We start from the raw sequence: 68,765 nt of genomic DNA on the forward strand, positions 1-68,765 counted from the left end.
TCTGAGTCCCAGCTTCAACAAGGGGTTTAGCCGTTTTGCCCAACCTTGATGAAATGATGGGAGCTTGCCGGCTTTGTCCTGTCAGGATGGCTCCTCAAGCTCAATCTTTCTTTCTCTGTGGTTTTAGAGTCCAATGCCTCCAGCAGCAGGAGTTCATCAGGTTGGTACCCGGGGATTGTGATGAAGGGGACTCAGTGAAGGGTCGGGGGCTCAAAGCAGAGTCTGGGGGTGCACACTGGGTACTGGCAGGTGCTGGTCTTGGATCCTGTTTCTGCCCTACCCTGTGACTTGGGAGAAGGCATTTACCCTCTGAGGGTTTCAGCTTTCTTAGCAGTACACGGCAGAGTTGTCATTGTGGGGATGTTGGTGTCGACAAAGAACATCCAACCCTGTAGAGAATTTTTATAAGCGTTTATTTGAGCACGAATTGATGACAGTTGCTGGGAAGCAAATCACAAATCCTCTTGAGAATTACAATTTTGTAGTTTCTCTTATGCATTTGAAATTAAAGAGGGAATGTAAGGGAGAGTAAATGAAAGTGGGAGAAAGCAAGGTAGGGATAGTAACAAGATTATGTGCTCTCCTGAGGGTAGTTATCACTTATTTCAAAGATGTGTTACTCTAGATGCACAAAAACAGGGCTTGCTTAAGACAAAGATAAAGCTTTAACTAAATTTATATGCCTGGGGCATGACGACCCACCGTGACCTGCCCAGTTAGGTATTTATGATAGTATCACCCTGTGAGGTTACTTAGAACCCCATTTTTTATACCTCATCAGAACCTGAGACTATCCAGAAATGATTTAGAGTAGGGGCTTAAATTTTAAGATACAGGGCCAGGCATGTGGCAAGTGAGGGGTTGAGCAGGGTCCACATTGAACTAGAGAGTACGTGTCATCTCTACATCTCCATCTGCCTCACCCCCAAACTAATGAGGGACTGACACACAGTCCCAGGAAAGCTTTGTTGAAAGAATTTATGAACAGGTCACTAAATAATCTCCCAAAGTGGAATATCTAAGCCTAAAAAATCTCCAGGCTCTCAAAGCCACCTAATCCTGTTTTAAAATTATTTCTTTCTTTCTTGCAGGAGCCTGGATGACTGTCTTTCTTATAGTGATAAGCTGGATGCTGGGATAAAATCCTGCCCTGACACTTCCCCTAACTCTAGCCCTTGGCCTCGTGTAGTTACCTGAGGCAAGGGTGGCATGGAGGAAGATTTAGGGGGAGCCAACTACTATCTGGTAAGGAATATGGCCTGGCCAACAAACAGCTGGGAATTCACCTACTTTGACTTCTTTTCAGTGCAAGCTGGCTGCAAAGCTTCAGTACTTTATGAGGAATGGGGTATGTATGTATAAGAAGTCACTTTATTCTCTATGGATCTTAGTTCCCACATATGTAAAATGAGTCTGACCAGATGATCTCTGGTTCAGCATGGGAACTCAATGACTCTTTTTCCAGGGAGAGTTTCTGGGTTTTGGCCAGCTGGTCCTAAGACTTCTTTCTTTAAAAAAAAAAAAAAAAAAAAGACTCTTTTCTTTTGCAGAATGGGCAAGAGCTATTCAATTTCAGAATTAGGTTGAAATGTATCCAGACAATATTATCCTGACCATTAATTATTTCTAAATTTGTAAACTCCCCCTTTCTAGTAAAGAGGGTGAATACAGGCAGCAATGTTTGTGCTATCATTTATTCAATCAAAGAATAGTCTGGAATTCTGGAATCTACTGTGTACCAGTTCCTGTGTTAGACCCTGGGGATTCAATAGTACACAAGATATCGTTTGACCTTATAGAGAGGACAGCTGAATATAGGAAGTAGGTGGTGTGGACCAGAAGCAGGAGGTGGCACTTTCATAAAATCCTAAGATCCCTGTGCCTCATTTTGTTATTTTGCTTTTGAAATATGTTTTACTGATATCTATAATCATTTTAGAAATTAATTTCCTGGGAAAATATAGTAGTATAAGCAACAAAATAAAAGTTAAATTAACAGTCTTAACGTTTCCTTTGCAGAAACTTTTCTTGTTATTTAATGCTTTGACACCTCCTGAAAAAAATTAAGTCAAATAATCAATTTATATTATGTTTTCAATAAATTACATTTCATTGGGAATTAATATTGACTTTATAGGTCTGAAGTAGAGTGTTTAAGTAGCCCTCGTTTAAGGTATATTATCTGAAACTTGGATCAGAAAGCTTCGTTAAAAAATAATAAAATAATAATTAATAATAAAATATATCCTGAAGGATAAAGGCAAAATATTATTGACTCTACTATGCTTAAACATCTCAAAAAGAAAATAGAATGAAACAAAATTAAGTTAACATTGAACTTACCTATATTGAACTTACCTGTATTTATTTGACCATGTTAAAATACTTTGACGCCTCCTGAAATAGATGATTATAAAATAAACCACCAGACACTACTTAATGCATTTGAAAGCAGTAGCTCTAATTATGTGATTATAACTAAGATGCAGTTAGTTTATTTTCTAATATTCTTTGATTAAATTGGGGTGGGGCGTATCTGGCCCTCTCTACTCCATTTTTAGTCATGTTAGGTGATAGTTCCATTGATGTATTTTATTAAAATATGCAGCAACTCCTTTCAAAATAAAGTAACTGAAGATTTAAGAATATCTCATACCTACTATATCTCATACCTCTGAAATTAATAACAATTCTATGTTAAAACATAAAAATTCACATTTTTAAATCGGTACTATGGTAATAGAATTACTTTTAAAATATAAATGTACATTGGAAAAAACTGTATAACAAATATACTGTTTGCCATTTGTAAATTGAAATCTCAGCACTTTCACCACTTTCCGGTCAGATTTCTCTTCCATTTTCTGCATCAGCTCTTCATATCCTCCCCATTCTTTGCAATCTTTTCCATGCTGTTTTCTCCCTTCTCACAGATTCTTTGGCAGAAGAAATAGAAGCCATCAAGTGGATGTTGCCATCACCCACCAGTCTACTTACTACCCACCAGTGCACAAGTTGACTTATTTAGACAATTACCTTTATCATTTATATTTAACGAAGCTTTCTGATCCTAATTTCAGAGGATATACCTTAAATTCATCTACCATAAAATTCATTATCCATGACATCTGCTATTTTATTCCTTCTTTATTCTTAAAACGTTATGGGAGATAGGGCTCTGGACCACATCCCCAGAGTCCTTCCTTTGGAGCAGGGGTCCCCAACCTCCGGCAGCACAGCAGGCTAATGAGCAAAGCTTCATCTGTATTTGCAGCTGCTCTCCAGCACTAGCATCACCACATCCGCCCCTCAGATCATCAGGCATTAGATTCTCATAGGAGCACCCATTCCTGGTGCCAAAAAGGTCGGGGACTGCTGCTTTAGAGTGAACTTGATCCAGTAATTAAAAAGTTCTTTAATATAGTTCTTCAAAATTAAAAAAAAATCACAACTTTTTAACGCATCTCACCTCCTCCCTCTCCCATCAGGGTTCCAGATATCTGGAATTTCACTATCCTTTGGCTGATGGCTTTGTTCCTTCTTTTAAACGATTTCCAACTATGATTCTTAAATACATATTAATGCAAATGAACTTAGTTTCTTTTCCTGAGGACTAAGTTTGGGTAGGAAGGCAAGATTGATCCTTCAACTTGAGTCCTAGTCAGACTGACCACTGAAGAACCCAGCCGTGACCCAGGCCACAGACTGAGCCCTAACGAAAAAGGCAGTGACCTAGGCCATGCCCCAACACTTGGTCACAACCTGACTCCCAGTTCCAGGGGGCAGTAGTGACAGGGGGTGGGGCAAGCTGGGTGGGATTTCCAAATGACTTGCCATATGTTCCAGTTTCTAGATCTGCACTTGCTCAGCAAGCTACTCCAGGGCTCGGTGAGGAGGGCTCCGCCCAGAGGCAAAACCTGGCAACGATCAGAGCAGAAGGCTCAGAGGGAGGGTGGGATCATGCGCAGAGAGATCCGTCTGCTCTCGGCGCGGAGGACTACGTTCGGGGGCGGGACACTGGCACAGCCCGACTCCTGATTGGTTACAAGCGGCAGAAAGGGGCGGGTCCGGGGGAGCGCGCGCTCTGAGGCGCGCGGCCTGGAGGGCGTGTAACGGCCGTTAGGAAGCTCAGGGATCGATTCTCCGTCTGCGGCTGACGTGGTGGCCACAGTGGGTGTTCTTGAGTGGGGTATTTCGCCGCCCGCTTTCAGGCCCACGTAAGTCCTACTCTCCTCTGAGCCCCAGTCGAACTGACAGACTCTGCCCCACCTTGGGGAGCCCCTAAGGAGCCTCAGACGGCAAGACCTACCTCCATGGGGGCGGGGGGCGGGGTGGGGGCGGTGCAGGGAGCGAAGGCGCACGCGCAGAGCGAGTACGCTGTCTCTGGTACTCTCGCCGTACGGGCTTCCTAAAATATTGCCCCACACACGCCCCCTCGTGTCTCGGTCTCCTCCCCGCGCTTATCGTCTTGTTTTCACCTTTGTCCGTCATTCACTCCACAGCTGTTGCTGTACCTATGTAAAGGACAGGCCCTGTGCCAGTCTCCAGGAGGACGGTGGGGAGCACAGTCCTTGCCTTCCTGGAGCTCCCAGTCCCGGGAGAAAGTGGACTTTAAGTAACTGATTACACGTTTAGCACTCAATCGTGTAGGGTAGAGAAGTACAAAGAACCGAAGGCGTTGGCGTAGTCTGAGGGCAGGGATCCCTCCCTGAGGAAGTGAAGTTTGAGCTGAGATTTGAAGGGATGAATAGAGAAATAAGGTTAGGGGACCGGGAGCACTTGTGAAGGCTCTAGCCTAGAGTTCCTGAGCCAGGGCTATTTTTCTCACTACAAGATATTTGACAACGTCTGCAGACTTGTTGATCGCTTCTGGGGGATTGCTCCTGGCATCTAGTGGGTAGAAGTCAGGGATGCTGCTAAAAACATACTGCAGTGTACAGGACAGCCCCCACAACGAAGACTAATCCTACCTGAAATATCAGTAGTACTGAGATTTGAGGAACCTGCTCTAGACAAGGAGGAGCTAGCTGGTCTTTTGGATGAACTGAAAGTTTACTGTGTTAAAGCTTATTCGATAAAGAGAGTGATCACTTCATTACAGTAAACCGAGAGGATCAGATCCCTGTTTTTCTTTTACATCAATATATTTCTGCAGCTTGGCGCAGAGACAGGCAAATAATTGGCACTCAGTAAACTTTGGTTGATGAATACTGTGTGTTAGGTAGGGAGGAGTAGCGATACAAGGATGAGTAAAATAACCATGCCTTATTAATTGTCCTTAGGCCTTGTCTATTTTATAATGGTCTGGTGGTGGCGTATGTTTCAAGACTTATTCTTTGTAAAGTCAACTTCTTCGCAATGATTTGGCTTCTCTTTCTTTAGATCTGGTTTAATGAATGATCAAGGCCACGATAATAGTGTTATGGTGCGAGCTTAATGTGTCTGTCAGCTGTCTTTGTATCCCTTCACATCCTCTCCTGTCTTGATGTGGTTTTTTTTTAACTGCCAAGTGTGATGTTCCACACTAAGATTATAATTCTTCAAGGGAAGAAATACTTATAACGGTAAAAATATAATTCTTGGGTAGCAAATTAGAGTATAGAGGAGCCCTGGGCAAAGTGAAGAAATTACATGAACTGTCCCTGCCCCTAACTGCCCTTGGGCTTTCAGATCCGGCTATTCCTGAGGCTGGAACTTATGCCTTAGTTACTTCCTTTATTTCTCTTTGTCACATACAGAAAGAATGCTGATTAGACTATTGTAGCTTTAGAGCACACCCCTGGCTTTGAAGCTTCTTCCTAAATCTTTATTTTTTCATCCAGAAATTATTATCCGGAGGATAATATTGGTAACTACCTCATAGATTTGATGTCAGCATTAAACATAAGACATGATACAGTGTTTAACACAATGCTTGATGGGTAGTTAAGTACTGAAAACATGTTAAACTTGTTGAATGAATGAATATATGTAGTTAAAAATGGAAGATAGAAGCCATCAATGTAGGGTGCTTTTTTTTTTTTGTCTGCCTTCATTCACTCTTACCTTTCTTGGCTGTATAATTAGTTATTTGCGTTGCTTCTTGTACCTTCATTTTTCTCTTTTACCTCAGGAAATCTCTGTCTCCTTAAATTTCCACCAGTATTCCATCAACTTCTGAACTTAGTAGGAAACAGTCAAGACTTATTTATTCTGTACTGTTTCACTCCTTGTGGGAGTTCTTAATTGAGATAGAATTCACATGTAAAATTCAATTTTATGTGTGTACAGTTCAGTGGTTTTAATATATTCAGAAGGTTGTGCAGCCATCACCACTATCTAATCTCAGAACGTTTTGATCACCCTGGAAAGAAACCCAACATCCATTAGCATCCACTCACCATTGCCCCACTGCCCTCCTCTTAGTCCCTGACAACCACTAATCTATCTCTGTATTTACCAATTCTGGACATTTCCTATAAATGGGAGTATATAATATGTGGCCTTTTGTGTTTGGCTTCTTGCATTTAGCATAATGTTTTCAATGTTCACCCATGTTTGTAGAATGTACTTCATTCCTTTTTATTGCCACATTTATTTATCCATTCATTAATTGATGAACATTAGTTCTTTCTACTTTTTGGCTATTATAAATAATGCAGCTATGAATATTAATGTACAAGATTTTAGATGGACCTGCATTTTTATTTCTCTCGAATATATATACCTAGGAGTGGAACTGCTGAGTCATAGGGTACCTCTGTTTAACTGAGAGTTCTTTTGTCATCCTCTTTTAAATTTATATGAATTTGGAAAGGTCTCAAAATCCAGTGGGCCTATCATTTTTTCTACTTTAAAGAAAGTAGTGAAGAAAAGGATTTTGATATTGACTATTTGATATCACTAGTAGGTAGGTGATCTCACCATTCTGTGTCACCATTAACACACTGACTGATACTCTCCATAAATTGAAGCTTTTATTACTGAACAAAGCTTCTCTTACCCAGTATGTGAAGACCGAGGATTTCCATTGTAAAAGCAGTAAATTAGTATGGGTTTGGGTGGTTGTTGCTAAGAGAAAGCTATAGAGGTCAGTAAAATACATTAGTGAAATAGTATCATATAACCTTTTTACCCACCTCCAAAGTTTGAATTTTACCTCTAAGAATTGTTCTGTTGGCAGAGTTTGTCCCAAACTCTTTGGGGCTCTTACAAATTCAAAGTTTCTAAATTTATACTTTTTATTGCTATAAACTGCCAAGTATAATAATGAAAATATTAACAAAGAACATAATGTGTGTCAGGCATTCTCGTAAGTTAATTCCTAATGAATTAGCATGAATTAGGTCCTGTCTCTATCATTTTTATATGAAGGACCTGAGGCACAGAAATATTAAGAAATTTGCCCAAAATTATACAGGAAATAAATTGCTAAGTCAGACTTTAAATCCAAGCTATCTGATCAGGAGTCCATACTCTGAACCACTTCTCTGTACTGCCTCTTGAGTACTATGCAAATATAAGATATTATTATTTGCCATTATGAGTTACAGTTAATTAAAGCTTTTATTTACCCAGGTAGTAATCAGACTTCTGCTGTATTCTCAGGACTTACCATTAGAGTAAATACAAATGTTTCAAGGAGTAGAGAAATGGGAAGAAAATCTCATGTTCCCTGCTAAAGATGGGGTTCTGCTAATGACCGAGAATTCTGTCCATCTTTGTGCCTCATACGACTAATTTTCATTACTGGAGGCAGGATATTTGTTTTATGTTAATCATAATTGAAGCCATGATTTATAATTGTTGGTTTAGCTATTTAGTTCTTTCTTCACCCCATCCTCCTATCCTGTCCCCATTGCTAAGAATAATATCTGTGGCAAAGTTTATGAAAAGTAATATTTTTAATTTTTGCAAACAATTGGAGGGATTGTAGAACCCGATAGGATCAGTATTGGGACTCTCTGGTTCTAGCTAGGTTTTCTGTCCTTGTTTTAGGAAGAAAAGTAGGATGGAGTATTGAGAGTTGCTTTGACTTAAAAAATATCAGTAAAACGTGGAAGAATACTTGAATACTCTGTATAGTTTTGACAGTTTCAGTTGAATGGGAATGAGTTACAGGGAATTAGAAGATAGTGGAGACATCTGACTGATTACTTCTTCATTCTACAGTTGGCTCAAATAACTGTGTCGATGGCCATGCAGGAAAAATATCCAAGTGAGAGGCTCTCTCATGCCACTTCACCAGGTGAGTAGTCAAAGCATTCTAGGTTAAATTCTGATCTTTGTTCTGTTATTTCATAACAGAAATTTCCTTTAAAGGACATACTGAGCAAACAAGCATTCACTGAAATGTGGTATTAAAGAAACAAAAATAACATGGGGCTGTATTGAATAGAAAAACAGGTCTCTCTGAGAGAACAATTATTTATCTCTGGTCCTACATAGCTTCCAACAAGACCACATGATTGTGCGGGGAGGACACATAAAGGATTTGAACAAATGACTTTGGAACATAGTTCTATTTGAAATCAGAAAAACACAGCATAAATTACTGTGTACTATGTTGTCTTTGTAGTCCTATGGGTGAGCCAGTCATCTGCTAGCCCACAAAGATTGGAATTCTTGAATGCCAACAATCTCAGTTGTGTTGTCACTGGAGACTCAGGAATTTATCTCTAGAACGGATTAACAAGATTTTGAAAGCTTAATAGATATACTAAGTGGATATATTAAGTATATATTAAATATATATAAAAATATGCATACATTCAATAGACATTTTAAATAGACGTATATTCAAATAGAAAGTAGCATTTAGACATAACTTTGAATTCTGTGACATTAATGAATAAAAGGATACATTTTATTCAACTAAGGGTGTGTTTTATTTAACTTTAAAAATCATACAGTGACTTATTGCAGACATTTGGTTGATATTTGTTATGTTCTCCCAGGCATGCCGCCTTGCATATAGTAGGCACTTTGAAAAGCGTTTGTTGAATCAATTCAAGATTCATTTAGCAAATATTTATTGATCATTTGTTATGTGCAATGCAGTCTTAGGGCTAGATTGTACAATTTCTTATGACAATTATGTATATAATACATGTTTTTGGAATGTAGCAATTCCTAACAAAGTTCAACTTCTTTTCTGATGGTTTTGTCTTTAGTAGTCTCATTCAATTAATAATGGTTTAGTATTGATAAGGATGCTTGCTGATAGGACATATGACATAAAAAATTTTTAGCTTTCAAACTTAAATTTTGAAATAAACATAAGCCTCTATAAACTATACCAAAACATACTTTAATTTTAGCAAATATCTCTTTAGAATTGCTGTATGAAGTAGGTGCCTGGAAAAAAGTGGTGATGGTCCAGGTGAAGAATAGGTTAGTAGTAGTAACAGGGAGTGGTTTCCAGTAGGAGGCCAAGAACATGGCAATAGAGGCCCTCAATCAATTTTTACTGTTTCAAAAGACCTGGCAAATTGTACAATAATACCATATAGACTCACAAAGAGGTCAAATTTATTTGCTTTTGGCTAGAATTACATTAATTTAGTAACTGGCTAATCTTATGATGATCAGAAGCTCTGATTATTGGCTGTGTCTTTTATTAAAGATTATTACAGATTACTGTGTGTATATAGATTCTTTCAAATCAGGCAGTCTACTGTGACCCAAAGAATAAAAGGAGTCCTTAGGGAAAATTAGTTTTACTTCAGTAGAAAGCAGGTGTAAGGGTAGCAAAAAAAAGGAGCAAAGTAGAAGGAATTAGGTTAAAAAGAAAGGAGAACACTAAATTTGGAAGAAGAGAAAAAGATGATTTGTGTTCATATATCATTTGTTTCCCACTAGATCGAAGAGTTGGTAGAACCATAGTTTCTGATTTCAATTCAAACTGTGATACTTTAAATGAATAAGTAGCCACTATTACCTTTTTGTGTGTTTAAATGCATAAGCAGCCGCCATTACTTTTTTGTATCATTAGATACAATTTAGAAAAATTATTGTGTTTTTTTAGGGAATCATTTGAATTTAAGTCTTTGCTAGTAAGTTAGTAAATCAAATCTTTATTGAACACTTCCTACTAGCCCTTAATCAGCAAGATAATAAAGTCAAATTTCATCAGTCTTGTATCTTTCTTACTCAGAAATTGTAATCATTTGGTGTTTTTGTTTTGGTTTTTTTTTTTTTAGTTGCCTTCAAAAGCTCTTCAGATTGACTTTTAAGATTTATCTTGATCTGGATTCACTCTACCCATGAGGATACCGTAGTTCAGTCAAGCAGTGGTTTTCAACGGGAGGTTGGACTGCCTGTTACCCTGGGCAGCATTTGAAAACATATGGGGTATTTTCTGGTTTCACAGTGATAGTTAGATAGAGTGAGGGCTGCTACAGACACTTAGTGGATGGGGACCAGGGATCCTAAATGGTCTTGCAATGTATAGACTATGCGTTGAAGAACTGTCTTACCAGAATGCTAAAAGCACCTGTTGAGAAATCTTTTAAGAGGAAATAATGTGAGTATTGGAACTAGAACAACCTGGGTTCAAATCTCTGCTCTATCCTCTGTAAAATAGGAGTGATAATACTTTTCAGTAAGTAGGTAGATAAGATCATGTTTGTAAAGTACTCTGCCCTCTAGGTTTCAAAAAATGGTAGCTGCTATTAAATATTGTTTTCTGTTTCACTTTTCTTGGATTTTTAGTAGGTCTTATTTCTTTCTTTGAACATTCTTACCTCTCATGCTATTTCCATTTAAAATTAACAAACTCAGTTTCTAGACTAAGCACAGGGAAGAGAAGGGGGGCTACTATTCCTTCATAGATTTAAATGATTTTTTAAAAAACAGTTTTTTGGGGCAACATCAGCTGGTTCACACTAAAGGTGGGAAATGCCACTTGTTTCAGGTTCCAGTGTGATTCAGAAGGGCAGTTCCCTGGGGACTGAATGGCAGACCCCAGTTATTTCGGAGGCCTTTCGGAGTCGCTTCAGCCGCTGTTCAAGTGTAACTGACAGTGGGGACACAGCCATTGGCACATCGTGCTCAGACATTGCGGAGGGTAAGTTTGGATTTATGATTTGATTACCAGTATGTGTCGTCATTTTCAGATTGTGTTCCAGGTGTATTGTCATTTCTAAAGTATTCATAAGTCAGTCCAGGAGTATGCTTGTTTGTTACCCAGTGCTTCTCACAGCTGGTCCTTTCCTCTCAATTTCTCTTGTTTGTCCTATCTCAACCAACTTTCTGATAGATTTCTTGCCCTCAAATTTTTCCCTCTACTGCCAGATTAATCTTTCTAAAAGCTTGATTTTATAGTTTCCCTTTCCTGCAAATCCTCAGTTGTTTTCATTATTTGGAGGACAAAATTCAGTTCTTCTGTGATCTAGCCTTGTCCCACCAAGGCAAAGATATTTCTGCTATCACCAGGTCTCTTGTCCTACTATGCTATGAAAGTGAAGAACTTTTTTTGTTTTTTATATCAGAGCTCTTTCCTTCTTTAATCTGGGTCTGTTTGTGCTGTTCCCATCTCCTCTTGCCCTTCCCATCTATGCTGATCTTACTTTTCAAGATCTAGTGAACTGTTCATACAAAAACTTGTACACAGATGTTCATAGCATTATTCACAGTAGCCAAAAAATGGAACAACCCAAATGTCTATTAACTGACAAATGGATAAATAAGAATTTTTCTATCCCTCTCACCCATTACTGATCTTTTTCTTTACAAGCTTATATCCTTACTGTTTCTTCCACTTGATTTAGCACTTAAAATTAAGTAATAACTGCCAAGCAGTACTTTACAAGAGTATTTTTTTTTATTTAGATGGTGAGTTCCAAGAGGGCAGAAGACCTAATGATAATAATTACTATTTATTAAATACTTTGTGATGAATCCTGTACTAAATTTTTAAAATATTTTTTCATTAATGCTTTTAAGAACTCTATGAAATATTTTAACTCTTTTTATAAAGAGTTCTTAAACTTTATATAAACTATAAAATGAAAAATTATTTTAATTTTACATATGAGAATACTGAATTTCAAAGTTATTAAATTAGTTGATTAAAGTTACAAAACTAGTCACTACGGTATTTTATCAGATGTGACATTGCTAGATGGCTATAATCAAAAAGATAGTGAGTGTTGGTGAGAATATAGAGAAATTGGGACCTTTATACATTGCTGGTGGAAATGTAAAATGTTACAGCCACTTTGGAAAGCAGTTTGGCAAGTTATGTTGTGACTTGGCAGTCCTACTTCTTGATATGTACCCAAGAGAAATGAAAATATATATCCATACAAAAACTTGTATACAGATGTTCATAGGAGCATTATTTGCAGTAGCCAAAAAATGGAAGCAACTCAAATGTTTATTAACAATGGATGAATAAAATATGGTATATCCATACACTAGAATATTATTTGGCAATAAAAAGAAACGAAGTACTAATGTGTCTTACAAAATGAACGAACTTTAAAAACACCTATGCTTAGTTAAAAAAAAAAAGCCACATACATAAGACCACATATTGTATGATACCATTTATATGAAATGTCAAGAATAGTTGAATATATAGACAAAAAGTATATTAGTAGTGCTTAAGTGGTTGCATAACTGAGGTAAGAGGTTTCTTTTTGGGGTGATGAAAATATCCTAAAATTAATTGTATAGGTGGTTACACAACTCTATGAATATATATATTAAAAACCATTGAATTGTACACTTCACGTGGGTGAATTGTATAGTGGATGAATTATATCCTAGAAAAGATATTTTTTTAAAAAAGAATAGAAATGTTTGGGAAAAAATAAAAAAGGAATAAAAAGGGGGGGAAAAAACTCATTTACTACTAGTACTGACTCCTAGACTCCTGGCATTTCATTTTAATCATTGGATAGATTGTGTATATGGGCACAGTGCTCAGTAAATACTGAGTAGAGTTAAATTATAGATTTGAGGTAGACAGGGCTTTAAAAATCACTTAATCCAGATCTGTTTTGTTGGTGAATAACAAAAATTTCCCCAAGAGGTTAAGTGATTAACTTGCCTAATGTCACACAACTAGTCATCAGATTTGGATCTCCCAGCCGTATTGTTCTTTCCATCGCTTGTGTAATCAAAAGTGTTACTGTAATGCAGTTATGATTTGTTCAAGTTTTGTCTATATGTGCTGTCATGAGACCTTTTTCATTTTGTCTAAATAATAGATCTTTTTAAAAATCAGTGGTCTTGATTTTTACCACAATTAAATTGACTATTTAATTCAGTCAAATTGCTACATAGATTGTGTATGACTCTGTGTGCTTTTCTTTCCTTTAGGGAGCTATATATATTTTCTAATTCTTGCTCATTTTGTTGATGAATCTAACTTGGTTTACTTGGAGCCCAGTTGACAAGAACCCTTACAACTGGTATATAGTTCATTGTTGCATCTGTAAATTGAACAGGCTTGCTTTTGATTGCACTCTCCACTAAGGTGTTTTACCTTGCAGATTCTCAAGGGACAAGGTAGAGGTGGGTACTGGAGAGCTCGAAAGGCTTTCAGCTCTTTGCTAAAGACTGAAATAGTCACTGGCTTAGTTTGGACTACCATTATTCATAAACTGGTAAGGGATGTAGACAGTGATCAAGATTTAGCAATAGCCAAAGGAGGGTTGATAAAAAGAAAGTCGTGAATTTTTTTGAAGGGTGAGGGAGATGAGTTGGGAGGATGTGGTTGAAGAGAGGAGAGATTTAGAAATATACTTTTAAAGTGGCAAAAACCCAATGATTATGGGAACTGTAGACTTCTCTAAATAAAAACCACATATCCCATTCACTAAATTTTGAAAACCTTTGAAAATTGTACAAGATAATGACCCCTTTGCTATTTTGTTTCAAAATGTTCTAAAATGCAAACCAGACTTAAGGTATAACTTGATGTTTTATAATAGTTATCAGAATCAGGCAGTTTTCTTAATATAAATAAACAAACCCAATGGGCAAGTGGCAAAACCTGACAAAGACCTCACTTTTTCTGTCATTCATAGGTGGACCACCCTCATTAGAAAACTAGAAAAATGATATTCTCCTGGATCAGTTGATACTTTTCCTCTTGGCTTTGGTTTTGCCATTACTACTTTGGGGATTATAGGCTCAAAATTGAATTTGGTGAGTGTTGAAAGAAAGTGGTGCTGTGAATAGAGAATGGAAGGTGTTACTAAATTCAGCATAGTAGCAGCCCCTCATATGCCACAATCTCACTGTCTTCCATAATTGCACTTTGGTATGAGGGACCATTGGTTAGAGTGGATAGATATTATGATGCCATTATGGAAGATTTCAAGTAGAGAGCTTACTAGTCTTGGAAGTCTTCATCACTACAAGTCCGCTTTAACCTGTTGACTAGGCCTATATTTAAATTGTGGGACATCAAAAACTGTGTCCTTTGACTCTGAAATGTCCTTCTCTCTTGGTATGAGAGGCCGATGCATGTTATCAGAAGTTACCGGGGTTTTTGTTCTGTATGCTTGTTTTTAGTATGGCCTTATATATATCCCCAAGATCATTTGAATATAGGAAATTAGGTACCCTGCATATATTGTAAGGGATAATTTGGTTTTCCTGTGTTTTCAAAGAGCTGCTTACACACCCATGAGAAAACAGTAACTCATGTACTTCTGGGAAAGGTTGCTATCTGTCCTCATTAGCTGAGTGTGTTCTGTGTTGGTTGATGGGAAGAAAAAAGAGAAATAAATGGTAGTCCACTCTTCATGGTAGATGTGCTTGGTTTGAGAAAGAGTACTGGACATGATTGAAAAGAAAAGACTCAGTTTTCTGCCTGTTGAAGGTAATAGGTATGTTTTCTTGTTGTGTGCTTGCAGCCTGCTACCCCAGCACATTAGTTCTCTCTCTGACTTTGTAGTCCTCTTCAGAGTAGCACTTGAAAGTTGGAAATATGTGGAGACGTGAACCTTCTCTAGAAGGGCTAATCAGAGAGCTCACTCAACAGTAGGAAGGAGCTAAAAAACATAAGACCAGTCTGAAGGAAAAGTCACAGTTGGATACAAACAAGGGGTAAGCGAAAGACAAAATATAAAATAGAGGATTTCAGTATGTACCCGGTTGAGAGTGCTTACTGTGCTGGAGTGAAACTTGAGAGTTACTAAGAATAACTTCACATATCCAGGCAGTCAGTTCTGGTGTGTGGGGGAGAGAACAGAATCCTGATTTAGATGCTATACTCCCTGCCCTGGATACAGAGAGCACTATCCAGTTTGCCTTATTCTTCAGATAGTTCAGATTCATTGCTTACCTTTATTGGGAAGCTTTTGGAGGTCACAGAGGATTGTCGCAGTCCTTGGGAAGGATATTTTTTTTAGGTTGGATTATAGCTTAGAGGTGCCCAGCTCCAAGAAGAGTAGGACCTTTTAAGTAAGTGATTTTTTTTTTAAGTTCAGTTTTCAGCTTGGTTTGTTGACTGGCAAGATTTTTTATTCAAATACAAGAGACGGGAGTGTAAGTTAAAAATGAAACTAGTGTTGCCTTTTGCTGGTTTACCTTGTGAATGGCATTAGAGAGCCCAGAACAGACATCTCCCAGTTAGGCTGTCATGTCTTTCTGTCTGATACCTGTGTTGACAGTGCCCTCTCTTCCTGGTCTCAGGACAGACAGGGAATGTCTGAAATAGCAGCCAAACTTTAAAAAACCTGATGCTTCAATTTTGACTTATGGAAGACTATTCTCTCCACAGATTTTTGCAGCTCAAGTAGCAGCCCTCCTTTCCAGCCCATAAAAAGCCATGTAACCATTCCAACAGCTCATGTGATACCTTCTACTTTGGGGACCTCTCCTGCCAAGCCAAATTCTATACCTGCCGGACCCTCTTCCTCTAAATTTCCTTTGTCAGGGTTGGCTGAGAATGTGGGGATGACAAGAAATGGAGACCTCGGTGCAATGAAACGTTCTCCAGGCCTGTCTAGAGATTTCATGTATCTTTGTGGTGCTCCTGGAGAAAATGGAATTGAGCAGTCCTGGTTTCCAGCAGTGGGCCATGAAAGAGAAGAAGAGATGAGGAAGTTTGATATTCCCAGTATGGAGTCTACCCTCAATCAGTCAGCAATGATGGAGACACTTTATTCAGATCCTCACTACCGAGTCCACTTCCACAACCTAAGAACCGACCCAAACAAGGAGTTATACAAAGTGTTGCCTGAGACCAAGAAGGCACCAGGCAGTGGGGCAGTATGTGAGCGGAATGGACCACACCCCAGCAGCAGTGGGTTGCTGCCTTTGGGACTCCAGCCTGCTCCTGGGCTCTCTAAGCCTCTACCCTCTCAGGTGTGGCAGCCAAATTCTGACCCGTGGAATCCCCGCGAACGATCTTGTGAGCTCAGCACTTGTCGGCAGCAGCTAGAGTTGATTCGTTTACAGATGGAGCAAATGCAGGTAGAGGACCTTCTTTCCTTGGATTTTGCAGGTTCTGTGCATATCTTAGGACTGTAAAGTTTTTATAAGTTTTGGTTCTAAATAAAACATTTGTAAGAAAGAGGGAAGATGTTTTTAGATAGGACATGAAGGCTTGTGAATGCCATCAAGTCTGTTGGTGGTCTGATTAAACACCACTCAGGTTCTCCAAAGTAAAGGGTTACAACAGAAAACCCAAAAAGTCACTTGGCTAGGTACTTTCGCAACACAATCTTACTTAATTCTTATAGCACCCCGATGAGGTATGTGTAGAAATTTACTAGATTCTTAGAATAAGTAATATGTTCAGGGTCATAAGGCTGGTAAGTGGCAGAGCTAGGGTTTAAAAACAGTCTGAATCTATGCTTTTTCCATTATATCACTTTTGTGTTTAAAAAAGAAGGTTCTTGTGCTGCTTGAGTGGGAAGGAAAGAAGCTATTCTTTCCTAGTTAGTGAGGACATCTTAGCTCTTGGTTTGTCTCTATTGCCAGATAATGAAAGATAACTGACCTTTTCTTAGAAACTAAAGCCTTTCTGAGCAGTGTCCAGTTGGCAGGAGTCTCCCTGGCAGGTTCTTTCCAGTCATGCATCAGAGCTAAAATTATTTCATAAACACCAGGCCTTCTCAGGCTGAGCCAAAATGAGCCTTGACTACAGACCCAGCTGTGCTAGTACCCAGGGTACTACTCAGAAGTTTTCAGAAGCCTGTAGGTCAAGATCAAGTCCCTCTGGACCTGCTTCTCTTTCAGCTTCAGAATGGAGCCATTTGCCACCATCCCGCTGCTTTTGCTCCTTCACTTCCCACGTTAGAACCAGCACAGTGGATCAGCATCTTGAACAGTAATGAACAACTTCTGAAAGAAAAGGAGCTCCTCATTGACAAGTAAGAGGACAAGGGGTGCCATAGGGCCAGCCTCTGTCCTTCCAGCCCCCACTGAGGGCAGCTAATGAGGTCTCCTCAAGGGCAGTACATGCCTTCTGTTTAGGACCACTCCTCACATCATGGTAAAGCTAAGTTGATAAGCAGCCATCCTGTGTGAGACTAATGTGATAAGCCAGTTGTGTATATCTGCAGGGGCTCTGGGGAGTGCCTAAAGGGAGCAGCTGGTTCTTTGCAGCCAATATTTCGTCATTTCCCCTCATTCAGCCTTTTCATTTGCTCTCCCTCCTTCAGCAAAACAGTACTTACCAGAATCCAGAGCCCTTGTTTTCATAGTATGGATTTTACCTATCTAAGGAAAGGGGCTCATATTGTAGCTGGGTTAGTGTCAGAACCTTTAACCTCATTCTGCTGGCTTTTGCAGGCAGAGGAAACACATCTCTCAGCTGGAGCAGAAAGTGCGAGAGAGTGAAATACAAGTCCACAGTGCTCTTTTGGGCCGCCCTGCCCCTTTTGGGGACGTCTGCTTGCTGAGGCTACAGGTAAGCATTGACAGTCAGGTTGGTATTCTCCTTGCCATAACTCAGTATCTCCCCTATGCTTGGCACTGTTAGGTACCCAGGAGAGAGAAAAAGGACCAAGTGATGTAAAGTGTCCCTGCCCTCAAAGAGTACGCATCTTAATTATAAAGCATCCCTTAGTCTGCCCTTTTGGGGCAGAAAAGGCTTGAGGGTAGAATTGGGTGGAAGTCCAGATACCTTGGTTTTGGGACATACTTGGGAGAAAAGAAAGGCAGAGCAAAGTCCTCTGTAAGATTCCAGAGTTGGATGATGTCCTGAGAAGTCTTAATCTACCAGCCCTGGCCAAGTGGAAGGAGAGGCGGAGGTAATGGAGGATTTAGAGCCATTTTCATTCTTGTCTTCCATGTCTAGGAGCAACTGAAGGAAACCATATTCTTACTCAAGTCAAGTGGCTCTAGAAGAAGCCTGCTTTACCAAGCTTCTCTGCAATTTGGGCTTTTGAGTGATGAGTGTTAGATTATAGTACTGGCTTTGCCACCTAGTGGCCCTGTTAAGACAGTATTCCATCTTGTAGAATCAAAGTGTTAGAGTAAGAAGAGCCCTTAGGTAAACTCTAGTTCAGGTCTCTAATTTACTGATGATAAAATTGAGGTCCAAGAAGAAGAAAAAACTTGCCCTTAAGCCCAGGTCTTCAGATGTCTTGTCTGGTGTTCTTTCAGTTATACTATAACTCCTCAGGTATTGCTTTTAAGGCAGGGGTTCTGAATTGTGAGTGTGCATTGGAATCACTTGGAAGGCCTTTTAAAACAGATTATTGTGCTTGCTTCGGCAACACATATACTAAAATTGGAATGATACAGAGATTAGCATGGCCCCTGTACAAGGATGACACCCAAATTCGTGAAGTGTTCCATATTTTTATGGTGACAGGAAAAAATCTAACTATGGGTAGTTAACACATAGTGCAATATATATATATGACTTACAGTTGAATTGTACACTTGAAACATACTGGATTTTTTTAATGTCACCATAAAAAATAAATGAAAAAAGAAAAACAGACCCAACCTTAGAGTTTCTGGTTCAGTGGGCCTGAGAGTCAGGCTCAAGAATTTGCATTTCTAACAAATTCCCAGGTAATGCAGATGCAGTTAGTTCTAAGACCACATTTTGAGAAGGACTGCTTGAAGAAATTCTTAGAGAAAGATATTTCACTACAAAGTCTGCTGGGATTAGTAGAGTACATGAGACTATAAGGGTAAGGAACAGTTACATATTGAGAATCTTTTCAGGAATTGCAGCGAGAAAACACTTTCTTACGTGCACAATTTGCACAGAAGACAGAAGCCTTGAGGAAAGAAAAGATCGAGCTTGAAAGGAAACTCTCTGCTTCAGAAGTTGAAGTCCAGCTCATCAGAGAGTCGCTCAAAGTGGCATTGCAGAAGCATTCAGAGGAGGGAAAGAAACAAGAAGAAAGGGTGAGCTAAAGAGCTGAGAGCTCTCTAATTCACAAAAGAGTTGGCAGTCAGCCCTCTCCAGGCAAACCATAAGCTGTTTCTGGCCCCTGTTCTTGGAACCAGGAGGAGCCAATTGGGTCAAACCCTACACTGACTTCTCAGGCAGGACTGGTCTGCTAGGAATGGAACCCTTCCTTCTGCTTTATCTCCACAAAACTATCACAGTAGAAACCCTCACTGTCCCAAGTTGTAATAGGCCACCAGCTGGCCTGGGTAGAAAACCAGCCTGAGCAGTCATACTGGATGGTACTGTTGCAAGATGCTTAAACACCTGTGGTAAATTTGCATCATTCAGTCTGGTTCCTCCTCACTTTACCTTAAAAGGAGAGAAGACTTCCTTGTGTGCAGCTGGTTTGGGAGTTTTTACATTTTTGCTGGTGCTCTTAGAATTGCCTTAGGGCAAGATTGGTCATCATAGAAGGAGCTAATTTAAAATCTTTGGTTTTGTTCACAGCTTGCTCTGATGCAGATGTTCTTGGGGGACAAGTTTAGTAATGTTTATTAGTTCTGGACCACTTGTATCAAAATCAACTAAAGCAGTGCTTCTTAAACTTTAATGTGCTTAAGAATCACTTGGAGATCTTGTTAGAAATACAGATCCTGCATTTCTAACAAGCTCGCAGGTGATGTTGGTGCCATTGCTATAACAAGGACTTAGAAGCTTGTTAAAACAAAATTTTAATCAAAATAATACATGTATCTAAATTAAGTAATCAAATACCATATGTTTATAATAAAAATGAGTAGTTCTCTGTCTGGCCCACCCCACAAAGGGATCCATCCTCAATTCTTTCCTTTCTCCTGAAATATACCTCTGTATCTCTGAATAGTATTCTTTTCTTGAGTTTTTTGCTGTTTTTGTTTCATGGATACAATATCTTATTTCTCTGATTATATCAATTATACTTTGGGGGATATCTACATATGCTTATAATGTTTCTTATTTCCTTCAGGTACTTTTTTGTTTGTTTTGATGTCTTTTATGTTAGAGGCTTAGTAATCTTTGAATAAGTGGCCATTCATATTTAAGAATGAAGTATTTAAAAGCTGAATGGGAAGCTCTGGGTTCATGGTAGTTGCCTGATGGACTCCACAGTAGGATGATCAGACTTAAACTGTTGTCTTACTTGGAAATCCTCAAATATCAGTGTCCAAATGTCTTATCTCTCTCTAGAAAAGAGTCTTCAGCTGCCTCCTGATGGGGAAGCTGGGAGCAGGAATGCTTTTGACCTTTAGGTTCTCAACACCGAGGAGATTAGGTTCACTCCTACTCCTATATTTCTGTACATAGATTTTTTACTTATTTTCAACCCAGTGCTTCACTCTCCCTCTACCTGAATCTGGAATCACTCTTTGATTTCTACAGAGAATGAATCTCCAATCTCCTGTTACGGAAACCTAGGATGAGGATGGTATCCAGCTAGCTTATATATATAGACTTATATAACTCTGCAATTTATACCCTAATCTCAAATGGCAAATCCTCCTATTTTTCAGGTCTATGGCTAATAACCTGATTCAGAGGTAACTGGTGCCTTGAGTACAGAGGTTCTTGGGGGTTGTGATGGGCACATTATTTTCCAAATTTTAACTTGATTGAGTGCTCGCTTTGTACCAACCATTGTTCTATGTGTTGGGGATATGATAATGAGAAAAATGGACATAGCCCCTCCTGTCAATGAGTTTACAGTCTCATTAGCCCTTCTAGATGATTGCTTAGCTTTATATCATGTGTGACATTTAGGGAGAAATGTATTGCCTCTTAACCAGAACAGACCAGACTGGTTGTATTTATGCGGGGAAGCTGAATATACTTCTGCAACTCAGGTCTGATGCAGACTACCCATTAGACTCCACAGTTTTAAGGGCATAGTCCTCAATAAGACTGCTCTTACTTCAGAAACCAACTGCAAGTTCTGGGTTCCCTAAGTCACCCATACTTCTGACCAACTAGCTACAAATCCAGGGGTTCCCATGAACCCTTCAAGTTTACTGGTTTGCCAGAACAACTCAGAAAAGTGCTATATTTAGGATTACAGTTTTATTTTAAAGGATACAAATCAAGGTCAGCCAACAGAAGAGACAAATAGGACAAGCTCATTAAAGAAGACACTCTGCCTTCTCCTCATGGAATCAGGGCATGTCACCCTCCTAGCACATCCATGTGTTCACCAACCAGGAATCTCTACTGTGCTTTAGTATCCAGAGTTTTTATTGGGCGTTTTGTTGTGTAGGCATGATTGAACTTCTGCCCCACCCCCTTACAGGAAGTTGAGCTCAATTCCTTTGGTCTTTAGTGACCAGCCCCCATTCTGAGTAATCTCATTAGCATAAATAATGGGCTCTGTACCAAGATGAATAGCAGAGGGAGGGAGAGAATAGATTTCCTCTATTATTTGGATAATTCTTAGAGTTCAGAAGTTACCTCCCAGGAACCTGGGACAAAGGCCAGACAAATTTTTTATTATACAGAAGTGCTTGGGCAGTTTTTAAAAACTGCCTAGGGAGCCCTTATTCCTTGCCCTCAATTGGAAAGTCCAGGTGTGTTAACTCTGCAATTTATACCCTAATCTCAAATGGCAAAATTTGATCAACTTCTTGCTTTCATTGCAGTAGAACAATAGTCACAGCCTTATGGACAGGGGTCTGTTTGAAAAAAGTTGATGTTCAGGGTTCTAGAGAAGTCAAATGGAGACAAACTCTTGACATTTGTTCCTTAGGTCAAGGGTCGTGATAAACATATCAATAATTTGAAAAAGAAATGTCAGAAGGAATCAGAGCAAAATCGGGAGAAGCAGCAGCGTATTGAGACCTTGGAGCGCTACCTGGCTGACCTGCCCACCCTGGAAGACCATCAGAAGCAGAGCCAGCAGGTAGTCCAATGTCAGGGCATTCCCTGGGCAAGTAGAGAGTAGCCAAGCCAGGAAACTTTTTCAGCCTCTGCTGTATGTGGTTACCCCCATGGTTTCCTGAAAGGAAAATCCCAAAAGAGTCATGTCCAAACTCACATCCGTCAAATTTACAACTAGACTGCAATTTTTTTTGAAATATCCAGACTGTCTGGGTTGGCCTAAGCATAGTATCCTGTTTCTCAGCTTAAAGACTCTGAGTTGAAGAGCACAGAGCTGCAGGAGAGAGTGAGTGAGCTGGAGAATTTGCTGGAGGAGGCACGGGCAGCCTGCAGAGAGAAGGAGGTTCAACTGGAAAGTCTGAGACAGACAGAAGCAGCATTCTCCTCCACTAGACATAGGTAAATATCCCCGTGGGGTTGAGGAAAGGAGTGGAGAGCTAGGTTCTGGTCCTGGCTACCCCATTTACTCCCTGTGTAAGTTTGGGCAAATCACTTTACTTCTGAGTCATCTATATATTTGCAGAAGTAGATCCTGATGCTAGGAACTGGAGATTATCCACATTTTGAGCCTTGTAAGCTAAAGGCTACCAGGAGCATCTGTTTTACCTCAGCCCTAGGGATTGCTCTCAATTGCCACAACAGGTTCTGAGACTAAAACAAGATGCTATAGTGTACTTTCAGGTTGTCTTGGAAGCTTCCTCCATATTATTAGCATTTTCTGAAAATGCAATGGTTGTTTCAACAGCCTCTTGGACCAAATCCAGTTTCTACTGGGACAGATTGGATTTCTCATCCCATATTCAACCAGATGACCCTGTTATTTAACTTAGCAGATGGACTGTGATGAAAGTGATTGTGGGTATCAGTTGGAAGAGACCATTGGTTGGAGTCAGAGCAAGGTTAAGGGACAACGTTGACTCTTCCCCAGACTACGTGTGCTAAGAAAAATTTTCCAAAATTTCTACAATATACATATATGACTTCTATAGTCTAAATATATGTGATGTTTATTTTTTTCAGATATCAAAACAATGCTTAAAACAAGAGCATTGAACAGTGGCCATCATATAGATGTTGGCCTCTAGGGAAGGGAACTTCTGTGTGGCATAACCTACATTATAACAGAACTAACACATTAACACATAGCCTCAGCTATGGCTCAGAAGGACCTAAATGTCTTGCCCCAAAACATAAATAGCAGAATCAGGAGTCAGAGCCACATCTCTCTGTCTTTAGAGTTCCTGAAGAGGCCACTGTCTTTCAGCCTGCAAGATAAGCAGTGTGTAGAAGCCAATGGAGAAGGTCCAGTCCAACAAAGAGAAGGTCCGGTCCAACAGGAAGAAGATCCAAAAGTGAAAATGGAGTCCTGGCAAAAGGAATGTGATTCTCTCCGAAAGGTGACTGAGGGTATCCAGGCTATAACGGGGTAGGCTGAGAGTAAGAGCAGATTGTGTATGTGGAAGGAAGCGTGAATTTCTGGTCCTGTGCCACCTAGGATCTCTTACCCATTACTTTTTTCTCTTTTTCCAAAAAGTCACCCCTTCATAGTAAGTTTGTATTTTAGTTATTCGTCCTTATGACAAGCAAGCAAAGTGAGGAGAGGACATACCTCTGACCATCCAGACTAGATGCTCCAAAATGGTGTACAGAAGTGTGGTGCACTTCATTCATGGCTCAGACCTCACACTGAACCTCTCTGCACTGGGCAGAGTTCTAACCAGTGAGACAGCCCTAATTCAGCAGAGAAAGAGGAGCCCAGGGCCTGCTGATCATAGGTCAGCAAAAAAGAACACCCAGAAAAGGTTCAGAGACTACCTGAGGTCTCAAAGGACAGGAAACTGAGCCTGTTCAGGTCCTCTCCTTGGACAGTCAGTGTGACAAAAGCTATAAGTAACAACCATCACAGCCCTAGATTGGGCAGGCTTCATTAAACTGAATTTTTAGTAATGTCCTTCACCAAAGAACTGGAATGTATGCTTGCTATAAATTGTCTTCACCCTGGTCTCACTAATAACTGGCTGTAGCCAGTGGAGCTAATAGCCAGACCATAGACCCTACTGTAGCCTCTTGCCCTCTTGTCTCCTACCATATCATCAGCCTTTGCTTACAGCCTTCCTTGATAACTTTGCCTTTCAGATTGTGGAAAAACAACAACAGAAGATGGATCAGTTGCGTTCACAAGTACAGGTGAACCGGAGTCCTTGGGACGTGGGGGGCAGGACTTAATAATGGAATCTCTAGAAGTCAGCCAACACTATTGTTTCTGCCATGCAATTTTGCTCAGTGTTAGGAATACAAGGATGAGACGCAATCAGTGCTTTTAGCCTACAGTCTTGTTGAGAAGGGGTCTTAGCATAGTACTCTGAGAAAAATGTCCATGTTACCCTGGGGGAGCATAGAAAGTGAGAGAGGGAGAAGTCAAGGAAGGGTTTCTGGAGGTCATTACCCTTGAAGGAGGAAGAAGAGTTAGGCAAAGAAGTGCAGTTGGATAGGATGGTATTGGAATTCCAGCTAGAGGATCAGCATGGGTAGGAACATTGAGGCATGAAACAGCAGGGTTTGCACATGGAGCTGTAAGCAGTTATATATTGTTGAAGTAAGATGGTGAATGGAGAACTGGGCTATGAGAGGGCTTTGTCTTCCCAATTAAGTTAGCTTTTATTTTTTAGAGGTGATGGGAATTTACATAGCATTTAATTGGAATGTGTTATAGTCAGGTTTGCAGCTCAAGCTTGAGTGTACAAGATTGGCACTTGGAGAGAGGCAGGGCTGGAAGCCAGTGGATTGTTGCAGAAATCCTAGTAAGAGATGATGCATAAGGCAGCACAGCAAGGAGGAAATGTGAGGGGACAGATTTAAGTGACTTTTGGGAGGCAAAATTGAGAGGAATCAGTGACTAACAGAATATAAGGGGTTGAAGAATAAGGAAAAATCAAAGATAACTCCTGGTTTCTATTGTGGGCCAGAGTGGGAGTGTCCTTAATTGAGTTCTCCAAGAAATCCTAGGTAAAGCAGGTCCACTCAGGTTCTCTTTGGACTTTAAAAGAAGTTTTACACCAAAACAGGTAAAATACACTGATTCTGAGGAGCAACAAAAGCTGCAGTCCTGCCTTTACCATTATGTGGGTTGGACAATAGCTATTTAGTTTACCTATTCTGAGTCCTGTTAGAATATAGCCAAGCCTAGTGAACATTTATACCCTTTTTAAAATTCCAGGTTTTTAGTAAAGTTTTTAATGGATCTCAGTGTGTGTTTTCTGGAACGCTGAGGTTCCACAAAGGTTGAAAAAGCCCAACATTTGAAATGGTACATTTAGCCATAGTCAAACAAATTGTCAAGAGACTTTGCTGGAATTAGATGGATTCATAATGGTTGTTGCCTTGAGTATTTCGTGGTGATGAGATGTTCTGTTTGAAAGTTGCATTTTTTTATTAATACAAAATGGAAACATTCAAGGAAAAAATTTTATTTTGAATTTTAAATTTTATTTTATTATTAGTTTCAAGTATACAGTACCTTGGTTAGACATTTACATAGTTTATGAAACAATCCCCTTGATTGCTTTTTCTCTCCTCTCACACTACACCTAGCCATTACGTTAATGTTGACTGAATTCTCTATGCCATGCTTATCTGTCAGTTACTAATATGTACTTCTTTAACCCTTCATCCTTTACTCCCAGCCCCCCAACCCCTCTCCCCTCTGGCCATCACCAGATTGTCCTCTATATTTGTGAGTCTGTTTTTGATCTGAGGAACAAAAAAAGAACAAACTAATCAAAATTTTTTTAATTACAGAAATATTTTTTAGACTTAATTCATTCAAATCTCTTATGAAATTGAGGAGAAATTGAAATGGATAGAATGAGAGGTAAAGGACAACAAATATAAATCTCTCCCCTGTCTACCCCTACACACACATGCATACACATTATTAACTAGATTTAGTGCCTGTGGACGTGCTCTCCTACCCCTTCTTTGTCAAAAGCATTTAAAACAATATGGTCAAGGCTTGGGCTATGAGCTCCTTAAAGACGTATTCTTTTCAGTAGCCTCATTCCCTACTACAGTAAGTGCTCAATAAATATTGAATTCAACTAAATAGATGCTCCCTGCCCTCAAGAAAGGTATGGTCTACTAGAGCGGGGAATCATGTGCACAACCAGCAAATGTACTCCTGAGCTCTGATGGAAGTATGAGTAATAGGGCCAGATAAGGATTAACTGAATCCGATTTGCAGATTGAGGAAAACTCAGGCAGGCCTTGCGAGTTTCCTGAGCAGAAGAGAAGTCTGGGTAAAGGGGAAGAAGAGTGAGCAACAGTATTAGAGCTGGAGCCTTTGGAGAGATGACAGCCAGTTATTCAGTGCGGCTGGAGTGGAGGTTGTTTGGAGGGTTAAAAAAGGGTATGACTAGAAAAGTAGGTAAGGGCCAAACTGGCCTGGATCATTCTACTGAGGAACTGGCCTCTGTTTAATACATGGTTGAGGACTATAGGAGGGTTTCAGTCAGGGCTGTTGTTAAATAATCTCTAAGTAGCAGTCTGGGCAGGATGGGGCTTTACCATAGAGCCCAGGCTGAAAGTGATATGGTCTGAATTTGTTACTCCTGGTGTGTGCTCCCACCACTCTTTGCTATGGAATTCAGAGCCTAGAGCAGGATGTGGCTCAAGAAGAAGGAACAAGCCAGGCCCTAAAAGAAGAGGCCCAGTGGAGGGAGACAGCCCTGCAGCAGCTTCGCACAGCTGTGAAAGAGGTTAGCAACACACCTAGGCCTCTTGGTACTCGTTCTCTGGTGTCCCTCCTACCACAAAAGCCCTCATGTTTGAGGTCCCTGCTGAACTTTTTTGGCAGAAGAATAGGAAAGAACATTGCATCATCCTTTATTTTAAAAGTCCCAAGCCTGTCTTAGAGTGGCCATAATGACCCAGGAATGCTTTTTGGGTGTGGAAAGTCTTTTTCTCTCCTTTTGTCATGCTGCAGCCTCAGATTTGTGGGATTGGGGAGGCAAGGGTTCAAGAAGACTGAGATGTTTTGTGGTCCTCATGCAGTAAACAGAGCTGTCAGCAGGGGGCGACCAAGTTCACTGGCCAAGAGTTTAGAAAGGAACCTCCCAGAACTAGGATTGTCACAAGACCCAGTGTGAGTGAAGGGCTGGTACTAAGGAAGGAACTCTATTTTATGTTTATAAAACAATTGAGGGTAGGGAGGGAAGGAGAGTGGGTTAAGCTGTTCAGGGAGAGATTTGGAAAGAGATATATAAGAATAACTGGTCTTTGTGGTGACACCTGATTCCACTGAGGTGAAGGTTTGAAAAGAGAGGACACATTCCAGTGCTGTGTCCTCCCAGTCCCCAGCTTCTCCAGTGTGCGCGCACACACACACACATACACACACCCCCGCCCCTCCAGTGGCCACTAGCCGTCATGTTTTCATTGTTCCCTTTATTTCTCTGACAGACTCTGATGAGGCTGGCTGGTGGCCACTTTTGTCAGGGTGGCAGGGAGAGATTGAAACCAGTGTCTCCTCAGATTTCACGGTTCATGTTAAGCCTTCTCTAATAGCCTGGCTAACAGAGTTGGCTGAGGGACTGGCTTCAGATAGAGTTCCGAGGGGCGGGAGTATCTTCTCTGATTCCTAAACAGAAACCTGGAGGCTGATGACTCAGAGTCTGCTGGGCAGCAGTTTCCTCTTCAGTGCGGAAGCCCTGTGGCCTAGCCCACCTGCAGGAGGAACTAGGCCTGATACTGGGAGGGCGTGGCAATGTTAAGCCTGTGACTTCTAGCCTCCCCTGCACACTCACATAAACATATAGCCACACTCAGGTACAGATACTCTTGCCTTTCCCTGGGTCTGGGTTAATGTGCTTGCCCATCTCTCCACTCAGCTTTCAGCACAGAACCAGGACCTGATTGAGAAGAATCTGACACTCCAGGAACACCTGCACCAGGCTCAACCAGAGTTCCCATCTTCATCAGACACAGCCCAGCTGGCATCTGAACTGCATCAGGAGTTGGCCAGTTGTCTTCAAGATCTGCAGGCCGTCTGTAGCATTGTGACCCAAAGGGCGCAGGGCCATGACCCCAATCTCTCCATGCTCCTTGGCATTCACTGTGAGTCCTCAGGCCAGTCTGGGACCCAGGAGATTGTGGCTTTTGTTTTTCTCTCACCACCATCCACCTTTTCCATATTTATGGTAATAGGTGACCAGGGCTATGGAGGCCTGGTCACTGCCCTCTGGGAGTTAGTTTCAAAAAGTAGTCAGTAAATCTCTTTTGGGAACAGGCATCCTTATGGGGTGCCTGGGTGCAGGACAGACAAAATGTGGCCCTTTCGCAGCAAGTTTTCAGCCCACCATCCCCAGGTGCTTTTTTGGAATTGCCGTGTCTCAGGACCATGGGCCTCAAGGTGATTACTGCCCCTTCTACATAATAGCATCTCCTGACTTATAACATTCTTTCGAAATGCTCTCCTTCCCAGCTGCACAGCACCCAGGGACTCCGCTAGATTTGCAGAAGCCAGATGTGATCAGGAGGAAACTAGAAGAGGTTCAACAACTGCGCCACGACATCGAGGATTTACGGACCACCATGTCAGACAAATATGCCCAGGATATGGGAGAAAACTGTGTCACACAGTAAGGAATGCTAGGCACGGGACATGCTATATTCCCCCAGGGAGGATCTGGTCCAGCAGGCCCTGCCCTGACAGTCTCTTGCCTCCTGTTTGCTGCTATTCCCAGAGAGAAGGGGTGGAAGGGAGGTAAGAGCCTGCATCTGGGGCCAAGGGCTGACTAGGAAACTGTCTGCCTTGCTCCACACTGGCTTTGCCTTGTTAGATTGTGTTGGTCCTGTCATCCTGATTCATCCTTTGAGGGTGAGTTACTAATTAACTTTTTCAGGTCACCTGATAAGTCCTCACAGACCGTTGTTCCCAGCTGATGTCAACGACAGGCTGCTCACTTCCCTTCTCCATCCTTTGGGATGGATCCACATTCATTCCCACTCCTACCTTGGTTCTGCTGATGCCCAGAATTCATTAAAGGGTCCTGGAAAGGCTGCGTACCAGTAATAACAGCCATTTGAGAATCCCGGGCCCCATGTACCAGCCTTCCTGGGAGCTGAACTGGCTTTCTGGATTTACTTAGGCCCAGTCCCACTGCTTTGCTTCTTCCTCAGGGCTCTTATTCACACAGTTGCCTCAGGGTGGTCTACGCATTAGCAAAGTACTCACTAGAATTGGTGGCCTAGGGATTATAGCCAGGGCTCCTTCATCTGTGCTGCCATGCCATTTTATAGGAGACCCCATTCCAGCTGCCCTGTACCCTTGGGGCCCTGGCCATGTGGCTAGCACAGCCGCCCTCTCCCTTGTTCTCAGGCTGTCCAGATAGCCTCCTTCTCAGACTTTGAATGGAAACTCTTCTCTGTGGTTCTGGGTTTGGGCAGGGTTTTTCCACAGAATACCACAGGGCAACTCAAGCTGCTCACCACCTCCCCAAGGCTGGAGCCGGTGCCCACCCCTCTGATTTGTGCCTCTTGTGTTTGGGGGTCCTTTCCTTTTCCTGATATGGGCTACTTGAGATTTCAGAGTACCCAGTACAGGTCAGCTTTTAAGGCATATCTTTCAGTGTTTTCTGGGGTTTTTTGTTTCTCTGGGGCCTTTTGACCCTTTGCTTTCTGGTTTTTCTTGCCTCCTCGATTAGGGAGCCTCTCACAGTTGTTTGTATCTGGTTGCTGGGCTGGCCCCAGACCTCTAGATCTGGAGCCAAGCCAGGCTGTGTGTGGCTGTGGGGGAGCACTGAGTAGTTCAGGAGCCCAGACTCAGCCACCACGAGATTCTTGCTAAGCTTTGTTTGGGCTTTCAGGGCAACATCCTGGACCTCGGGCCTGGGCCTGAATGAGACTCCTTAAGTGTTTTTACAAGTGTGTTTTATTTATGGAGTGACTTACTCCTTCCATTCAGAGCAGCCCCACCCAGCCATCACCCCCTCAGCCTCTGGGCTCTTGCCTCCTAAAAGCAGAGCTGCCTGGTTGGTCTCCACCCTGTGTTGGGAGCCCAGCCACCATGCTCACGGGTATTTTTCCTCTAAAGTTTGTAAGCAGTTATTTATATGAATTCTTGTTATGTCAACTGGTTTGTATTGCCTATTTTGATTACAAAATAAAAATTTAACAGACTTCAGTTTTCCATTGCCTTCTGTCACCACCCTACTGTACCCCTCCCTCATTTAGGGTTGATGAAGCCAAAGCCTAGGTGTTCAGCCAAGTTCCCCAGACAGCAGCAAGGAGGGACTTTTGGCAGGTCCAGTTTCACATCTTGTTCAGTGGGGAAAAATAAGATCTCTTCCCATATAACTTTGTATTGGGTGAAGTTGCCAAGTCATAGAGCAAATTTGTCATTGAAGAGTTTCAGTAATCCTCTAAGAGGAAGTCAGCTGCTTCTGAGTTGCCGTGAGGACGTGGCTTGCCCATGCCCAATGCGAGGCAGCAGTTTGCTTCAAGAGGCTAAGGTGGTCTTTCTGGGCCACCCTCTGAGCCCTGGACTTGGGGCAACTTCTGAGGAGCATGTCCAAAACCAGAGAGAGCAGTCTCCAAAGTTGAGCTGGTTGCTGGAGTCTGCTCTCTCTGAGTCCCCTGAATTTGGTTTTGGAGTGCCATCTGCTACCTGAAATTGGGGTTGATTTGGAGGCACCCCAAGACCAGCTGTAGGTCTTTAACAAGGAGTCCTGACACCAACCTCTGCCTCCACCCTTTCCAGAGCTAGAAGCCTCTTACCTCGGCCTCCATCTGGCTCCTTGAGGGTGCGGCCCTGTCTCCTGCCATCACCCTTCCTTGTCTAAACCTGCCTGAGTGGAGAGGAACTTTGGAGAAAATCTGTCTACTCGCAGCCTACCCGCAGCAGGGGCTATCTGTGCATTGGTGTGCCTCCTATCTTGATGGGCTAGCCATGTGTAGGTACCCCCCATGGGACTATGGGGAAAGGTCCCTAGGAACCAGGTTCCCTCACTTGGGAGCTTTAGGTTTGAAAACAGCCATTAACGCCCAGACCCGCCCCCAGGGCGAGGGTTGGGGCGGGTCGGAGCTGAGCTGCGTGGCACTGAGGGTGGGTGGTCGGGTGCAGCAAACTCGGGCAAGGCTGAGGCGGCGGCCTTTACCAGACCCTCGCCCCTGCCTTTCTTGCCACCGGGACCCTTTCCAGCCTCACACTGTGAACCCAGTAAAGAGAAGGGCCCAAGGGCGCTGCCCTGCATGGAACTGAGGTCCTTTGCGCGCCGGGACCGAGGGGGAGGGGAGGGGACTTGTGCGCTGGGCGGGGTAGCATAGACCCCGCCCCTGCCCGCGCCTCCCATTGGTCCCGAGAGCGGTGACTCGCGGGCTGAGCAGGAAGGAAACCGCTCCCGAGAGCTGCGGCGTCGTCTCCAGGCCGTGCAGCTGCTTTTACCGCCGCCTGTCCGTCAGTCTACCCGCAGCATGAGTGGTCTGCGTGTCTACAGCACGTCGGTCACCGGCTCCCGCGAAGTGAGTGTGTGTCTGGGGCCCGCGCTCAAGGAGAGCGCAGGGTGCCCAGACCCGCCCCCAGGGCGAGGGTGGGGGGCGGGTTGGGGCGGTGAGGCGCGGGGAACGGCCTCCCTGGTCGGATCCCAGGGTGTGCCCTACCCCACCTCCGCCCCCCCGCGGCCTCATCATGAATGCCTTCATTGGGCATCCTGGAGCCTCAGCAACCCCAATTTGAACTGCCCACGCCCATCCCCCCACTACTCAGCTCCATTCTCTGCGCTCCCACTACCAGGAGGACCCCGACCGCATCCTTATCTTGCCCTTCCTCTCCTCTACCGTGTGTGTACCTGGGGCAGGGCGGCCCCTTACCAGCCTCCACCTAGGCCTGCCCTACCTTCTCCTCCCGGAACTGGCTCTCTCCACCCTTAACTTTATCCCACTTCCCTCCATTCTGACTCCCCTCCCCAGGGATGGTGGTCCCTCTCCCCTGCTGCACCACAGCAAGCCTGAATCATCTTCCAAAGCCCTAGTGGCCAGAGCCCTCCCCTATGGTGCAGAGAGGGATAAGGGGACAAAAGCTCTTGGCCACAGTCACTCTTATCAGCGTTCCACCCATAAGTCCTCTAGCCTGCTCACTAACCCCTGCCCACCCTCTGCCCCTAGATCAAGTCTCAGCAGAGCGAGGTGACCCGCATCCTGGATGGCAAGCGCATCCAGTACCAACTAGTGGACATCTCCCAGGACAACGCCCTACGGGAAGAGATGCGAGCCTTGGCAGGCAATCCCAAGGCCACCCCACCCCAGATTGTCAACGGGGACCAGTACTGTGGGGTATGGTCCTGTGGGCTGTGGGAGGGGGAGTGTTGTAGGAGGACTCCGGCCAGAGTCAGACCTGAGACAAAGCACCAGCACTCAGGTGACCACGTCTCATATCCCCTCCCACAGGACTATGAGCTCTTCGTGGAGGCTGTGGAACAGAACACGCTGCAGGAGTTCCTGAAACTGGCCTGAGCCAAGCCCAAACCAGCCTACTGGACTTCGCCATCACATTCCCCCAGCCATCGCTGGCCATGAAGGACCTTGTGACCAACTCCCTGTTATTTCTAACCTGACCTTGGAGCCCCTCCCCCAAATCCAGCCTCTCCCCCTCCTCCAACTATAGCCCCCTCTCCTCCATTCAGAGGCAACATTCCTTACCCAGTATTCTCAGAAATTGTCTTAAGCAACAGCCCAAGTGCTGGCTGTTCTCAGCCCGGCCCTGAGGCTTCTACCCTGCCTGGCACTGGCTGATGGGCACCTTTGTTTCCATTAGCCAGGGCTTTGCCAAAGGCCCCGCAGTCCTCAACCCGGGAGCACCATAAAGACAATTAAATATCCCATTCCACTGGCACTGTGTCTGTTTGGTGTGGCCTGGAAATCCTGGGTCCCTGGTCTGAGCGAGGCTGCTAGATGCTGGTGTGCTGAGGCCGTGCTCCTGTGGGCAGGTGGGCTGTGCTGTTCTCTGTGTGGCATCTGTGTATGATAGTGCATGTGTGTGGATATGTGTCTGGCGTACACATACCTGTGTGGACCGATGGTTTCTGAAAACTGGGGGTGGGTCCCCCTCCAGTTCACATGCATGTGATGGTGCCTATGACATGTCTGTGCCTTGGTGTGTACTGCACATTTGCATTCCTGTCAGTAATGTTGCTGTCCCATGTGGCTGCCTGCCTATGTTCCGGCAGACTGGCTAAGCGGGTGTGTCACAGGAGCGGGTACACAGCCACATTTCTGCCAGTTTGTGGGCCGTGGCTTTGTGCATAGGGTTGAGGAAGTATCTCCACGTGCTTGTGATTCTGTGCATATCTGTGCTCAGGGATCTGCTGGCTGCACACTTGTACATGAGGCCCTGCTGCCCCAGCTATGCCTGTGCTGGGCCGGCCTTCCCTCCACTGGGTGTGCTTAGCCCTTCTGCGGAGAAAGGGACCTAGAGGACAAAGACCCAGGGCTAGGCCTGCCAGCTGGAGCTCACGTTACAATGAGGGCCTTCGCCTTCGGCACTGCCCCCTCCCCCGGCCCAGCTGGGTTGGGAAATCTTCCTTGGCCTGGGCGGCCCCTCCATGAGAGCCTGGTGGAGCAGCCGGTGTGGGTGGGCGGGTGCTTTATTCGCAGTGGGGGCCGGGTCAGGGGGCTGACGGCGGAGCCCGGCGCGCCCGCAGGAGCAGTGCCGCGTTGGGCACCAGGCCCGCAGCCTGCAGCGTGAGTGCGTCCTCGTAGACCGTGGGCGGGAACGTACTGAAGATTTCGAAGGTGTTTGCATCTACGGCCCTGGGGACCCGGCATAATGAATCAGGCTGCGTCACGGGACCAGAGCCCCATGCGGCCTCCAGCCCTGCCCTGCACCAACCTGGCCTGTGCGAGCAGGGCGCGCACATCACCGACAGTGTCCTCTGGCCGCATCATCAGCAGGAAGGCCTGCTCACCATTTTCAGACTTGATGCGTAGCATGGAGAGGGGGGGCGATGGTGATTCAGGTGACTCCTGACTCCTGCGGGCCCAGAGGCTGTCAGTGTCCCCCATGGCCTATCCCCCAGGTCCTCACCTCTCCACTCTGCCCTCACCTCTCTCGCTCAGCAGCTAAAGTAGGCGTCTCCACCACAATCTCCTGGATCCGGGCAGGCCACGGGCAGCAGTTCTGGAAGGCATCGATGGAAAGTGGACAGAGCCCTGGGCCCTGCCAGAGTCATACCCCACCCCCAACCCTTAGAGGAAACATCCCTGACCAGAAATGGATGAGACCAATGAGCCTAAGGCGGGGTGTTCTGTGTAAAGGAATGCCCAAGGAGAGGAAATGGAAGGGAAGCTTTGGGAGGCAGCTCCATCCTCCAAAAAGTCTTGAGGTGTGGCAACTTAGTGGGGAAGACAGAACCCCCACATTGATGATGACCAGGCTGGATGCCGAGCTGGAAGGCTTCCCTGGAGAAATGACACCTGAGCAGTGACTGAAGGAATAGGAGTCCTTAGAAATGCGACGGAGTGCAGGGATAGTCTAGGCACCGTGGGCAAAGGTCTCCAGGTCAGGGAAGGCTTCAGAGAGGAGGTGATATATTTGGAAAAGTGTCAGCAGTTCGTGGGGCTAAAGCTGGGAATCAGGTTGGAGTGGAAGAAAGAAAAGTTTAGAGGTGGAAAGAGCACAGGCCTTGAGTGCTGGGGTAAGAGCTTAGCCTTACCCAGGAACCACCACAAGGTTTCAACAAGGAAGAGCCAAGATCCAATTTACATTTTTAAAAGTGCAGAGGCTGCTGGGGGAGGGTAGTTTGCAGGGCAGGAGTGGAACGGGGAGGCCAGTGAGACGACTTCAGTTGTCTGAAAGAGACACTCTGGAGCTTAGACTAGAAGGGTAGGTGGTGGGAATGGAGAGAAGGAATGGATTCAGGAGAAGTTCTGGAGATCAACAGATCAGCTAGGACTTGGCAATATGAGGAGGTAGAGAGTCCTGGGAAACTCAGGTTTGGAACTTTTCACAGGTGGAAGTGTGGAAGGATTAGCAGGATGGGGCGTGAGGATGATGAGTTCTGTGAGGGCCAGGAAGGGGTCTCCAGGACTGAAGTGGATATTTTGGTCTGAACGAGGGGGTGGCCTGGGCCTAGGGCTCACCCCTGGCCTAGACTCTGACCTTCTTCCTCTTATAGCCACACCACTGAACCCAGCTCCACAGGAGACAGTGGGACAGCTCTTGAGGTACCCATCTCTCCATCCAGGCCCTCCTCAGGGGCTCCCAAGACAGCCTCCACACAAGCCACTGCTCTGGTAGGCTTGGCCAGGATTGATGGTAAAGCCCCCCAAGGAGGCTGGAGGAGCTAGTGAGGGCCTCACCTGCAGGGTGTCCCGGATGGGGCCCCGGATGTCAATCACCTCGCCTTTACGGATCACAAACTTGGGCAGACGGTTCAGGAACTTCTCGGGGGTCATCCTGGAACCTGCAGGGAGGGCATTGGAGCCTTGGCCCAGAGAGGGACTGTGAGTGACAGTGAAGGACGACATCTGGAGCTTGTCCTACACGGTGCCCCCACCACCTGGCTCAGCCTCAGGGCCGAGCTCACCTGGGTACTCCACTGCGACTGAGAGCTTGCGAATCCTCTGCTGGCCGACCACGCGGCCCTCACCTGGGAATGGGTCCAACCCATTCTCTGGGTAGACCTGATTGCGCAGGTCACTCACCTGGCAAGAAGGGAGACAGCGGCAGACCCAGCTCTTCAGCCCTGGGCCCCACCCCAACCCCTGTTTGCCCAGGCCCCAGGGACTAGGCCCGAGGAATGGTCTGATGCAAACCCCACTCTACAGACGAGGACACTGAGGCCCTGGGACAGAGCAGGAGAGCTGAAGTTCATACTGCTATCGCACACCTGGGCCCTGCTCTTCCTGCAGGCACCCCTCACCATGCCAGCTGGAGCCACTTTACTGACATCCTCAGAAAGCCCTTCGGGAGCCCACAAGGAGGGGAAGGACGACGGTGTTAGGAAGAGGTTAAGCCTTCGCTGTCCTCTAGTCTGCAGAGCAGACCCCACCATTGCATATGTCACCTCCCTTGTCCCCATCGAGGTATACATCCTGGGCCCATCGTGGCACGCGCTGCCTCAAAAACCCCCAATCACGACACGCTATTTCCCAAGCCGCAGCGGCACACATCCCCTCACGTGCTCTTGCTGTGGAACTCACACGCCACCCTCTGGGACCCTGTCATGGTCTCGTCCCAGCACCCTGCATCTCACGCCCAGCAGTGGCCCGGCTTCATCCCATATCCTTTAGTCCCAACACTTGCCCCTCATGGCATTCCCTTCCACCCCAACCAGATGGCTCCAGGAGCCTCAGGGGGAAGCTGGGTCACTTTTGCATAGACTCCTCAGGGACCCCAGGGTGTCAGGGTGTCCTGAATGCTGGAGGAGCAGTGGTACGCATGGCTGAAGCCTATGCCTTCATGGTGCCAGCAGGGGGTGCTGTCTGTTGCTTAGCCACAGGCTGCCGCTGCTGCTGCTGCTGCTGCGGCAACTGTGGCCCTGGCAGCCTCCCCACTCCCTTCCCAGCTGTGTCAGGCTCACCCTCCTCCTGGAGGTCATCAGATTGGGGTACCTTGAGGTGGGACAGTGGCTTTGCACCTCAGACTGGGTGATGCATAGGGAAGATGTTTGTCCCCAGCCCTCCAAAATCCCCATAGGGAATGGCTGGTTTGAGGAGCTGCCCATCACCTTAAAAGGGACCCCATCAGGGTACAGGCGCTGGAGCTCTAAGGGGAAGAAGCCATCCAATATATCTCGGAGGCAGCGCTGCAGGGGGAGAAGAAAAAGGGTGAGGACCAGTTAGACCTGTGTGGTGGCCCCCACCCTGCTTCCTGTCTAGATGGCAGGCCCTGGGCTATGGGCTTACCCAATAGATTACACTCTGGCACAGGACTTGGTGGGAGTGGGGGGCAAGGCAGGGGAGGCTCTACAAGTTCAGCGTGGACCTGGGTGCTCATGGGGAGCAGGATGGGCCCTAAGTGAGCTAGACACCACCATCTCCAACTAATAGTGAACAGAGTGGGGAGCACTAGAGAGGCCCGAGTGTATACTGGCCTGTCTCCCCTCGCCCCTGACTCTTACCTGTGTGGAGGGATCATGGAAGGGCCGGAAGGGCCCATCAAACATCATGATGCCATTCCGGTAGAGCTTCAGTGGGATGGGCTCAAGGGCACAGAGCCGCGCTCCACTGGGCACTGGCGTCACCGGGGTTTCGCTGTCTACCAGCTCACTGAGATCCTTCAGGCTGGCCAGCAGCCTGTCAAAGTCCACCTCAGGGGGCACCAATGAATCCCCTAGCGAAGAGGATAGACATCCATGGGCCTCTCTTCATGGCTGCCATGTGCCCTGGCTTCCATGCCACCTAGCGTGATGCGTGATGGGCGATGGGCAGTGGGCTTAGCATCTCCTTAAATGACCACCCAGGGAGGAGGAGGGACAACTAACAATAGATAATAATAGCTATCTTTTATTGAGCATGTACTTTGTGCCAGGGGTTTAATATCTATTGTCCCATTCTCTTTCCATCCCAACCCTACACCGTAGTGGCTACAATCAGCCCCATTTCTCAGATGAGGAAACTGAGGGTTATAGAAGGCTAATGGCTTGCCTAGGGGTGCACAAAGTGGCAGAAGTGAAATATAATCCCAGGTCTGTCTGTGTCAGGCACAGGGTTAGCAACTGAGGTCCAAGATGACAACCGACCATGTGAGGGCCAGCAGGGAATAAGCACTCTGTCCATGTTGATTATTGTTACCAACTCTACCTTGTACACAAGGACCTCAGGACAACTCAGAGGCTCTGAGGCAGAGGTTACTTATCGCCATTTAGCACATGAGGAAACAGGCCCAGAGATGAAAAATACCTTGCCCCAGGCCCCCTGGCAAATTGGAGGAGGGGTTGACTTTAGAGTCTGTTTCTCCCGCCCATCTGTGACATCAGGAGAGAGAGAGGTCGGGATAAGGACAGATGGCTGTTAAGGAAGATGTCTGGACAGCTGCTGGACAGAACAGATGTGAGGCAGACCTCGGGTTGTGCAACTATTTCTGGGTCATAGACCCCTTTGAGAAGCTGACAGAAGTTCCGGCCTCCTCTTCTGAAAACTGTGTTGCATATACAGCTGTGCATAAGCTTCAGGGGTTACAGACGGGGTGGTGGGACAGCCACCAGAGCAGAAAGGGTAGAGGGCAGGTAGGATGCTGGCAGGAGATCGGCGAGGGTCCTATTCTTGGTCCTTGAAGGGACCTGGCTCCCAAGTAAGTCATCTACTAGGCTGTAACCCCACCAAACACTAGTGACCTTCTGGGCCTTCTTGGAGGCTGTTTTTCATCAGGATAGCCAGGCTGCAACAGGATGTGGGTCAGGGCTCTCGGGACCCAATTCCTTTCCCCATGGAGGTACAGTGGTTGTCTGGGGAAGTACAAATATACGCGGCTGTTTCCTGTTGCCTTTGCACTGGTAAAACGGTAGACCTCAACAGTCAGTCCTCCCCCTCTCCCCTACATTTCCTACTGTTGCAGGGGCTGCACCTGTACCCCACTTCTTCACAGGGTCTCCTGGAGTCCCTGAGATTCCCAGGAAAAACTCACAGAGCACAGCATCCCTGGTATGAGTCAGAACAATGTTAAGACACTATTTGCCTTTAACAACTACTTTCAGAACACATTAGTGAACCTAAAAATAACAGAAAAGCTCATCTTCTTCAACGCCTGCCCTGGTCCTTATATTCTTACAGATGGGGAAAGTGAGGTCTAGAAAGGACAGACAATTTGGCCCAAGACCACACCCAGCAGAGCCAGGAGAACCACTGAGTAGGCTGACTGGTAGGCTGAGTCCTAGGACCACAGTTTTTTCAGGGAGCTGACAGGCATGGGGTGGTCACCAGGGGAGGGGCAAGAGAAGCCCATAGGTGGATGCCAAGAAGAAATGAATGGGAAAAGAGAAGTTTGCAGAGAAAAATCAGCCTGAAGACTGTCAGCCAGTGGACTAGGACTCAGAGAAGTGAAAGCAGCGTGGCTGGGTAGGAATCGGACGCGGCAGAGCGGAGGCAAGGGGCCCAGGAGAAAGAACCGCGACTCTGGGCAAAGCAGGGCTAAGAGGAAAAGGCCTGGGATTGCCTCCACACAGCAGGAGGAGCTCGGCAGAAGCCTGGCCCTGTTCATGGGGTAAGGCAGCTCAGAGGCCATTTCCTCTCCGAGCCGTAGCTTTCCTTCCCACGGAATGGGTCGATGAGAGAAACCTTCATCCTGCCCACAAAACTCAGCTGTGAACAGACTGTGATGACGACTCAGTGAATGTTTCTTTCACGCCAAGCACCAGAAACACGTACTGCCACTCCCAATTTACAGATGATGTGGCAACTGTGGATGATGAGGAAACTGAGCCTTGTGAGGCAACATGCCCTGGGTCACAAAGCAGGGTCCAGGTGACTTTAAGCCTCTGTTCTCAGTGACGACGCAGGCTGCCTCTCAGTGCTGGTTCTTCAGACACTGCTCACCGGGGTCCCTATCCAAGGAGGGGCGCAGTGCACCGAGATCATCTCTGAAGCCTCATTCAGCTTCGAGAGCCCATGATTTTATTAAAAAGGGGAGTAGGTAGGTATGGAGATCAAGTCCAAGCTCCTCGGCCCAACTCCCGACACCCTCAGAGCCTGGTCTCCCCAGCCTCCCCTCAACATGGTCCCCCCCTCATGCTCTGGAGTCACACTGGTGTGTAACCCTGGGCAAGTGGGCCAACCTCTCTGGGCCTCGGCTTCCTCTTCTATAAAATAAGAATGATAACCAGTCACCACTTCGCAGGGCTGCTGTGAGGCTCAGGGAAATGCCTGGCAGATGGTGGCTGTTGTCACTAACTCCTACACTCTTGCTCATTGCAGGGCTCAGGGTAGTTCACCTCCTCTGAGAGGCCTTGCTAGAAGCCACCCCCCACCAGCCCTGAGGCTAGGCTCCTATTCTTCCTGGGTTCCTGGAGCCCTTGAGTAATTTCCTTAGCCCTTGTCACAGGCTGCTGTCATTTTGTTTGCTTGTTTGACTTTCCAAATAACATCAGGTATTCCTTGAGCCCAGGCTAGAGCATCCAGCCCTGGGCCTGGTCCAGAGCAGGTGCTCGAGAAGCATGTACTGTCTCCATCCCTCCAATCTGCCATCCAGCAAATATGTCTGGAGCACCCATGCTCTGGTAGGCCCAGAGAACCATGGCTATGGCCATGCTCAGGGTCCTGCCCATGTCAGGCTCATAAGCGAGTGAAGGAGACAGGGTGAAAAACCATGACAATGGCATGTGTTAAGTGCCACTGTGGGGGCTGGGAGCCCAGAGGGCAGACCCTGTCACTGTCAGCAGGTGAGCACCTTCGCTGGACCGTCTGCTGCTGTGAAATACCAAGGTAGCGCCCGAGGCGCCCTGGCCTGCCCCATCTCCACCACCTCTGGCAAAGAACATTGAACAGAAAATGGACCCATTTCCATATACCTGCAAGTCACAGCTGCTCTGGGGACTTTACCTGCATTCGCTCTGCTGTGCCAGGGCCACGACCAACACTCTGGCCCCTACAGCTGAGAACTGCCGCCTGCTCCCACCTCATCCAGTGCAGGGGTTTGTCCCTGCATCTCCCAACATACTCTGATCACTGAGGCCTGGGCACCTGGCTACCATCTGCCAATCACGTGCATGTGCACATGCCCTGGCCTGTGCTGGGCACTCTGGGGCATCACGGGGCTAAGCAACAGTGGCTCAGGGTTGTTGTTCATCCACCTCTCCATTCGGTGCTTTCAGTGGCCTAGGGGGTCCGTCATTCCACATTCCATCTCCTCATTCCACAGATGAGGATTCTCCTGCAGAGCCCCTCCCCACATGCCCTGGAGCAGCTACAGCTTTAAAGTACCTTTGCTGGGGCAAGTTCAAAGGAGAGGAGGAAAGGGGGCAAGGGACTTAAGGGACACAGCACAGGCCTGAGAGGGAAGTGAGGATGGGGAGGAGCCTAGCGTGCCCGGGGTCTGGGCCAGGCCATTTCTAGGGGCTCAAGGGGGACCAGGGTCAAGTGAAGCCCCTGCAGCCCATAAAGTCTGTGTGGCTTCCTGAGCAGGGGAGGGAAGAGGTGGGGGGTGGGGGCAGGTGACTGGCAGGGAGAAGGGGAGATGTAGGAGCACTGGACCTTGATGAGGGGTGGGGGAAATGAGCAGCTCAGTGAGGATGGAGGGTATGGGGGAGGGAGGGGCTCAGAGGGGGACAGGGAAGCGGGTAGTGAGCTCAGAGTTGGCTGGAGCTCTCAGCCCTGAAGCTCAGCCCGTGGTGGGACCAGAGCAGAACTGTTCCTCTCATGCGTCCATATACCCTGAAGCGCTTGGCACCAAACCCTATTTGATACTCAATATACTGGTAGGGAGGGTGGGGAGAGGTGCATGATCCAGCCTGAGGCCAAGCTCTTGGAAGCTTTTCCACCTGCTGGGCCCTCTTTGTGGACCCAAGAGACCTTCTTCCCCAAAGCAAGAGGCCCAGGCTCTAGAACAAAATCAGTCCCACTTCAGCCCTATATAGGTGCCCCGGCAGGCCGCCCCAGGGGCTGTGGGGCACGGTATCCTAGAGAGAGAACCAGAGCATCAGGGCCCGGAAGAGGCCAACTTTGTGGATCCCAGGGGCCCTTGGGGCAGGAGCAAGCTGGTATCTGGGGACAAGGCGGTGGGGGAAAGAAGGGAGAAACCAGGAGAGAGGGAATTCTCAGAAGGAAAAGCTGCTGAAATGAAAAACATGTTGTTCATCTGGCGGAAGAGCTAAATGGAGGCCCCTCTAGGTTGAAGAATCAAAAAGCAAAAGACGCACAGAGGGAGCGTGCACATGGCCAGGCAGCTTTCGCGAGCCGCTTTAGCTGTGAAGCGGTCAGCTCCAGAGCCACCCTTACTCTGAGCACAAATAAACAACCCAGAACAGAGCGGGGGCTACTCTCTTTTGGGGTGCAGGGGTGGGCAGAGGGTAGGAATCTACAGAGCTAGGGATGGAAACCAGCTTTCTGGTCTGACCCCTCCCCAAAGTAGCAGAGAGGCCTTCAGCAGCCAGAAGGCGAGCTGCCCTCCAACAAGTCGGCAGGGTCTTGCGAGGCCTGAGCCCAGCTCCCCACAGCAGGGGCCCTGGGTGAAGTGCCGGCAGGGCTTCCGCCCTAGACCCCACGAACACACATTCTTATAGCACCTGGCAGTCGCCTGCCAGGGCCTCACCTCTCACCTGGGGAGGGAGCTCCCTGGAGAACTCTTCCCACAGCACTCGGCCCAGGGTTGTTAATGCATTGAGCAGCTGGAATGGCCAGGCCCACATAGTTCTGGGCAGCAGGATGCCCCACCCCCCACCTCTCCTCGCATGGCCCGGGAGCCACACAGCATCCCATCTTTGTCCCAAACAGACTCAGCATCTTCCCTCGCAGCCATGCTCCACACATGTACAGTCAGTCAATCACCAAGGCCATGGATTCTACCGCCTAAGTCTCTGGTCTGCACCTTCTCGCCATCGCTGCCCGTACCGCCCTTACACTGGACATCATCTCCCCTCTGCCTACACGACTGTAGCCACCTCCCAAATGTGGGAGTCTCACCCCTCTTCACTCAACAGTCTTCAGACGTCTTAAGTGCTTCACTTTTCCCATGTGTAAAATGGAATAACACCTGGCCCATGTCAAGGCCGCATCTGAAAATACTTTGAAAGCTGCAGGTGTTGTGCGAGTGGAAAGGGGTGTTTTCAGAACAAGTAGTGAGGGAGCTGTGCCCGATGATTTACAGGGATCTGGCCAAAGCTCAGGCTGAAGAGCAGGTAGGACTCTCATGCTTTGAGTCTGGGTTTTTATCCAGTAGGAAACTTAGGAGATCGAGAGAGTGCTGTTATCTTCCAAAGAGTCTCCTTGGGAAGCCATGCCCATGTTACCATGAGGCTGCCACTGCCTCCGACCGACCGTGGAAAACAGTAAGAGCCTCCACTTGTTGGGCTGATGACGTACAAGGTCAGTACTAAGTACTCTCGTCTAACCCACTGAATCCTTTTAACTCCATGGAGAAGAGCAAACTCCCATTGATGAGAAACTGGAGGCACAGAGAATGGAAGTCATGTGCGCAAGTCACACCTAGAATCGTGGTGGAGTGGAGATGAGGACCCAGGTTTGACCAGCTCCAGAGCCTGGAGAAGTACCTGCTGAGCAAGAACCCCCACTCTTTGAAGAGAATGGACCCGGCTTTCAGAAAGGGCCAGTTCTACGGTCCCAAATCTATGGGGCACATCCCTCTAGATATTAACAGTCAAGTTAAAAATACAAAGTGGTGAGTCCCATAGAAGCAGGTAGATTTCAATCGTCTGACTATAAATGAACCTGGAAAGGGAGCCCAAGGGGAGGCCAAGTCCTGGAATTGAAGGGCAGTTTCCAAAGCAGCGAGATTGCTTTTAAAGGCAACAGCTTTTGGATGGATGACATTTTGTAAACGATGGTGCCTGACAAGTGAGGTCTTGTTACATCTTATATCTCTGAGTCTCTGGATCTTTGAAAGATGAACAAGCAGAGACTCTGAGGAGAGACCAGAGGAAGAAAGTGGCGGCAGGTCAGGTGACCAGTGACGGAGGCTAAGACCTTTCCTTCTTGCCCTAGGTCAGAGGCAAGGCGTGGGATGTCTCAGGATGACACCTCATGCTTGGAAGCTGGGCCATGAATGAGATGGCCTCTGGACAGCTGCTGGCCAAAAGAAACCTACTGGAGAATTCACTTCGTAGGAGGGGTTAGGGGTGAACCCCCTACTCTACCTGGCTTCCAGAACTTCTTGACCGTCATCCAGTCCCTCTTGCTACCTTCTGAGTCTGTACTGTCCTCTGAGTCTTCCTGGTCCGTGGGCTCGCCCACCCACTGCAGGCCATAGTCACCGAGGAACCGCTGGAGGGAGAGAAGGGGTAGATGCAGGGGGTACTGTCAGCTCAGCCCCTTGCCAAGGAAGAGATGGCATCTGCTCGGACTCCAGCCTCAGGCCTCAGCTCCCAGAGATGGGCCTGGGGGTGTTGGCTACTTTCTGGCTGTGAACTTGGGAAGCCACTTCACCTCCTAGAGCTTCGGGCTTCTTATAAAATGAAGATGACAGCACCTGCCCCATAGATTTGTGAGGAGGACTAAGTAAAATAATTCATGTCAAGTATTTAGCACAGTGCCTGGCACAAGTAAGAACTCACTGAAGGCAGCCATTATGGCAGTGGGGAACCGTAGGAGTTTGGCCTGAGGAGGAGGAGGAGGAGGAGGGGCAGAGACGCCCTGCTCTGTAGGACCGAGAGGATGTGGCCACCTGCATGCACGCAGCCGCCCTAGGCTGGGTTTCACATCTCTGCCACAGGAAAACTTCTGAGCTGTCTACATTTTCTGTTGCTGGTTCAACCCCCTTTCTCGTCTTTCCACTCCAACCTGGCCCCCATCTCCACAACTCACTGCATCTGCTCACGCGCAGCCACCAGCCACCTGCCCTGTGCCAAACCCGGTGGGCACACTTCTGTCTTCATCTCTTGCAACACGCGGTTCCTTTTCAGTTTCGCACTTCCAACCGTCTCCACTGAGATGTGTAACAGGTGTCTCCAATGGTCACTACTCCTTGCCCCTATCTCCCAACCTCTTCATCTTCAGGTCTTCCACTTTTAGTCAATGGCACCCCCTCCACCTAGGCCTCACCCATGACCCATTCCTCTCTGTTTCCCCATGACCTTCGAGGCCTGTGGGTACCACCTCCACTCCACTCCACACTCCTTTGCTGCTACCCTTGTTCAAGCCACGGTCCTCTTTCTCACAGACAATTTGAAGTGAGCTTCTACTTGCCTTTCCCCCTCCACTCCTCTAACTGAAAGCTTCTTGTAGTTTCCCATTCCTGCAGATCTGAGTCTGAGCCCACACTGTCGGCAAGCCTCCCATAATGTGACCCCTGTGGCCTCCTCTGGTTCTCCCTCTTGTTCCTATAACCCCCCATCACAAGCCAAGTTTCAGCAGTGGGAGGTGCATTTCATTTATTCAGCCTGGATCCGCTTTCTCAGCCTCCCTTGCGCCCTCCAGATCTCTTGCGCAATGTCACCCCACAGAATGGCCCAAACCCCAACTAGTCTCTATTGTGTCACCCACTGAAATATTCCATCTATTCTCTGTATTTGTGTATCTTTCTGTGTACTTGTTTATGCCTCTGTCCCATCCAGACTGTCAGCCTCATGACCAAGGCTGCCTCATGACTGGGACTCAGGAGATACTTTGTATGAGTCTGTTAAACCGATGAAGCAACGTGGGAATGCTCTGAACGTGCGGACCCCAATGCCCTCTGCCCTGAGGCTCTGGGGCCCAGCCCTTGCCCCCTGCGGCAGCTACTCAGAGAAGACCCGCGGGCTGCCAGCATTCCCACCAGGCTGCTCAGGAAGCAGCTACGTTTCCCCGGAGTCCCAGGTTCGAACAGGCAGTGAGGGGTGGGGCTGAGGTGGGAGCTCGGCTGTAGCTGTGGCTTGGGAGTTAGGCTGGGGCTTTGGAAACCAACTCCGTGTGGAGTAGGAGGGGTTAGACCCCAGGAAGAGCTTCTGGTGGGGCCAGTGAGGGAGCAGTGGGTGCTGAGGAAGCACGCCTGCCCAGGACCCTCCCTGAAACGAAAGATCCCTCCAGTTTGAGCCTTGCTATATGAATGGGAACAAGGAAGGTGACAATGAGTGACTGAGATGCCACGTTCAGAGGCAGGGGATGGCTGTGACCTATTCGGTAAACATATGGCCAGGCACCAAGCACTGAACAGGGGGAAAGCGGTCCCTCCCCTCCCCCACCACCCTGGGGAGCCTGGCGTGTTCTAAGGAAATACAGGACAGAGAGCCAGCCCCACCTTGATTTGAGACTGAGATGAGTGAAAACTCACCAGAGGAAGGTAGGAAAAACATTTCAGGCAGAGGGATCAGTATGGGCCGAGGTCTAGAGGTAAGAAAGAGCACAAGGTGGCCCAAGAATCAGAGGCAGGGCCAGTGGCTAGAGGGGAGAGTGGCTCAAGGTGAGACTGAAGAGGAAGCCCAGGCAGATAGGAGGGGTGCGTGCCACCCCGGACACCTTCCTGGTTCTTTAAACTCTGGGTTGCTCCTGAGTGGGGTAACACAGAGCAGCGCCTCGGTGTGGGGTGTGTGGTGAGGGGGCCCTGGAGGGGGGGCTCAGACCCAGTTCCTGAGGCGGCGGCTGCCTCTCTCACCTCCATCTCCCCGACTTGCCGCTGCAGCCGTGCGCACATCGTCTCCAGCTCTTTTTGCTGCTGCGAGGACATCTGGCCTTTGGTAGAGACGGAGAGAGGTTCTGCTGCCTCGGCACGGAGGCTGCCAGGCCACCTCCGGCCTTGCTCAGAGCTCTTCCCTGAGGGTCATCTGGAGAAGCTGCCCCTTGAGAACTTGAAGGATACCCAAAACTGCGTCTTGGCCTCTCCCCCTGCCTGAGAGGGGATGCCCTGGCTGACTGTGAGGAGCCCACCACCCTCGTGGAGAGAAGCTTCGCCCCCTGAGGGGGCCGCATTTCCTCCAGGCTTTTGATGGAGCACCCTGTGCTGGGCTATGTCTGTACTCAGGAGACTCATTCCCATGCAGGAGGGCGGTGTCCTGGGTATGTCACTGCCCCTGTCTGAGCTCAGCTGTCAAGATCCGACCATGGCACTCAGCTCCATGCACTTGAAGCCCTGATGCTCAGGGGTCACCAGCCCATGGGAGGTGCAACAGGAAAGCCAACCAGCCCACTGAGAGAGCCTCTTACTCTCTTGTTCCTGGAGGGTCTCCACCAACTCCTCCAGGGCCCGTATCTTCCGATCCTACGGCAACAAGATGTGGGGGATGGAGGAAGGGGGCGAGCAGGATCGGTGGTTCCCAGAACCCAAGGAAGCCCCTTCCAGAAGGAATGGTCCAGAATTCTTGCCTCTGTGGAAGCACTGGGGAACTCAGGGCCCCTGCCCTTGCCACCTTTTGGCACAGACTCTGCTCCTAAGATGGCCCTTGTGGTTCCACTGAGGTGGGAGAAAGGTGTGGAGCGATCCTGAGTGCCCCAGCACTCAGTGGCCACTGCTGCCACCCAGTCAGAGGTCTAGGGGCCTTGCTCAGCTGTGGAGAAGACCCCTAACCTCTCCACTCTGGTCATGGGGACCCAGGACAGTCCCAGACCACTTCTGGCCCTCAAACTAGGCAGTTAAGGGTGGGAGATGGTTCTAGAACACATCCGCTCTGGCCTATTGCAGTAGTAGCTTCGCTGACCACCCCAGCCTGGGCCCCTCCAACCCTCAGACTAGACCCTGGCCCTCTCCCCACTGGGGTCCCACCTTGGACAGCATCTCGTCAGCCTGGGCCTTCACCTGCCGCTCCAGATCCCGCACCTTCCTTGTCATGGTGGCCACCAGCTCCGAGTCATGGGATACAGGGACTGCCAACCAGATAAAGTCCTAGAGCCCAGGCCTTGAGCTGAGGCTGAAGTATGAGGGTCCAGGGTAGGGGGAGAGGGATTCCCAGGAGTGAAAATAAGAGTAACGACAGTAGCTACCACCTAGATAATAGGGACTGCCCCAAACACTTTTCATAAATCAACTCATGTAATCTTCACGACATGCCTCAGAAGAAATGCTTTAGGAAACTGAGACACAGAGAGATTCTGTAATTTGTCCAAGGTGTAAGGGCAAGTGGTACACCATATGGGCCACATCTCATTGAAGTTCACCCTCGATGAAATCAAGCCTCTAAACCCCATCCCTAGTTTACAGGAAAGATGAGGACAGAGCAGCAAGCTAAACAGCCAGCAAAGCCACAGCGTGAGACATCCTGCAAGACAGGGGCCCTGGACTCCTCAAACAGTGCCATTTTCAAAAAGGCAGGGACTCTGTTCTACAAAGGCATTACAATCAAAAGCAGCACATGACCCTCAACTAGCATCTAGATCAGGGGAAAAAAAAATAGCTATGAGAAATGTTTTGGACTGGGGAAATGTGAACGCAGAAGAGATGTTAGCAGGTATCACTGAATCACACTCGTTCTTAGGTGTGATCACAGTATTGTGGTTATGTACAGGCTTATTCTTAGGAGATGCATACTGATGTATTTAGAGGTGAAATTTCATTATACCTGTAATCGATTTCTAAATGGTTCATTGAGGAAATGCATTTACATTCATGCATGTGTGTGTGTGTGTGTGTGTGTGTGTGTGTGTGTGTGGAGAGAGGAAGCAAATGTGGCAAAATGTCAGTAATTGCCAAATCTAGATGGAAGGCATAGGGGTGTTCATTGTACTATTATTTCAACTTTTCTGTATACTGGAGATTTTTCAAATTAAAAAGTCTGAGAAAAGAAGCGAGAGACATGGGAAGAAGCAGGTGCTCTTCTTTCCCTGCATGCCGTCTGTATGTGAGAAGCGGGAACGGCAGGCGCCACCGTGCAGCCACGTGGGTGGCCGTGACAGGTGGCTCAGTGGGAAGACAGAGAAGCCTGAGCTTTTGATGATGTCTTTGAGCCGTTGGCGTAACATAAACTTTGAGCTGCCGCTTTAGGGTCTTCTTGGTGTGTGGGACAATAAGTCCTCCTTGATGTTCGTGCTAGTTGAACAAGGATTTTCTTTGACTTGCAGTTAAAAGCTTCTTGACTGATACGTGGATGTTTGGGAACTGCCAGCACATGGATGTCGGCAGGTGTATGAGCTCACTGACTCGCTGAGGCAGAGCAGAGAGAGGGAACCCAGGCGGGAGGAACACCACACTGAAAAGCTGGAGGATAAGAAGGAGCTAGCAAAGAATGCTGAGAGGAAAAACCTAGGAGGCAGGAAGACTTCCGGGAGAGTGGTGTCATGGCGACCAAGAGCCTGGGGTGTTCTGAGGAGGGCATGGGAAACTGTGGAATGCTGCTGACAGAGCAGTGATAGGACAGGCAAGTCCTGACGTGTCATATGGGGGCGGGGGAGACACTGGCTGGCAGTGGGGGTGAGGAGTGAATGGCAGGGGTGAGGTCCAGAGAGTAGGTGGACGGCTCCTTAAGGGGAGGACCTGCTCATTATGGTTACTATTCTGAGTGTCCCCAGCGGAGGTGAAGGAGACCTTTTGTGACTGAATGGCTGTGGGGCCAGGCTCGTTGTCTCCGCTTCCACGTCAATCTCCCTCCCTACCTGTTAAATGGATGGGTGCTGACCTACATGTTCCTATTCTCACTTCAAAGAGGTGGAAATGGAGCTAGAGAGACAGGAAGTTGCTTACCCAATGTATCACAGCTAGTGGAGAACTCTAACCTTCTCCCCAGCTCCTCCAGACTCCCAGCTCAGACTCTGACCCTGCGCTCCACACAGCTCATCCTGCCTGCCCATGTCTCCCCTCTGCCCAGGCCTGCTCAATCCTACCTCCTCTGGGAAGTCATTTTCAAATCCATCCCACTTCAGCCACCTCTGTGACCACAGTGACACCACAGGCCTTTGTGGATGGTATGGGTCAGGCGAGGGCTGCCTAGAGGACTTTGGGGTTTGCCCAAAGCCCTGCAAAGCAGGAAGCAGATGGCTGGAGACGGAGCGTCACCCTCAGGCCCTTTGTTGAGTCCTGGACGCACTGACATCACATTTGGTGGTAACTATAGCCAGGTCCACTACAGAAGCACTAGCTACACCCTGGCCTATGGCTTGGCCAGACTTCCTGAGCTAAGGACAGGGCCCATGTAGCTTTAAGCCAAACCAGGCCCTGGACAGGCACATGGCCATGATCAACCACAAGTGGGAGCAACTGCCTTGGACTCAGCAGGAGGGGACAGGTGCCATGCCTCTCTGGGCCTCGCTACTCTGGGGCCCTCTCCTGCTGCTGGGACCCCCTTTAGGCCTCTGCTCCTCACCTTGCCTACTCACAGGAGCACCTTTTCGGCCATAGCAGGAAGGGACAGAGATCCTTTCTTCTGAGCTGTGTCCATCATTTGACATATCCACCTCATCTTCTGCAGACAGGGATGTCCAGGTCGCTGCTCTGGCGCTAAGGCCCAGAGGAAACTGGGGCCCCGGGCCCTAACCAAGATGAAGCAGCCTGTACTCTGCCCCAGCAAGCGTATGAGGATAGGAAACTTGGGGTGCTAGTGAACAAAGACCCAACCAAACGGGCCTCTTAGAGTTCTCCCAGCCTGGCTCCTGGAGGCACTTGAGTGAACAATGCCGGCACCTCAGTGGGGACAAGAGTGGGGTGAGGATGCAAGGATCTGAGGCTGCAGGAGTCAGGGTAGCAATGTGAGGACAGGACTTTAGGGAGAAAAGACTATTATGGGCTGGAGGAGGCTGCCAAAGGAAGGAGGGCTGGGATTTTGCCCCCTCATGGACTCTCAGCATTCACTGAGAAACCCCAAATGCTAGTGACGACATAGCCACTAGGGGTGGCCTCCTGATCTGACAGCTGCCAGGAGGAAGCCCCGTCCTCAGTGGGGGGTGGGACAGCTGTAGGTAACACTGGCGCTGCGCCAGCTGCTCTGGCTGGCAGGGGTGGTCATCGTGTTCTTTCTCTGCCCAACCACAAGGAGACGCGGTGGATGGGAGGTGAGGTGGACACAAGGGCAGAGCCCACACTTACCATCTCCATAGAGTTTTATCTCTCGCCTCCTGGGAAGCCAGGCAGGAAGAAGGAAGACAGACAGGTTAGGACCCTCTGGAGTGTCATCAGGGGAGATGCTCTGGGCAGCAAGCCCCAGGGAGCCTTAGGGCGATGGAGGTTGGGCCTCTGCCTCCTGAGGACATCCATCCCCAAATCCCATCCCGGCCCTGGGACAAGCCAAGGGGCAGGCTTCAGGGTGCCCAACTCCTCTCAACAGAGGAGGATGAGGAAGAGGTAGAGCGCAGAGTCTTGGGTAGAAGATGACAAGAGTCCCCAGGTCCAGGAGCCCGGCCCCAGCTCTGCTTTGAAATGACCGTGGGACCCCAGGCCTGCGGCTCAACCTCTCTGGATCTCTTTGGCCTATAAATGACTCAAGTGGTATTCAGAAGAGCAAGCAGGGAGGTAAAAAAAAAATGCTTTGAAAAGATGAAAGACAGATGTAAAGGATTCCATTTACTGAGAGCCCAGAACATGGCTGGGCCCAGGGCAGGTGCACCAACAGTGTTTGCAGAATTCATGCAAATTAATAAGTAGACGGGTGCTGAGTCACTCCCATGGGGCCCATACCCTACTAGAGGGTACAACCCAACGTATGCTTGACATGACATAGAGCCTCCCAGAAGGTATAAAGATAAGGTGGCAGGAAAAGCTACGTGACTCCTTCCTGTTCTCCCAAAGACACTAGCAGTCATTCTAGTCCACAGGAGGAGCCAGGAGAAGGCAGGGGCACGGACACAAGGGCCCCCAGAGGCCAGCCGCTTACCTTGAATTCGCAGGCTCCGACTGCAGAGGCACTCTCCGAGTCTTGCCAAGGGAAGCCAAAGGTGAGCTCATAGTTCTCCTTCTAGATTCTAGCTGTCAGGAACTCCCTGAGTAAAAAGAAGAAAGTCAGCCCTTGGGGCCATTCACTCAGGAAGTAGCCTGAAACTTTCTCTTTCATGGCTACTTTCCCCTGCTTCCCTCTGCCCTTGCTGAGGTTTCTGGAGGGAGCTAGGCCTCAGGATCCCTGTGCCCAAAACCTGCCTGCTGCTCTGACATCCCACTCTCTGCTCTAATCCTGGAGGCCTCTGTCCTAGTTGTGCCTGGGAACAGGCAATGGGAGTAGGTTGGGGTGCAGAGATGGGCCAGAAGCCAAACTTAGAACCCAGGCATGAGACCACCTAGGAGGCCTGGGCTTTTGTGCATCCATCAAGGAGCTGGTTGACACAAAGCCCAGGTGTCCCCTCCCTTCCTATCAGACGCCACATCTCAGAGTCAGGGAGGGGCAATCCAAGTGCAGGATTCGACCAAGACATGGTCTGCACGACAGGGAGGCCCAGAGCCCAAGCTCTGGACAGGTTCTACTGTCCACCAGTGTAACCTGTGCCTCAGTTTCCTTTAGTGTAAAGTGGGTATGGTAATAGTGCCAGGCAGGTACGGTTACCCAGGAGATTCAGAGATAACATACATAAAGCACCTAGCTCAGCATCACACTCAAAGGAAGCACTTACAAATGTGAATTATGGCTGTTGTTGCTTTTATTGTTATTGGCACATGGAGGGCATTCATAAATGTTTCTCTCCTTTACTGCTTCCTTTTGGAAAGATGAATGCACATCAGGGACGTAATTAAAGGGCACCACTCTATTCAGTGAATTAAGTAGTATATTATGTGGCTGGTATCTAGAAATCCTAGAACCAAAAGACCTCCATCAGGGCCTGAATCAAGTCTTTTGTTCCACTTTGGAAATGTGTGGCACTGGCCTCTACCCTGCTCTTGAAACTGCCCAGCAAGGGGACCTGTGCCGCCTGGAGGTAGCCTCCTCTGACTTCATTCTGGAGTTTAAAATTCATGACCAGCCCCTTCCTCAGAGAAGCCCTCCAAGAACCAGGCCCGGAGTTTCCCTGCCCTGACCATCCAGTCTCCCACATCTGTTCCAGCCTGCCCCAGCCCCTGCTCTCTTGTCCGGGCATTCTCATGGTTTGTGTGGCCACGTGTGACAGCCCCTGTCATTCCCTCAATCAATCTCCATCTTGTACCAGAGGGATCTTTTAAACACAAAGCTGACATGTCATTTCCCTGCTAAGAGCTCCCAGTGCTTCCTTCTCACTCACAGAAAAACATTCACAATTCCCTTAAATGGATGATCTATCTGGTCCCTGCCTGTGTCTCCTGACCTCATCCTTCCTCTCCCCTCCCACACCTGAGCCACTCTGAACTGCCGGCCTGGCCTCAAAGGCACCAGGCCTTTGTGCACATGGCTCCCCGCTTGGAACTCCCTCCAGAAGTGGTCTCCCACTCCTAACTACACTCTTCCCTTGGCTGGGCTAATTCCCTCTAATTTTTATCAGTTTGTTTCTGTTTGTTCTTTAGTTATATTTTAATTTTTACTTTAAAATTATTATAGATTCACGAGAGATCAGGAAAACAGTAGAGAGGTCTTCTGTATCTTTCACCTAGTTTCCCACAATAGTTACATTTTACATAATTATATGTGTGCATCCTTCCAAGCCATATCGTCCCATGGGTACATTTGTGTAACCACCACTGCAGTCAAGATACAGAACTGTTCTGTCACCATTTACATCTCCCTTATGCTACTCCTTTATAGTCTCGCCCGTGATCCTCTCTCCATCATCCCTAACCCCTGGCAACCACTACTGTTTTCCACCTCCATAATTTTCATAATTCAAGAAGGTTATATAAATGAAACCATACAGTATGTGAACTTCAAAAAAAAAAAAAAAGCTTTATTGAGAGATAGTTATCATAATGAATATCACAGAGTTGTGTAACCATCACCACAATCAATTTTAGAACATTTTCATCACACTAAAAAGCCCCAGACACTGTGTCTTTAGTGGCTAAAACTGTCCTGCATGAATTCCACCAGACCTGATTATCCCTTCCTTCCTTCTTCAAACTCTCATTGCCATAATGACCCCTCAAAAGAAAATGGTCGAAAAGACAGAAATTAACAAGTGTTAGGATATGGGGAAATCGGAACCTTTGTTGGACTGTAAAATGGTGCTGTGGAAAACAGTCTGTTCAACAGAAGGTTAAACACAAAAGATTACTTTATGGCCTAGCAATTCCACTACTAGGTATATACCCAAGAGAAACGAAAGCTCATGTCTACACAAAAACTTGTACACATGTTCATAGCAGCATTATTCATAGTAGCCAAAAGGTGGAAACCACCCAAATGTCCATCGACCAATGAATAAACAAGTGTGGTATATCCTTATAATGGAAGATTGTTCGGAATAAAAAAAAAGAAATGAAATACATGCTACAGTGTGAATGAACCTGAAAAACATTATGCTGAGGGAAAGAAGTCAGTCATAAAAGACCACATGTTGTTATGATTCCATCCATATGAAATGTCCAGAATGGGCAAATTTATAGACAAAGTAGATTAGTGGTTGCCTAGGGCTGGGGGCAGCTGAGGAGTAAATGGGGAGAGAGGCAGTAATTGCTAAGGTGTCTTTTTAGGCTGATGAAAATGTTCTAAAATAGATTGTGGTGATGGTTGTATAACTCCATGAATATACTAAAAACTTGAAATTTATATTTAAAAGGGGTGAAGTATATAGTATGTGAATTATATCTCGATAAAACTATCATAGAAAAAAAAGGACCTGGCCCCCAACCCAACTCAACATCTGCCCTCAAAATAAGCTCCTCCTACTTTTCCCTTCATAATGGGCCCCCATCATCCACCACAAAAATTTTCTCTCCTTTCTTCCCTCTTAATTCCATCAGTTACCAAACCCTGCAAGTTAAACTCTGTAAAGTCTTTCACACATAGCTCCTCCTTTCTATGACCACTGTTGGCCATCCTAGTGGGGCTCTCACTGCCCTTTGAGGCTGTCACAGTGTCCCACAATTGACTTTATTTTTTCTAGTCTCACTCCAGGCCAATCCAACACACTGTCTCCTGATCAATTTTCCCATGTATCATCGGAGACCCCCGAGGGCTACGATTGTATTTTTCCATCAGTCTGGGGACTCCTGAGGGTGCCAGGCTGTGTCTTCTATTCTCTCAGACGGGTTTCCTCAGGACAGAGCTATATCTGCTCCCTTCACGTTGGGAGTTTGCAAGGGCAAACTGCCTTCTCCCTCAGGCCAGAGACGCCTAAAAGTTGGATTGTTCTCCCCTTCATCCTCGGGCTGTGCGGCTATGCCTCTACACCTTTGGGACCCAAGTCAGGACTGTGCTTGACTGACAACATCCTTCGTCACACCTCTTTGACCTATTCGTTCCCCCGAGGCCCGACTGCTCTCCAGCGCCTACAGGGCCCAGCAGGCTGCACGCCTTCATTCCCCAGATCCCCAGCTGGAAGCGTTCGCCACGCGACTTCTTTCACCACCAAAGTCCGCACTGGGAGCCGCGTCGCCTCCTCCCGCCTCCATGCGTAGCCATGGTAGGCAGGGGCCCGAATCAGTTCCCAGGACACGGTGGACCTCCTGGGGAGCCGGGACAAGGGTCCGCTGGGCTCTCGGGGCGAGGCCCCAGCCTGCGTAGGTGACTCCGCGGGCAGAAAGGCCTCGGTTTCCGACTCACCATGCAGGGCCTTGTAGCCGTCCCGCAGCACCGCCATCTTGTTGTCACGCGGTTTCCCAGGCGACCAAAACCCATGCGCTTCTCATTGGCTAAATCGAGTCCCTGAGCAACCATCAGGCAGCGGAGGCGTCTGTGCTCGGATTCTATTGGCCAAGAGAGTCTGAACTCTTCCCGGGATACTCTAAGTCCCAGAATCCATCTCTCTGAGAGTGCTCAGGGTCTGGGGAAATGGAGGGTTCATTAATACCACCTGGAGGCGCCGAAAGCGAAGAACATGGAGTTAGATTCATGAAATGCTGGAAGCCTCCGGATCTGAATGTGTAATCCAGATAGTACCACTGTTTTGCTAAATTGATTTTGGGGAAAATTACTTATCCTCCTGAGCCTGTATCCCCATCTGATCAGTACAGTACTAGGGTGGGGCTGTTTTGAGCATGAATTGAAATGATGAAAATACTTAATAAATGTTCCTTAAATCGGAATTTCTCTGCTAACTTCTTGACAGGACGCTCAAATTCTAGTTCCTTTATGTAAAAATTTTTTCCCCTTCCTGAGCCTCATCTATAAAATTAAGGTGTTAGATTAGAGCAACTAGGCAGTTAAGAGCATGGATTTTGGCTTCATAAAGTACTGGCTCCTGATTTGGGTGCCCTTGGGCAAATTATTCACCTTAGCTTCTTCATCTGTAAAATGGAAATAATATCCACCTCACAGGGTTGCTGTGAAGATTAAATGAGGTAAGATATGCAAAGTACCTGTCCCAACACTCAACACAGAGTACGTTTTCAGAAACATTTCCTGCTTTTAACTGTCATTAGCATTATCCCTCAGCCTTCCAGCTGTCATAGTCTGGGAGTCTATGACTTCTGATCTCAGACACCCACTTCTTTATGCCTGGGTTCAACCACCAAGGCCCTTTCTCTGTGTGTCTCAGACAGCACTTTTAATGTTTTCCATTTGACTTTCTGCATTCAGTTGGAGGCCAAAGGGTGCTACCAATTAATGAGTGCCTTCCAAATGCCGGGTGCCAATATTATGAGGTTTACAGATGAGAAAACTGAAAGCTCAGAGAAGTAAAGTGACTTGCCGAAGACTGCAGGTAAAAAGCAGAAGTGGATTAGAACCCAGAACTGTCTGCCTCTAGAGTCCGTGCTCTTTCTAAAAGCATTCACTGTACTAAAACAGGCAGCAAAACCAAGGTGCAGGTATCAAGGGAGGGGTTCAGGTGGAAAGCATGACAGAAAGTTGGAGGTGGAAGAGCTCTCTTGCCACTGAGCTGCTGTCAGAAAGTTCTCTGAAGCTTAAAGTATATGAGATGAGAAAGCTCATACTGGGGCCAACTGTTTTTGGGGTGTTGAGGCCATGGCCAGGGGATTAGCAACCTCATACCATCGTCTTGCTCATGTTCCTTCAACAAAGCCCAACAACATGGGAGGCAGAGGACTCTGGCTTCATGAGATCTGCTGTGGTCTGCCCACTGCTTCCTGCCTCAGCAAGACTGGGAAGCATGAACTGAAATTTACCCAGGTATCAGGATTTACCACATGCCTTCCTCCTACCCAGGGACCAAAGCCTGGCCTGATACTCTGCAGCAGGCAAACACCGAGTTTGTGTGAGGGAGATGGGAGCTCTCTAATCTGGCGGGCCAGTTTATCATTTTTTAAATAACATTTATTGGGGAAAGTCAGAGACTTATTACAAAAGCACACATTTTCATTATAGAAACTTGGAAAATAATAATAATAACTATCGTTCCAGAATATATTACGGATCAGCATAACTTAACAAAGCTATTAACTGGGCTCTGTCACTTAACTAGCTGCCTGTTCTTGCTCAAGCTACTTCACTCATCTGAGCCTCAGTTTTCATAGCTGTAAAATAGAGATACTAATAGAATCTACCTCACAGGATTATTGTGCAAATTGAGTTTTTCATAACATTGTCACATTATTATTTTTTAAAAAGTGTTTCCAAAAACAAAGTTATGCAAACACGGCAATAGTCTAAGCTCATCCAGTATTCATTTTTCTGACCTATATTTCTCTATCCTTCATTTCAGAGGGGTCTGGAAAGCTTTCCTAGGTCTTGGGCTCATGTAAGATTTCAGTGTTGAGAGGACTTTGGAGACCAATCTGTTCAGCTTCCAAGCGCACCCAGGATTCCCTCTGGACATCTGGAGTGGGGGCCACTGGAGGGAAAGGTAAAAAAAATAGAGAGGTCCTCTAACTGCAAGCTTTCCCTCAGAATAAATGCCTAGCTCTTTCCCACCTTCCTCCTCTTTTCCACCCACATCACCACAGCCTTGGATCAAGCCCTCATTTAGCATGACATTTAGGACCTTCATATTGAGTCCTGCCCTCTACCCTTCTCAGTGTTCCAGAAACTATCATGCTCTGTCCTATATTCAGGCCTCTCCCAATGGGAACATTTTCCTTTGACTTTTCCCCTTTGACTTTTCTATTATTGTGTTTCTAAGTTCACAAATTTCTATTTGAATCTTTTCTACAATTTCGAGTTCTCGATCTTGCCTCATATGATTTAAATATACTAAGCAGTGTTATTTGAAAGTTTGGTGGATAATTTGATTATCTGGATCTTCTGTGTAACTGTTTTATTATCTGTTGCTTCTCGTGTGTGTGTGTATGCATGCATGTATGTATGTATGTATGTATGTGTCATATTGTCCTCAATTTCTGTGAGGGCTGGGCTGTTGTTTCCTGTTCACTTCTCAGGTGTAACCTTTCATGGTCCCAACCCAAAGCCTGGATTGGAGGGGCTGTTTACCACAATCCTTCTTTCATAGCGGGTCTTGAACTATAGATTTTTCTTTGTAGAAAGCTTTATTTCTCAGCTGTCTCTTCTGGAAGCAGCAAATACTTTCAGAGGAAAAGCAGCCCCAAATGAAGGGCTCACCTCTCTCTTCCCCTTAATTATATTCTGCATTGGTAACTCCCCAGTACTTAAGTCTGCTGTTGCCCCATTATACATACTTACTGACTGAATGAATACGGGCATGGAGGTGGGAGTAGTTGCCATATGTTCACTCATTCATTCAGCTGTCCCTACTCTATGCTATGTTCTGTGCTATGCTGGGTTGTAGAGGTGACAAGACCTAGTATCCCTTCAAGGGACTAGACCATATTCTTAGCAGACACAATCTTTAGAGCAGAGGCCAACAGAAGGAACTCTTGGAACACTAAAGAACTCTCTCCTTTTGAAGGAGTTTCGTAGGGGAAGTGGAAAGTTTCCCAGGGTTAGAGGGAGCTTCTGAGCTATGTCTTGAAGAACAAATGAAGACTTTGCCAGATAAACTGGAAACGGCTTTCCTTGGTGAGATAACACATGGGGTATAAAAGAGCCTAGAGCAGCAGGTGAGATGCAAGTCAGGTGTGGCTGAAGGGCTAGGGTGCGGGAGAGGGATGTTATGGAACTCAAAACATGAGACTGGGGAGGAAGGCAGGGGCCTTATATGTCACACCAAGGAGGCTGGTCTTGATCCCTGGGGGCAGTTATAAGGGATGTGGGCCGAGATTTCCCATCTTGCTAATTAAAGTTCCATAGTCAGGTTTGGAGAAGGTGTACAGTAGGACACTGAAGTCGAGAGACAGACTAGGTTCTGTCTTCAGCTCTGCCATTAACCTGCCCTTCTGAGTCCCTTTGTAACAGTTTTCCCATCTGTGAATGTGGGCTTCTCTTTAAGCTTTGTGACCAGGGTTCTGTCTACCTAGTTGTTGTCAAGACAGAATAAAATTGATGAGAGGGCAGGAGAGGAAAAGGTGTGTAATCCCACTTCCATCAGGTACTGACAGACGCCAGATGTCCTTCCATGCCCCAAGTCCTGATGGCCCTTAAAAGGCCTTCCAGTACCCACAAGACCTCGCTACCGTGAGCAGCTCAGGCTCAGACCACAGCAGAGGCTCAGGATGTGGAAATAAAATGTCTGAGGTTTGTAAGAAAAGTTTTACAAGTGTGAGCCTAGCATTTAAGTATCCTCATCCCCAGCATTGAGAAGATACAGCCCAGCTGGCCCCAGGGCTTGGCCTGTCCAGCTGCCTCTTAGTCAGAGGGGAGAAGATTGCCCAGTGTGATGAAGCAAATTTTCAGCAGAGCAATCTTGGACTTCAACATGGGCCTCCTGGGCCAGTGCCCTTTCAGCACCTGGTACCTCCCTGACTCTCATGAACCCCCAGAATCACCCACGTCACAGGAATACCAAAGGCAGCTGAGATGAGTCAGGATTGGGAGAGATGTCTGGTGAAGGAGATGATGGGGGTGGACAATGGTGGGTAATTGAGAGTTCCTCTCACTTTCCTCACTTTTCTCACTTTCAATCTTCAGGGGCCTCAAGACTCCTGCCCCCTCCTTCTTCCTGGCTTCTCACCAGTGGACTCTCAATTCTTTTTAGCCAGAACTGGAGGCTCCCAATGGCCTACTCTGGTTTTTTGAGGCTTACAACAGGAAGCTTGCAACAGGAGGCCCAAAACCATAGAAGGAGAAGTGAGAGGGTTTTCTTTTACTATCTGATATGTAAATGAGACAAAAAAAAAAAAAAAAAAAAAAAAAAAAAAAAAAACCAGACTAAGAAATGGAGAGTTTCTAAGGCCACAGAGCCAATCTTTGGATCCTCCAGGAGGAAAAGGGGCAGGGAATCAAGACTTAATTGGTGGCTTCTAGGCCCCAGAGGTTACATACATACTGTGGCTTCTAACAGACCTGGATTCTAGTTCAAATGAGATTGGTTCCACCATTTATTTTATTACCTTGGAAAAGCCACCTAATATCTAAGCCTCGGTTTCTTCATCAGAGAAATGGGGATAGCTATAAAACCTATTGCAGAGCCCCACTGAGACAACAGAATGTACAAAGAATGGAGAATGGAGTACCCTCCAGGCAACTTCATGATTCACCTCATCCTCCCACCCCTCACTGGGACTTCACAGCCACCTCCCACCCAAATCCCTTCCACTGCGGCTTAGTCACCTGAGTATCCCTCCACTAGCCCCCTTCCCATCCATCCTAAATTGACAGGAACAACCTATCTGCTATTTACTCAAATCACAAAATGCTCGATTTTAAGAAACTTCAGAAATAACTCACTTCTCTTTTCATCTGAAATGAGAAATATGAGGCCTGAAGGAATGGACCTACTTAGAAGCTAGGTTTCCGGATTTCTAATGTAGTGCTCCTTCGTTTTCACAGAAATCTACCATTCCACCCCACCCCCACCCCACCCCCACCCCACCCCCAAATCTTAATGTTCTGAACCTGTGGAGCCACCTACAACCTTCTGTTTCAGTTCCTGTACCCTACTCCTTAAAATATATTTACATACTATTTACTATGTTAATACATAGTAATACATATTTAAATGGGTTATACCGCATCTTTTTGTTAAAGGCTCAGAGAGGTAAGGTTTCTGGCCCGGGGTCTCAGAGTTAGTAGGTAATTAAACAAAAATTCTATCCCCAGTAGGCATTATTACTCCAAGCCCAAGGCCCTACTTACTGTCCCGCTGATTTGCCCACCTCCCATCCCTCGGGATTTGGCTGGGTCTCAGTTTAGAATGCATCATCAGCCAGGGCCTTAGAACCTAGAGGCTGTTGTCCTCAACCTAGAGATCTGTAGAAGGAAGCAGCACCCCACCCAACCACACCTAACAGGCCATCCTTCCTGTTTCTTCCACCCCGCCTCCCTAGTTCAAAAGCAGCTAAGCCAAAAGGGGCCTGCAGACAGCTGTGTGCTCACCTCCAAAAGCTGTTGCCAAGATCCTTGCAAAATGAAGGGCTTCCTCTTCCTCCTATCCACCATCAGCCTCCTGGTTATGATTCAGGTAAGAGTAGCCCCTCAGAGCCACTGGTACCACCACTTAGGACTCCCCAGACCTGCCTGGCATGGGGGAGCCAAGGACTCGCGGGGGCCTGGCTCCCAGCCTTCTAACTCTTTTGGATGGGGTCAGACTACTTGAGGGCTACCCCTGAACAGGGGTAGGGAGCATTTACAGGGTGCCAGGCACACTGAGGGACCCACGAGGTGCTGTGGAGTAATAGAGAAGTAAGAGACTTGGGAAGACAGCCCTGAGTGAGAATGGCATCAGCCCATGGGGCATCTGCGGGAAATGGTCTTACTGGGAGGGGGCCAGGAAATGTTCCAGTGGAGCCTGCTCTGGCTCTGGAGGTAGCGGGAGACTCCAGGGGAGAGAAGCCTGGGTGTTCAGGAATGCAGAGATGGCAGAAACCTCCCACTCCAGAAATAGCTGGAGTCTCAAAACCATCTGCTACTCCAAGAGGCAGCTTCAGCAGCATGCTATGTGCCTAGAGGGCTGTAGTCAGTACAGGAGACAGAAGCCATCAAAGTCTTAATCAAGAACAGCTTGATAAGCATCAAAAACAGCTTGAGCACCATCAAGAACAGTTTACTCTCCATCAAGAGCAGTTTTAGTTGCAGCTTGATAAAGCATTGAGAATAGTTTTATCACCATCTGGCCATTTCCTCACCTATCCATCCACTCATACACACTTTGTCAGACGCCTTCTCATAAGCCCTGTGTCATGTGACCCCCCCCCCAAACTCTGATGGACTGTTCTCCCCATTCAGAATATGAGGAAACTGAGGCTCAGAGAGGCTAAGCCCCTGGCCCAGCTAGTAAGGTTAAGGGGTGCAGTCATAGGCTCCCCGCTCTTCCACATGCTAGAGGAGCTAGGTAGCCTGATGGAAGTGACAGGAAGGTTCTATGAGAAGTGGGCCTCTGCCCCTGCTTGTGTGAAGGTGGGAAGCAGTCAATCGTCTCTACAGGACCTTGCAGCAGAAGTCATGATTATGGGACAAAGAAGTGAGAACTACTGTACCGGGTGGGGGAACTGCATCTCTAAACAGCAAACACGAGATTCGAGAGCACCTGCCCTGAGTTTACGCCACTTCTCTTGCAGATACAAACTGGAGTGTTGGGCCAAGGGACCATGCGCTCCACCACCGCCCCTCCCCACAGCGACAAGGGAGGTTCGAGTGCAGCCCCGGCACTCAGCAGCCTGGGCAGTGGCAGTGTTCTTCTCTTCTTAACCAGCACCCTCATCCAGCTCTTCTACCTCAGCTGAGGTGACATGCCTCAGCCCGAGGCCTGTGTCCCCTGAGATGACTGCCACCATCACTAACAAGAGAAGCCTCTTTCCATCAATCCCTGGCAAGGGTTGATGCCAGAGATCACCAGTTGCGGGAATGGACAGATAGTGCCTTGGGGACAATGGCTAACAACAGAGGGAGCTGCTGATGTGGAGGGGCCAGCCCCCTCCACTGGGGGTCAATAAAGTTGTCCTGTGCTTGGAGTGGTGTCCTGTGTGTGCAATTACTGGTCGTCACTGGGCCCCAAGAGCCAGGTCTGCAGCAATGCCAAGGAGCCTCCCATGCCCCCGTTAGCAGGAGGTGGTGCCAGGGGGCTCCCACCCCAGCTCCCCTGCCCCGAAGTCCAAATGCGGAGGCCCCTCCCCTTAGAATCACTTCGCAGGGACAGGCCCAGAACCTGCCATCTTCACCGTCCCCTTTAGTTGCATTTGCTTCGCGTGTCCCTGGGTGTTTGGAAATGATGATCTCAGTGGACCCCTCCCAATGACACCCACCCATACCCTGGATGCCTCCAGTTGCAGAGGTTCAGAGACCCCCCAACCCAGTACTTGGGTGTCTTCAGAATGACGGATTCAGAGAGAACAAGCCCCTTCCCAGTCTCAAGAGATTCCCAGCCTCACATCTCTAGCCATGAGGGTCTGAGAAGATGAGGAGGCAGCTGTCCACTTTTGCCCTGCCTGCCTACAGCCTGGGAAGGCAGGAAGAACAAATAACTGCTCTAACCACTCCTTCTCCTCCTGGGTTTGGGCTGGTGGTACTAAGGGCTGCGGAGAGGAAAAGGAACCCCAGAGAAGGCCACGAGGGCGTTAACCATCTCTGTCTCTTCCTGAGGACCTTGGCCAAGCAGCCAAGAAGTGCCTGCTAGATTGGGGGACAGAGGAGCTGCTGCTCTTCTCTGTCATGCCTTCGTTGAGCTGGGCAAGTGACCCAGACCCTCTGTCCTGGCTTCTTAACTAAGGCCAAATCTTTAGGCCTTGAGACCAGAGTCCGGGAAAATTGAGAGGTACCCCAGTGGGCGAGGCCCTTGGGGTGTGGCTCCCACTAACCTCGCCCACTCGGCCCACTGTGCATCCATCCCATTGAACTTCCCAGTTTCACCCCTGGACTTGTCTGCGTCTCTAGAATACGTTCTCTGCTCTCCTCTAGTCTGTCTGACTCCTTCCCACACTCCGCATCTCAGCTGAGCAGCTCACCCTGAGCCCTAAATGGTTTGGGTTCCTGCATTGTGTGTGCATCCCTCCACTTCTGTTCTTACCCTGTTACTTAGCGCACTGCCCTACCCATCAGAATCCTCCACTGGACCTGTGAGTCCCCTGAGGGAAACTCAGTCAAGGGACTTGGTTAGTGTGTGTGCTCCCACAGCCCAGTGCCAGACCTAGCTCAAGGCAGTCTCTCAGAACACATCATTTAGGGTGACTGTGTTTTTTAAAAAAACAAACCACCACACACTCATTAGTTAGGCTGTTCTCAGGGGTCCCTCTGGTGGCAACGGAAGGCATTACATCTGAGCCCCAGAACTGGAGCAGGAAGGGAAGGAAGAAGCCAGCCTGAGTGCAGGGGAAGAAGAGGATGAACAAATCCTCACCCACCCCCAAATATCAAGTTGCACAGAGATGAGGATACTGACAGCATATTAGAAAACAACTTATTTTACAACAACAAAACCTATACAAACATTTCATCCCAGGGAAAGCCGCCAGGGCTGGAAAAGGGGAGTGTCAAAGCACATGGACAGTCCAAATCTGGGACACCCTGTCCTTGGTCAGCTCCCACAGCACTACGTGGTCCTGGTCGTAGCCCCGGCCACCTGGTGGAAGGGGTAAGAGAAGGGGGGATGGTCAGAGAGATCTGAGGACTCCAGCTCCACTGTCCTCAGTTTCCCCAGATGCCTTCTCCCACAGGTACCCCCACCTTACCCTTCACATCTAGGATCCGGCCTTCAAACATCTGGCTGCAGATGTGGCCCGATTCGTTGATGCTCCACGTCTGGCGGGGCAGGCGGGTCTCAGCCCACAGCACCACCTTGGAGCCTGTGCTGGGGGGCCCGATCACCTGCAGGCTCATGGTGGGAGCCACCTGAGGCCCCAGGGGGTCATCAGGCACTGTTTTCCCCCCACACCCCACAGAAACTCCACCAAACCCAAGACACCCTTGACACACCCAGCTCTGAATCCTTGCTCTTAGGGCTGTGACTTTGGGGCTATCCCTTAATCCTTCTGAGCTTTGGTTTTCTAGGATGGTTGTTGTAAAGGTTCAATGTGAGACACTTTGGAAGGGCTGAAAAAATATTAGCTCTTCCAAGAAGCCTGCCATGGTTGACTTTAGCATCAGACAAGCCTCGACACACTTATTGGCTACATGACTTTCCGCCAGTTACTCCTCTGGGCTCTGCTTTCCTCACCTGTAAAACGAACAGTAAAATAGGACCTGCCCACAGTGCCTCCTAAGGATATGAGGTATTCACGCGAAAGGCTTAATGCAGCGCTGGGGACACAGCCAGTGTTCCCTCTCAGTCTAAGTAAAAGATAACCCTTTAATAGCCTAGAAAGACCTACACCCCCGTAATCCTCCTGATCTCACATCCTGCTACTTCTTCCCTCACTCACTTCACTACAGCCATTCAGGCGGCCTTGCTAGTCCCGGAAAATACCAGGCAGATTCCCACCTCAGGGCCTCTGCACTATTCCCTCCGCCTGGAACACTCTTCCCTCAGACATCTGCACAGCTGCCGCCCGCCCTCCAATGTCGCCCTCCCAGAAAGGGCTCCCCTTATCAATTGTACTTTTTATCATCTAAGGTACTAAGATATTTCACTCATTTAACTTGTTTCTGCCTCTCCCCACTAGGATGTCGGCCTCAGGAGGCCAGGAGTCATTTCTGGCTTCTCACTGTTGTATTCTTAGCACCTAGAACAGTGCCTGGCACATGGTTGGTACTCAGGAAATGTTTGTGGAGTGAATCTATCATGACTAGGATCCAAGTTCTGTCACAGGTTATCAGAGCTGGGCAGTCCCCTAGAAGTATCTTGTTCAATGTTCTTTCCTGCTGACGGGGGACCAATGCTTAGAGAAGAGCCTGAATTGCCCGGGAGTGCACAGGCTGCATTCTCCACCTCCACAGAGTCTTGCTGTCTGTGTACATCTCTGTCTCTCTGGTCCTAGGGTGAATCTTTTTCCTGACTGGGCTGGGACTCCCCAAGGTGGGCCTGCATGTGTCTGGGGCCCTGGTGTCCCTGTCTCCGCCCCTAAACAGGTACCTGGTTCTTCAGCAGCCCATCTTCGTAGTACCAGATGCAGCTGCCTCCAGCTCCAGGCTCAGAGACTACCACACGGCCCGCCTTCATGTCCTCCACGTGGTCTGGCACTGCCAGGAAGCCCCCCAGTGCCGCATTCCAGAGGCGGAAATAAGCCCTGCGCTGGTGAGTGGGAGGAGCTGAGAGTCAGAGCTCCCTAGGCGGGGACGCTCCCACCTGGACCCCCAACTCCCTCGACTCTGGACTCTGAAGTTTTTCTGGGTCCCAAGCCCTCCTTCCTGCCCCTAATCCTTCCTCAGTCCTGCTTTAAGTCACCCCTTCTTCCCCATACAAAGACTAAGGGCACATCTGTAGCACACAGCCACATGGTTCCGTGTCCATAAATACCCACAGACACGTGTAGAGGGTCACGCCAGCATATACACACAAGGTCCACATGATTGCACAGAAGTTTGCAGCAGACACAGACACACGGATACTCATGGCCAAGCAAACTCACACTTCCAAAGCAATGCATGGGTCCCCCAGCCTACTCCATGCCAAGCACTTGTATTTGCTAAACAGTTGGATGCATGTAAGAATACAGACATGCACACACACCCACGCTGAAGAGGTACCATAGCAGGACAGACACTGCACTGTACCATCGTCAGACACCAGACTGGGCTCTGCAACAAATCGGCTGGGGCCTCGGGTACTGGTGATGGTAGTAATAGTAATAAGGATCACAGCGAACGTCTGTTGAGTGTGTAAGCACTCAAGGGTTTTACATACGCTATCTTCAGTTCTCAAAACAACGAGATCATATGTGTCACCCCGATTTTAAGGAGGAAGAAGCTGAGGTCTGTGGAGCAACAGTACTTGCCCAAGACTGCAGAGGAATTCCTTGTCCATTTCTCTGGGCCTTTATTTCCCCATCTGTAAAGTGTGGGGGTTGGAGATAATCTCCAAGATTTCCTTTAGCACTGATGTTACAAGAGTCTGTGAATATAGGGACCACACATGTCCTCATACAAAGACACACACACTCTCAATAGTGTCACAAGCATAGGCACGTGTAGCCATAAACATATTCTTACAGATGCATACACATACACAACCACCTCCAGGGCACACAGATACATGGATACAACATAGAAATACTCTCAGACGGGTGTGTGCACGTGTGCACGCACACACACACACACACACACACACACACACACACACACCAGGGCTGTGCTTCCGCATTAATGCACATGTACAGAAATGAGACACATGTCCAGATATGCAGACTCAGCATTTCCCAAAGTGAGGTGTGCTTACCACTACTGGGTGGTGCATGAGATAATTTTCAGTCCTACATAGATAAACTTATTGCTAAAAGTTTATATTTATTATAGTATCTATTAAGGAAAAATCATACATCCATGTCAAACCCATGATTTTATCAATATTATCCCTTAAGATAAGGATAGAGTAAAAAAAAAGAAGTCCACTGATTTAGAGAAAAATATTAAGTAAATAATGGTTCAAGAGGAATGATGATGTGGCAAAATTGTGACAAAAGCACACAAATGCTGAGTTTGGGAAACATGGGAAACACATGGATACACACCCAGACAGGCTGGCACAGACACACTCAAGCCAACATGCTACCTACCTGCTTGATGGGGTAGAGGGAGCCCACCCTCTGGGTCCCACTGTAGGTCAGCCAGTTGGTGATCTCGCAGCTGCCCACCAGCCACTGGCGGCCTCGGAAGTCACTGTGTTCACACAGCACCCAGCTGGGCCCAGCAAGTGCCACAGACACAGAGAGACAGAGAAAGAAAGACAGACAGACAGACGGAGGAGGCACAATTGTCAGAACATTCTCTCTCTCCTTTTTTCTCCTGCTGGGACTCCTCTGCCTGGGGTTAGGGTCCCCAGAGGGGAAAGGGAGTCTGGGAAGTGAATTTGGGATTTGGAGGACAGAGGAGAGTCCAGAAGAACCCCCTCAACCACACCCCAAGACTAGCATCCAAGCCTTGAGAGCCAATGACCCACCTCAGTCTGCACGTCTCCCTCCTTCTTGGCTAAGAGTGGGGAGGAGTAGAAGTGGGCAGGGGGAAGAGGCCAGGGACCCAGCCCTCACTCACTGCAGCCCCCAATCCCCTGTCCCTCCCCACAATCCACTCACGTGCCCCCCTGGATCCGCACAGACAGCACATGGTTGTTGAAGCCCTCAGCTTGTAGGCTCCGCACCTCCCCGTTGAGCTCAATCTCCTTCCCCTCGAAGCATTCCAGGCCATACAGGAAAAGGGAGGGCTCTGAAAAGTGCTGGGGGCCCGGGGGCAGGGAGAAGGGGTAAGGCCACAAGAGACCCAGCCCCAGAGTCAGCCCCCCGACTCCCAGATGGGTATTTTAGGTCCTCTTTCCTCCTGAGCTCCTGGAAATTGCCAGCTGGATGCCCCTCAGATTCTCAGATATGGCATGTGCCCGACTGGGCCCCCCACTGTCTCTCAAACCCCCTCTTCAGTAAATGGCACTTTTAAGAATAGTATACTAATAACACTGGGAATTATAGCAGTTCTCAAATATCCGGGGCTTACTACATCCCAGTAAACCGCTAAGCACTTTACCTGATCTCATTATAACTTCTCAACCACTCTATGAGGTATGCGCTATATTATCCCTACTTATCAGAGGAGAAACTGAGGCTGGAGAAGATTAAACCACTTGCTCAAGGCCCTAAAGCTGGGATTCAGAACCAGGTCTGTCTTCAGAGCTGAACATGTAGTTATAAAAAGACCTTGGACTCAGCCGATGAGCTGCCTAAGGGAGAGAACCTAGCTCTGCCTGGTACCAGCTGTGTGACCTGAAGCAAGTCTCACGGCCTCTCTCTGCCTCGTGTACACATCTGGAAAAGGGAGAGGGAAATAGTAACAAATGCTATAAGGTTGTAGTAAGGATTAAACCCCTTAGCATACAGGAAGTCTTTTAAATACTGCCTGGAGCATGATGCCTGCTCAGTAAATGCCAGAGATTCTGCTCATGGCCCTGCTGCTGGCCCACCCAGCCGTTC

At 47.5% G+C, this 68,765-nt stretch overlaps 5 protein-coding genes and 1 non-coding gene across 24 annotated transcripts in view; 4 read left to right on the forward strand and 2 right to left on the reverse strand.

Annotated features, from left to right (window-relative positions):
- The first annotated feature begins 4,096 nt into the window (after positions 1–4,096).
- CEP85 (centrosomal protein 85) lies at positions 4,097–31,440 on the forward strand. Of its 6 annotated transcripts, none has more exons than XM_016132026.2 (15): positions 4,097–4,217; positions 8,152–8,227; positions 10,895–11,047; positions 15,722–16,416; positions 17,185–17,318; positions 17,740–17,857; positions 19,129–19,314; positions 22,074–22,226; positions 22,449–22,603; positions 23,469–23,601; positions 24,341–24,391; positions 26,851–26,958; positions 28,090–28,315; positions 28,683–28,839; positions 30,960–31,440. In XM_016132026.2, exons 2-15 carry the CDS (start codon positions 8,173–8,175, stop codon positions 31,039–31,041), a joined length of 2,406 nt encoding a protein of 801 aa, XP_015987512.2. In that variant the 5' UTR covers positions 4,097–4,217; positions 8,152–8,172; the 3' UTR covers positions 31,042–31,440. The 6 variants fall into 6 exon arrangements, with proteins under 6 accessions (XP_015987512.2, XP_015987513.2, XP_015987515.2 ...); XM_016132027.2 differs by lacking the exon at positions 30,960–31,440 and adding an exon at positions 29,104–30,383; XM_016132029.2 differs by lacking the exon at positions 26,851–26,958.
- On the forward strand, positions 18,653–18,756 carry LOC118606392. Its single transcript, XR_004952343.1, has one exon. It is a non-coding gene; the product is annotated as a U6 spliceosomal RNA (small nuclear RNA).
- Positions 31,441–31,543: 103 nt separating the features above from the next.
- Positions 31,544–33,089, forward strand: SH3BGRL3 (SH3 domain binding glutamate rich protein like 3). Its single transcript, XM_016132045.2, has 3 exons — positions 31,544–31,720; positions 32,363–32,530; positions 32,645–33,089. Exons 1-3 carry the CDS (start codon positions 31,673–31,675, stop codon positions 32,708–32,710), a joined length of 282 nt encoding a protein of 93 aa, XP_015987531.1. The 5' UTR covers positions 31,544–31,672; the 3' UTR covers positions 32,711–33,089.
- Positions 33,090–33,824: 735 nt separating this feature from the next.
- UBXN11 (UBX domain protein 11) lies at positions 33,825–55,701 on the reverse strand. Of its 14 annotated transcripts, none has more exons than XM_016132032.2 (15): positions 55,354–55,682; positions 51,571–51,676; positions 50,787–50,815; positions 50,068–50,166; positions 47,538–47,638; positions 46,982–47,036; positions 46,434–46,510; positions 44,002–44,128; positions 37,318–37,529; positions 36,925–37,002; positions 35,782–35,899; positions 35,555–35,679; positions 34,300–34,373; positions 34,086–34,226; positions 33,825–34,006 (listed from the first exon to the last, which is right to left on the reverse strand). In XM_016132032.2, the coding sequence occupies exons 2-15, from the start codon at positions 51,639–51,641 to the stop codon at positions 33,862–33,864; spliced, it is 1,452 nt and encodes a 483-aa protein (XP_015987518.2). In that variant the 5' UTR covers positions 51,642–51,676; positions 55,354–55,682; the 3' UTR covers positions 33,825–33,861. The 14 variants fall into 14 exon arrangements, with proteins under 14 accessions (XP_015987518.2, XP_015987519.2, XP_015987521.2 ...); XM_016132033.2 differs by having other exon boundaries at positions 35,555–35,658; positions 55,354–55,612; XM_016132035.2 differs by lacking the exon at positions 50,068–50,166 and having other exon boundaries at positions 55,354–55,685.
- Positions 55,702–61,049: 5,348 nt separating this feature from the next.
- Positions 61,050–62,672, forward strand: CD52 (CD52 molecule). Its single transcript, XM_016131930.2, has 2 exons — positions 61,050–61,183; positions 62,280–62,672. Exons 1-2 carry the CDS (start codon positions 61,130–61,132, stop codon positions 62,442–62,444), a joined length of 219 nt encoding a protein of 72 aa, XP_015987416.2. The 5' UTR covers positions 61,050–61,129; the 3' UTR covers positions 62,445–62,672.
- A 1,264-nt stretch (positions 62,673–63,936) lies between these two features.
- CRYBG2 (crystallin beta-gamma domain containing 2) overlaps positions 63,937–68,765 on the reverse strand; it is a 16,997-nt gene continuing 12,168 nt past the window's right edge. Inside the window, exons 15-19 of the mRNA XM_016132046.2 lie at positions 67,881–68,020; positions 67,365–67,488; positions 65,726–65,884; positions 64,386–64,545; positions 63,937–64,276 (exon numbers count right to left, since the gene is read on the reverse strand). Coding sequence (XP_015987532.2) covers positions 64,188–64,276; positions 64,386–64,545; positions 65,726–65,884; positions 67,365–67,488; positions 67,881–68,020 — 672 coding nt within the window. The 3' untranslated portion in view covers positions 63,937–64,187. The remainder of the gene's footprint in view (positions 64,277–64,385; positions 64,546–65,725; positions 65,885–67,364; positions 67,489–67,880; positions 68,021–68,765) is intronic.

This window comes from Rousettus aegyptiacus, unplaced genomic scaffold, assembly GCF_014176215.1.
Source record: "Rousettus aegyptiacus isolate mRouAeg1 unplaced genomic scaffold, mRouAeg1.p scaffold_m13_p_1, whole genome shotgun sequence".
Lineage (NCBI taxonomy): Eukaryota > Metazoa > Chordata > Mammalia > Chiroptera > Pteropodidae > Rousettus > Rousettus aegyptiacus.

Excerpts from the sequence above, each read along its gene's own strand:
- SH3BGRL3 (XM_016132045.2), top strand. The coding sequence starts at position 31,673 with ATGAGTGGTCTGCGTGTCTACAGCACGTCGGTCACCGGCTCCCGCGAA. Across the intron at positions 31,721-32,362 it reads CGGTCACCGGCTCCCGCGAA|ATCAAGTCTCAGCAGAGCGA; the intron begins GTGAGTGTGTGT and ends CTCTGCCCCTAG. Across the intron at positions 32,531-32,644 it reads ACGGGGACCAGTACTGTGGG|GACTATGAGCTCTTCGTGGA; the intron begins GTATGGTCCTGT and ends CCCCTCCCACAG.
- UBXN11 (XM_016132032.2), bottom strand. The coding sequence starts at position 51,641 with ATGAGCTCACCTTTGGCTTCCCTTGGCAAGACTCGGAGAGTGCCTCTG. Across the intron at positions 50,167-50,786 it reads GATAAAACTCTATGGAGATG|AAGATGAGGTGGATATGTCA; the intron begins GTAAGTGTGGGC and ends CCCTGTCTGCAG. Across the intron at positions 35,900-36,924 it reads CTGATGGGGTCCCTTTTAAG|GTGAGTGACCTGCGCAATCA; the intron begins GTGATGGGCAGC and ends CCTTCTTGCCAG.
- CD52 (XM_016131930.2), top strand. The coding sequence starts at position 61,130 with ATGAAGGGCTTCCTCTTCCTCCTATCCACCATCAGCCTCCTGGTTATG. Across the intron at positions 61,184-62,279 it reads GCCTCCTGGTTATGATTCAG|ATACAAACTGGAGTGTTGGG; the intron begins GTAAGAGTAGCC and ends CTTCTCTTGCAG.
- CEP85 (XM_016132026.2), top strand. The coding sequence starts at position 8,173 with ATGGCCATGCAGGAAAAATATCCAAGTGAGAGGCTCTCTCATGCCACT. Across the intron at positions 17,858-19,128 it reads TCTGCTTGCTGAGGCTACAG|GAATTGCAGCGAGAAAACAC; the intron begins GTAAGCATTGAC and ends GAATCTTTTCAG. Across the intron at positions 23,602-24,340 it reads AATGTGATTCTCTCCGAAAG|ATTGTGGAAAAACAACAACA; the intron begins GTGACTGAGGGT and ends TTTGCCTTTCAG.